We start from the raw sequence: 72,089 nt of genomic DNA, 5'->3' as shown, positions 1-72,089 counted from the left end.
TCACGCATATACACAGCCTCATACACACACTCACATTCATGCGTATACACACACCCGAGCTATGACGTCACTTCCTTTTAAGTGAAAACCAGACATGCGCACCCAGAACACTAACTCCAGTATAAAAGTAAACAAAACCTGTTAACTTCCCTTTTTTCGTCTGGACGAGCGTTCGAGCTGCTTAGTCGACGAACCGACCACACGTCACTTTCCCTGCTACTGTAATGTGAGGCAAGCGTAAGTACACTTAATACGTTTTCTCTCTCCATGAATTGGATTGACTTACTCACTCTATCTCCCCGTCGCATTTGGCCCATCGACACAGACATGTGCGCGACGTTCTACTGAGCTTAACACTTTCTTTCTACAGACGGCTTGCCACTTCGCGTTTATCTATTGCATTCCCTTTCCTTCCACGCGCGTAGTCGTCAACGACTGAATGAACACGTGTACACCGAAGACTTTCATTTCTCAACAGAAAATAAACGACATGTTTATTTTATTCCAGCATTAAAAGAGCCTCGTTCGTATTTAGCAAAAATAGAACAAGAAAAATATTTAAGACATAAGGGGCGTCCCCTCTTTAAAACAAATGAAACTCCAACAGGCAAAGTTACACACGACTATGAAAACATATTCAGTCAAGAAAATAGTCCAAGACAAGCCGTACCACAAACGGGCATGGAAAAGAGAACAACAAAAACAAACTTCACAACGAGAGGAAGAACAATTAGGCTTCCAGTCAGATACAACACTAATTAAATACATATAAAATAAAAATAAAAACTTTGTTATTTTTAGTTAAAAACTAATGTTATATACATCAAGTAACACGAGTTATCTCCCCTTGATTGGGACTCCTCCCACCATCAATATTGCCTGCAACCTCCCACCACACAATCACGTGGTATATCGTAGTAGCAAAAACTACAACCCCTTCTTAGTGTTAATAAAGCTTTTGTCCCGTTCACAAATACAGTCCACAAAATACAACAGATATGAGCATAAAAGTCAGAAACATGTACTGCAGTTTTATTGCTGTTCGCTGAGTGGTGATTGCATTTTTAAACAGGAATGCTAATTTGCAAATTAAGTTTGAAATAATATGGGAAGATCAGCATAAGTTTAACTGAATCGGTTTTGATAACAATAAGTTTTGATAACAATAAGTTGTGCACGGATGTGTAAGAATAAGATTAGAACACGTGTGTTTGGTTGGTAAGAAAGGAACTGAATAATGACGCCCCGCTTTATTGATTAATTGCTATGTGCATGCGTGAGTGCATACAAATGTTAGATCACGAAACCGGAACGAAAGAGTCTATATAAAAGTTATTGAAACGAAAGAGCAGCGCTATCATTACATCTCCCTTTCTCTGAAAACAAAGATGACTTAGGTATGTAAAACAAAAAGAAAATGGAAAAGCTGGTTCAGGGTAGACTGCCTGAACAGCTACAGCGAAGCAGGGGATTATTCTGCCACATGAGATGCTTGCTGGGAGGTTATGAGTGTTTGCGCACCATAAGTTCATTTTTGATGGTGGTCGTACCACCCTACCACTACGGGTACGTTTTTGAGTGTCATTTGGTATGTTTGGGGATGCACACACAAGTGGATCCACAGACCTCGCACATTTTTGTGGAGCTGTGTTGGGGGAGATCTTGCAAAATTTGTGGGGTAGCCGTTACTGGAATACTTCTTATGTGTTTTCGTTTTCTTCACAGCAGATGCGCATTGACATTCTCCAGGAGATATGAGTTGTGACCATCTACCTGGGATACTACAGTCGCTGGGTCCAAGCTTCCAGACAAAAGATTCTGTACCCTTATTTGTTGACCATGTATTAGGGGTGATAGATCTTCCTTAAGTGCATGTCGGTCAAAATACCTCTTTTGGTTCTGCTGGCGTTGTTGGAATGTGCTGTATATCTGATACTGATCAGGGTTGTCGTTTCTCATTTTGGTGATCAGTGGAGATTGGATTCGTCTACCCATGAGTAGTTGTGCAGGGCTTGGTATGACACTTGAAATTGGGATGCAGCGCCAGTGCAGCAGTGCGATCTCAGGAGTTGTTCCCGACTCTTTGGCTTTCTTGAAAATATTCTTGATAGTCCTTATTTGACGTTCTATGAAGCCATTCCCTTGTGGTCTCCGAGGTGACGTGGTCTCATGATGGAAGCCTCATTCTTTGGCGAATTCGCGGTAGAGATGACTTGAACAGTGTGGTCCCTTATCGCTGACTATCTTTGATGGCATGCCAAACTCTGAGAAGATTTGGCGTGTGATGTTCACTGTGACACTGCTTGGTGAATGATCAGGTAGGCGTGTGACTATAGGATACTTTGAGTAATAGTCAGCTATGATCAACCATTGACTTTAGTGGAGATCAAACAGGTCTGTGCCGACTACGTCCCATGGTTTTGTTGGGATGTCATGTTGCATTAGCGGGTCTTGCATTTGGGAGGGCTGATGCAGTTGACAGATACTGCATGACTTTGTGAAATGTTCAATGTCTTTGTTTATGTTTATCCAATGAACAGTGTCCTTGGCAAGGAGTTTTGTTTTCTCTTGTCCTAAATGAGCAGCATGTAGTTGTTCTAATATGTCTTTTTGTAGTGTCTGGGGGATGACGATTTGTTGTCCTTTGAGGATAAGACCATCATCAATTGAGAGTTGATCTCTTCGGCCCCAGAACACTCTAGTGTCAGTGGGCAGCTGCTTGATTGTCGCTGGCCATCCCGTGATGATGGTCTCTCTCAGCTGGTTAAGCAGATGATCCGCTGTCGTACACTGTCTTAGCTGTTCGATGAAGAAAAACGAACTGTATCAACCCGGACATCAAGTTCGATAGGGTCCGCATTACAAGGTGGTGGTAGGCGCGATAATCCATCAGCCAAGATGTTGTCATGTGAGCCTGAAGTTGTATCCTTCGAGTTTTATTAGCATTCTTTGCAGACGTACCGGGGCTGAGGTGAGCGGTTTGTTGATGATCACAGTGAGGGGTTTGTGGTCAGTGACAACTTGGAAATGGTGGCCATAGAGGTATGTGTGGAACGTCTGTGTGCTAAACTCACGTTCGATATATACGTATCTCTGTTCTGTGTGTGTGAGGCTCTTGCTAGCATATGTGACAGGCGATAGATTGTCCTCCCCATCTGGTTGTAGCAGAGCTGCACCGATTCCATGTAAACTCGCATCACAGTGCATGTATATCGGTTTTTATGGTCAAAATAGTGGAGCAGGGACGTTTCAGATACTTCACTTTTTATCTTTTTGAAAGCTTCCTGATGGTGTGGTTTCTACTGGAAAGCAGAGTCCTTGCGTAATAGGTCACGCAACACTGTTGTCTTGGAACTGAAGTCCTTAACAAAACGAGACAGGTATGTCATCATACCTAAGAATTGTTGTAGTTCCGTCTTGTTATGTGGTTCAGGCATTTTCTGTAGGTCACGTACCTTCGCCGGGTTTGATTTTTATCCGGTGTGCGTGTACAGGTTTCCAAAAAACGATATTTCACTGCATTTGATCTTGCACTTCTCCGAGTTCAAGGTAAGGCCTTCTTCGGTAGCGACCGCCATGAAACGTCTTAGGTTTTCGTCATGTTCCTGCTCTAGCGACCCATATATGGTGATATTGTCAACTATACCACAAGCATCAGTGCATTTCTCGAGTATTCTGTCCATCTCGAGTTGATAAATGACCTGACTGACACACACACCGAATGGCAGTCGTTCAAAACAATACTTTCCAAATGGTGTTTGGAAAGTTGTTAGTGGCTGACTTTCAGGGTCGAGCTTTATAGACCAGTACCCAGACTTAGCGTCCAACTTTGAGAAGTATTTTGCTCCTGCAAATCCGTGGTTAAGGTCCTCGACAGTTGGAATTTGGTGGTATGGCCGCATGAGAGCTTTGTTTATCGCTCGTGTGTCTAAGAAAACCCTAATTGTGTTTCACGTTTGGTGACATAAGTGAGAGAGCTTACCCAGTTTGTGGATTCGTTGATGCGGCGAATGACTCCTTGCGATTCCATCTTGTCGAGTTCCGATTTGATTTTCCGCGCATGGCTATAGGTGGATTTATGTGGCATGGTACATTGGGGTTGACAACAAGCTTGTGAGTGTTCCGAAATTCACTAATACGGTCAAATCTCTCAGGGTATTTATGCATTAAGTCAACTGCATTATTGATGGTTTGGTGCTTGGCTGAGATGGCACAGTTCATTGTCCCTACCCTAAGAGACACTGATGTTGGCATGCCTAATATGGCCGCTCCTGGTACATCAACCACATAGAATTTGATATCCAGCCATGAGGAGTTTTTTATACTTGCACCTAAAAGTTGTGGTGCCATAACAGTTTATCCTGGTATTGTTGTAGGCTGTTAACAGACATTGTGTTGAGGTGAGTGATCTGGGAATTGGGTTTCCAGCTTCGTCTATACTGCTAGGGTACATGTTGCAGAATATGCTGATAGGCAATGTATTTGCTAGTGCCCCTGTATCTACTTTCAGGTTGAAGGTATGAGAGCCTGGGTGGTCCCTTAGCTTGATGCTTAGATCAACAAATGCCTCATTTCGAGGGTCTTCCATGTTTGCTGACTTTCCGCTGTTAGGTTGTGATGGAGCTAAAGGTGAGGTTATCCATTGCCGTGGTCGAACAACCGGTGTCACTTGAAATGTTCGACAATCTTTGTCTTCTGCTACGGTGTATCTTTACTTGATCCGCCAATTTTTAATATGAGGATTATTTGGATGATTCGAACTACTGTTCTCATCTTGAATGTTAACAGTGGTTCGATTTAATTCAAATAATAATGTTTGACTTTGACTTTGACATATAGATGTTTGAGGTCCAGGTTTTGCATCTGTTCATTGTTCCAAGGGAGAAAATTCCTGGACAACTTTGTGGCATGCGTGGCACAGAAACCCAGGGATTTGCACCTCCATTTAGGAGGATGGGCAATATAAACTCGGCAACAAACATTTTGATCTTCATATATTTTATTTTTCACGAATTGGGCACGCACAAGAGAAATTTACTAAAGAAATACCCAAAGTATTGACAAATATAATCTAAACTTGATAAGAATACAATTCGGTCCCCAAAGAAACGGACATTTTTACACGAGGAACGAAATACTGACTACACCGTGTTACGATGACCTAAATCCTTGTTCTTTAAATTCAGTTGATTTTCTCTTTAAATAATTTCACGTTTAAATCGTGTTTTTCATTTTAAGATTAAGATTTCTTTTATTTCTTAATGAATTTGACAAAACAAAACAAAAGTTGTATTCTTCATCGACTAAAGAGATCCTAAAAAATCAAAACAAATTTTACGTTTTGAACACAAAAGAACAAAGAATTCAACACGATTTTTTTCGCATTGAATTTCTGGAATGAAAGGCAAGTTTTTTTTTTTTTTTTTTTTGTTTACAATTCTATTAAATAACTTTTAAAATGAACGTAAATATTAAATTACGTTTATTTATTTATTTATTTATTTTTCAATCCAATACAGATAATTATTCTATATGCTTCATAACAGATGTGAATAAAAGTATGAATCTGCGATTAAAAAATCTCCTAACAATCTATTATTTTTTCAATGAAAGAATAAAAAAATAAAAAATACTCTAATAAAAATTGTAAATTACCCCCCCCCCCATATTTTTATATAAAACCAAATATAATAAATATTTAAGAAACGATATTTTTACGGTATCCTTCATTTGTAAATTAATACAACTTTTGTTTTGTGTATTCATTTAGCAGTTGATGTGTTTCTTTAAATAATTTCATATTTAAATCGTGTTTTTATCGTTTAATTTTGATTCTTTTATATTTTCATATATTTTGTTTTCTTAATGAATTGGACACACAAAACAAAAATTGTATCAACTTACTAAAAAAATCTTAACAAACAAAACAAATTTATGTTTTGAACACAAAAGAAATAAAACGAATTCAACTCGATTTTTTTTGCATTGAATTCCTGAAATGAAAGCTTAGTTTCTTCTTTTTTGTTTACAATTCCATTAAATAACTTTTAAAATGAACTTAAGTTACCTTAAATTACGTTTATTTATTTATTCATTCATTTATTTATTTATTTTGCAATCCAATGAAGATATTTAATCTATATCCTGCCTAACAGACGTGAATAAAAGTATGAATCTGCGATTAAAAAATCTTATTATTATTTTTTTCAATGAATGAGTAAAAAAAATAAAAATAAAAATGCTAAGAACGACTTTTCAGCTTGGGGATGTTTATTCTGAAAGCCGTTCTTAACATGTGGAAATTTGGGTTTTTAACACGCTCGGACACGCCGTAAAAATGAACCAAATATCGTTGAATAAAAATTGTAAATTACTCCCCACCACATTATTTTTAATATAAAAACAAATATAATAAATATCTAAAAAAAAATATGTAATTCAATAAAACATCAATAATAATGATAACCATATGAAATAATATTTAATTCAATAAAAACTTAATAATAATGATAATCATATGAACTATTATTTAATTCAACAAAAACTTAATATTAATGATAATCATATTAAATAATATTTAATTCAATAAAAAAACTCAATAATAACAGTAATAATATACAATACTATTTAATTCAATAAAAAACTCAATACTAATAATATGAAATAATATTTAATTCAATAAAAACTAAATAATAATGATAATTATATGAAAACATCATTCAATAAAACATTAATAATAATTATAATTATGAAATAATATGTAATTCAATAAAAAACTCAATAATAATGATAATCATATGAAATCTTATTTATTCAATTATAATGACAATCATATGAATTGACAAATTTTATTCAATAATGATGATTATAATATTAAATCTTATTTTATTCAAAATAGACCTCAATAATAATGAAAATCATATGAAATAATATTTAATTCAATAAACACTCAATAATGATGATAATCATATGAAATAATATTTAATTCAGTAAACAACTCAATAATGATAATTATATGAAATAATATTTGATTTAACAAAATACTCAATAATAACGATAATCATATGAAATAATATTTAATTCAATAAAAAATTGCATAATAATCATAATCATATGAAATAATATTTGATTCAATAAAAACTCAATAATAATGGCAATCATATGAAAAATATTTCATTCAATAAAAACTCAATAATAATGATAATCATATGAAATAATATTTAATTCAACAAAATGCTCAATAATAATCATGATCATATGAAATAATATTTAATTCAATGAAACACTCAATAATAATCATAATCATATAGAATAATATTTAATTCAATAAAAAAACTCAATAATAATGATAATCACATGAAATGATATTTCATTCCACAAAAAGCTCAATAATAATCATAGTCATATGAAATATTATTTAATTCAATAAAAAACTCAATAATAATAATAATCATATGAAATATTTAATTTAAAAAACTCTATAAAAATGATAATCATATTAAATAATATTTTATTAAATAAAAACTCAATAATAATGATAATCATATGAAATAATATTTAATTCAATGAAAACCTCAATAATAATGATAATTATATGAAATAATATTTTATTCAATAAAACATCAATAATAATTATAATCATGAAATAATGTTATTCAACAAAAAACTCAATAATAATCATAATCATACGAAATCTTATTGATTCAATAATTAGGATAATCATATAAATTAATGACTTTTATTCAATAATAACGATAATCATATTAAATCTTATTTTATTCAACAAAACACTCAATAATAATAATATTAAATAATATTAAATTCAAGAAAAACTTAATAATAATGATAATCTTATGGAATAATATTTAATTCAATGAAAACCTCCATAATAATGCTAATCATCTCTATATAAATAAAATGAACTCATTTTTTCGCGTCTGATTTTGATCTTAATAGGATTAAAAATCAAGATATTTCATGCAAATATAATATGCACAAACGGCAGAACAATATCTGAGGTGTGTTATAGGCTTATTATTTCTCAAATTCCTCGATAATCTTAGATTTCTATACTTTTTCTGCTGAGAAGTCACGGCCAAAATAGGTTAAGATCAATGGAAGTGGTAAAATATTTTCTCTCTTATAAATTCCTCCTCCCCCTGCCACCACTTAACACCGTTTGGGGATCGTTCACAAGGAACATTTGAGAAGAGAACACCGGTTTGGCTTCGTAGTTCTTTCATGTGAAGTTATTTAAAATCACTAAACTAAGCTGCAGTGCTCTGTGGCATAGTGGTTAGCATGCTGGACAATTCACATTATATTTTCACGTTCGCGCCGACCTACCGTAGTCGTTTTTTTTTTCCCTAAACAACTGGAATGGACTTTTCTTGGTGGCCGAACTGTTAACGTTGCAGATGTTTTTTTTTCACACTTTATTTTCCTACTTTTACTCATGACTCCGGGTTTGATCCTTCCTACTTACCTACCATAACATTTTTTTTAAAATTCACCCCCCGTCTCAGAAACAAACACTCGGGCAACGCCGGGTACCCCGGCTATTATGAAATAATATTTAATTCAATAAAAACTAAACAATGATAATTATATGAAATAATATTTTATTCAATAAAACATTAATACTAATTATAATCATAACATAATAAGTAATTTAATAAAACACTCAATAATAATCATAATCATATGATGAAATTATAATCATTAAATAATATCAAATTCAATAAAAACTCAATAATAATTATTATCATATGAAATCTTATTTATTCAGTTATAATGATAATCATATGAATTGATGAATTTTATTCAATAATAATGATTATCATATTAAATCTTATTTTATTCAATATATAACTAAATAATAATGCTAATCATATGAAATAATATTTAATTCCATAAAAACTAAATAATAATGATAATCATAGGAAATAGTATTTAATTCAATAAAAAACTCAATCATAATCATAATCATATTAAATAATATATAATTCAATAAAAACTTCAATAATAATGATAATCATAGGAAAACATATTTAATTCAATGAAAAACTCAATAATTATAATCATATTAAATAATACTTCATTCAATAAAAACTCAATAATAATCATAATCATATGAAATAATATGTAATAAAATAAAAAATTCAATAATAATCATAATCATATGAAATAATATTTTATTCAATAAAAAAATCAATAATAATGATAATCATATTAAATAAATTAAATTCAATAAATACTTAATAATAATGATAACCATATGAAATAATATTTAATTCAATAAAAAACTCAATAATGAAATATTTTTTATTCCACTACCTTTCACTTCAAAACTGTAGACGTGGAGCTCTACTCCGTCCGTTTTTATTGCCTATAACAATTCACTATAAAATCTCTTAAAACTATATTCCTTAAAAATAGGAACCAGAATAACCTTTCTAAATATAAAACCATTTTTAGAGATTTATTATTAAATGTGCTGATATTACATGTGATTATGTTTTAAAAAATATGTTAAGCTGAATTAGAGATGAACAGATATTTTTCTTTATTGGTTTGGAATAATAGTATTGACACATTAAGAAATACACAAGAAATAGAAAATGTAATCGTCCCAAGCAAGGAAAATATTAATCTATGTGGTAGTTGTATTGTTATAAAATGTTTAGTTGCAAATCAAAATGATATAGGTTTAATATTTTTGTATGTTAAAAATAATTTAAATATTTTGTCTTACTAATATTTAATATAAAACATTAAACTCGCTTATAAGTTAAACGGCTATGATTACAAATAATTTTAACGTTCAGATGAAGTAAGAATGAACAAGTATTTCAAAATAAAACATCCAACACAATTTTTCACTATTTTCGTCTTAAACAGTAGAAGCCTTACAAGCATAAACAAAGGAGAATGGTTGGATTTTGATGTTTGTGTGATTGGTTGGGAGTAAGTATAGAATTCTAAGACAAATATGGTCTACATAGTTGCACGAAGCCATATTTGGCAACAATAAACAATACATATGGTTATATTAGCTTTGTAAACGTATAGTATGCTCTTATGTAATTTTCTAGGAAGGTTTAAATAGGCTTTGTAATATCCTTACTATGTTAATTGTGTATTAAAAAATTATTAAATAACGATTTTGTTTTAATCAATAGTTTAAGATTAAATATTAACTTGCTGCTGAGTTAAACACATGTAGTAACAACAATTTCTATGTTCAAATGAATTAGCGATAAATGGACATCCTTAAACAAGCTATAAATTTGAATAATATGCTTTAAATTTGAGAAATATATACAGAAAACAAGTAAAACTAATAAAAAATAAATGTACAGATTTTACTGTAGATTTTTTCCAACCGAATTAGTTTCGTTTTTTGCATTAAATAAGTCTCTTTTAAGAAAGTGTTGAGAGTTTTATTGAATTTACATATTCCTATATCAAGTATCCCTATATATAGTATATACAAATATTAATATACTGTATATATATATATATATATATATATATATATATATATATATATATATATATATATATATATATAAATACAGTATATGCATGTGGTTTAGGAAGGCAAGAAACATACGTTTTCTGATGAACCTAGATATATTTATCTCATTATAACAATGAAAAATATTACATCAAGATTGTCACACACACACACGCACGAATGTACACATTTTCCTTAAAACAATACGTTTATAATGTATACATTCAATAAGCATAATATAACAAAAATGTATAGATTTGACTGTAGTTACATTTTTGGCATAAAATAAGTCTCTTTAAATCAATTGTCGATTGTTTTGATAAATTTACTGATATTCGTGCATGTGCTATAGTAAAGCAAAAAACTCTGATGAACGTCGATATATTTCTCTCATAACAATCGTAAATATTACATGACCATTTTCACGTTGTATATAATCTATATATTCAATAAACATATCTTAAAATTGCAACGGTTTATTTCTCTCATAACAATCGTAAATATTACATGACCATTTTCACGTTGTATATAATGTATTTATTCAATAAACATATCTTAAAATTGCAACGGTTTATTTCTCTCATAACAATCGTTAATATTACATGACCATTTTCACGTTGTATATAATGTATATATTCAATAAACATATCTTAAAATTGCAACGGTTTATTTCTCTCATAACAATCGTAAATATTTCATGACCATTTTCACGTTGTATATAATGTATTTATTCAATAAACATATCTTAAAATTGCAACAGTTTATTTCTCTCATAACAATCGTAAATATAACATGACGATTTTCACGTTGTATATAATGTATATATTCAATAAACATATCTTAAAATTGCAACGGTTTATTTCTCTCATAACAATCGTAAATATTACATGACCATTTTCACGTTGTATATAATGTATTTATTCAATAAACATATCTTAAAATTGCAACAGTTTATTTCTCTCATAACAATCGTAAATATAACATGACGATTTTCACGTTGTATATAATGTATATATTCAATAAACATATCTTAAAATTGCAACGGTTTATTTCTCTCATAACAATCGTAAATATTACATGACCATTTTCACGTTGTATATAATGTATATATTCAATAAACATATCTTAAAATTGCAACGGTTTATTTCTCTCATAACAATCGTAAATATTACATGACCATTTTCACGTTGTATATAATGTATATATTCAATAAACATATCTTAAAATTGCAACGGTTTATAAAACTCAATAAAAATCATTTACATTTTCAGAGCATATGTAACTTTGTTAAACATTAAATTCACATTCATATTGTTTAAATTACTGCGTCTTACACGTGTTTCATTGCATAAACCATAAAAATCATCAGACTTTTCATTCGTCAAAGAAAAAATGTTCATTTTTTTCTTGGGTCAAAAATGAAACGTAATTTTAAAGCGAATTAAAAAGGTTTAAAATATATAAATATCCCAAAGCAAGTTAAAAGAAGTTAAGGAAAAGTAATTTTAAAACGATTTGAAAAGGTTTAAAAGGCAGTAATAAATCTACTGGTTATAGACACAACATTAATATGCAGAACAAAGAAGTTGTTCGGAGACCATGAATTGAATAGGCAAATTTTACAGGTAATATTTAAATTCATATTAAGCATTTTTTGGCTCAAAAGAGGAGCCCTACACCACGATCAGGAAAGGGTTATAATGGATGCTCAAGACGGGGGATTGATGAGCAATGCATTCAAGAAAATGGCAAGTATCAGTAATGACAAAAATGCAAGTTCTGCCATACAGAATTGGAATATGTGAGTCAGCATTAATATGCAGAAGAAAGAGAGAAGATTAGTTCGTAGACAATGAGTTGAATTGTTGAATTTCACGGGCCATATTTAAATTCATACTAAAATTTCAACATTAATACATTTTAATAATTCATACTATTAGAAGGTGAAAATAATTAATATGCAGAAGAAAGAGAGAAGATTAGTTCGTAGACGATGAATTGAATTGTTGAATTTCACAGGCCATATTTAAATTCATACTAAGCTTTCAACATTAATACATTTTAATAATTTATACTATTAGAAGGTGAAAATAATTAGGATACAAATCATTAAAAAAAAAATTTTAAATAAAAAAGTCAGCATTAATATGCAAAAGAAAGAGAGAAGCTTCGTTCGTAGACCATGAGTTGAATAGTTTAATTTCACATGCCATATTTAAATTCATACTAAGCTTTCAACATTAATACATTTTAATAATTTATACTATTAGAAGGTGAAAATAATTAGGATACAAATCATTAAAAAAATAAAAAAATATACGAATAAATAAAATATGCTAAAAAAAGTTGGATGAAATCATTCGTTGAATGCTAGTAACAATTTCTTGAATTTGAAAAATTAAAAAATTATTTTAATAAAAATTAAAATAACTACTAAGTTTATATACAATAATAAGAATATAATGTATATGGTATACAAATATGTATTACCAGACGTTGATTAGAAAAATGAAATTCTGATAATCGATTATTACAATTGCTGATATTATTTGTATAATAAAATATGGAAATGATAATAATGTATTCAAAAGTGTTGGATGAAATAATTTGTTGAATGAAAAACTGTTGATTTCTAAAAATAAAAATAAAAAATAAGAACCTAATTATTTAGCATTAAATTATTATGAGTATTAATAAATATGTAATGTTAGTAAATATCCAGTTTAATATCAAACACATTATAAATAAGCGCACACATGACTTTTACACAGATGACTTAAAACGAAAGCTATTTTAAAAGACCATATTAGTATCCATTGCTAAGTAACTAGATTATATATTGATTTGTATTATTAACTTTAATTTCCTGAGTATTTTAGTTCACGTTCCTGTAAAATAAACTTATTATATTTCTATTGTTATCAATATATTTTTATTATTATCAATAGCAACTATGGTAATTGTATGTTTATTGTTCCTACAAATTCTTACTATATTATTGCTTATTTTACTTTATTAATTACATAATCCCTTCATATATTAAAAAATACTATGAATAGTATTTTACATCTATACAATATGAATGTGAATTAAGTGTTTAGTTCTGTGATTTTTAAATGTTTTATGAAGTTATGTTTCTTGTTTTGTTGGCACGATTAAAATAAACAATGATATAAAATATTAAATTTCATTCACTTTTTTATTTGCAGATGTTCCTGATTGAATGTTTTTAATGAATATTAGGGAATTATCTTCCTCCTTAAACAGTATTCTATACAAAATTATTTCTTTAAGTGGTAGACAACAAAAACGACAGCACACAACTTTATTAGACATATATGTGTGAAGAGTTATTTTATCTGGATTGTTTAACAAATAGTGATAAGAACATCACACATATTTAAATTTGTGAAATGTTTGTTTAATGTTTTTATAAATCATCAGATATCGAATTTTACATTTCAGAAAAATCTGATAATTTACAACAGAGAATATTTTAACTTTTACACAACGAAATATCTCTTATCAAATAAATTAAGTGATACAAATTGAAATTTATTTAGTATAAAATCTAACTTGCATCAACAACTCCTGATTAAAATTTGTTTATAACTTGGTAGTGATAATATTGCTCCAGGAGCAATTTAGTTTAAATATGAATAAACATATGAAGGAAAAGCCACATTCTTGTAAAGTGTGTGGATGTTTTTTTACTGAAAGATCACATTTACTTCGACATATGAGAACTCACACTGGTGAAAAGCCACATTCTTGTGAAGTGTGTGGGTATTCTTTTACTCGAAAAGAAACATTAATGATTCATATGAGAACTCACACTGGTGAAAAGCCACATTCTTGTGAAGTGTGTGGAAATTCTTTTACTGAAAAATCAAACTTAGTGAGACATATGAGAACTCACACTGGAGAAAAGCCACATTCATGTAGAGTGTGTGGATATTCTTTTACTGACAAATCCAAATTAATGATTCATATGAGAACTCACACTGGGGAAAATCCACATTCTTGTGAAGTATGTGGATATTCTTTTACTGGAAAATCAAATTTACTGAGACATATGAGAACTCACACCGGAGAAAAGCCACATTCCTGTAGAGTGTGTGGATATTCTTTTACTGAAAAATCATATTTAGTGAAACATATGAGAACTCACACTGGAGAAAAACCACATACTTGTGAAGTGTGTGGATATTTTTTTACTGAAAAAGCAACATTAGTGAGGCATATGAGAACTCACACTGGGGAAAAGCCACATTCTTGTAAAGTGTGTGCATATTCTTGTTCTCGAAAATCAACATTAGTTACACATATGAGAACACACACTGGGGAAAAGCCACATTCTTGTGAAGTGTGTGGATATTCCTGTACTAGAAAATATACATTAGTTACACATATGAGAACTCACACTGGTGAAAAGCCACATTCTTGTGAAGTGTGTGGGTATTCTTGTTCTCAAAAATCAAATTTAGTGATTCATATGAGAACTCATACTGTGAAGAACTGAATGCATACAAGACACCAACGTCGGGTTTCAGTCTCTCGGTGTAGGTGTTTACCAGGAACTCTGGTATGAAGATACTTTCAATTTCATGTAAACACTGATGATATATTAAAATTTAAATGAAAATGAAAAATAAAACTAAATCAACAAACTGGCAGGACGTCGTCCAGAATAAAAAGATCCCCTCAGCATTGCTAGGTACTGGGTTATATGAAAGAAAATAACGGTGCACCTTCTCTTTGTGATGTTTCCACAAGTAACAACACTAAGCTGGACACTCCACCAGACAAGTCAAATTCAAGTCCTGAAATCCGGCAAGAGAAAACAAAACTAATAGGAAAAAACACTATAACGATTGAGGAGACGTAAATTATTTTTCACTGTTTCGCATATTCAAGGTATGAAAAATTGGTGAGGAAAAATACAGTATTTGAGGCTCAATTAATATCTTGCCCCTTGACAAAAGAAAAAACATCTCTAACTTATTTCAATTATATCTAAAATACATAAATATCTCTCAAAACATGTTAGAGAGTCAATTAAGAAAGATTTTAGTGAAGCATCGGTTGATTTCACCAAATTTAACAATTTTGCTGAATTTGCCCAAAGCCAGTGGAATAGGGAGAAAGATTGGACAGTGATTTGGTCAATGGAATACGCAAATATAAAATATCCAAAATTCGCAGAAAGTTGTAAGCAATGGCAAATATTTTTAAGTACCACTTCCCAAACAAGAAGGATATTAAGAAGGAAAAGTTAACATGTCACAAGTCTAATTCTTTGAGGAAAAATGTCTTTCCTGTTTAGCAAATACCCCAGCTAAAAAAATATCCATGAAATGGCTAAAAACCTCATTTGTCAAATCAGCAATCCCTCTCCCTATAGCATGATCTGCCAAACCAAACAAGAAGATACTACAACATATTCTCACCTGACACCGCTACCTGTGTCCAAACTTTACATGCCTACCAAAAGCAAACCGTTAATATATCCGATGTGTCACTCCATCAAATAATGAAACATCTCTCCAGGGATCATTCCCAACAGACCCAAAACAGTTTAAATATGGGCAGACATGCTAACAGTATGTCCCACTTGAGGATGTAACACTATGCGAACCAGTTGGAACTAGAGGAAGAGCTGGCCAACAGGATAGAAATAGCTCGAGGTCTGGCTGTTGGAGATCGGCCCAGATTGGTAAAAATTATTATGAATAAATCCTTCAAGGTGCTTGTTTCAAAAGTCAACGATACCTTTGAAATAATCACTCCAATTAATGCACCGCTGAGTGAAATAAATCATACAACTTAATTTATTCAGTTAAAACTTACCCCAACAGCAAGAGAGTAAAAGAGGAAACATGAAGGCTAAATCATATAAACCAGCCTGGAAACGAAAACTCCAGCAGAAAATAGATAAACTCCGAAAGGAAACTGCCCATATATATGCATTCCTATCCTGGGAAACCTCTGTGCAAAAAACTAAATAAGGAGGTTAATAAGTTGAAAAATTACTATTACCTCCAAAACCCAGCACAGCTAAGAGCAAAGATGGCAGAACATCAGGCTGAAAGAAAAGCCTTAGTTGCACAAATAAAAAATAAACCAAAAACTTTGAAGCAAAAAGGATAAACTTTTTGCAACAAATCCAAGAATGGTCTACAGGAGCCTCGTTAAAGAAGAAATAAAGGTGAGCTACCCAGCAACACAAGAAGTTAAAAACCTCTGGAGGCCACTCTATAAGGACACTAAAGTACATAAAGAAAACAATTGAATAAATACCACCAACAAGGAGAAAAAAGATGCCAGCTCTAAAAATTATCAAGGAAGCTGTCTGCAGGAAGGTAGCTCAATGCAGTAATTTCAAAACACCCGGAGTAGACCACAGACTACATTTCTGGCTGAAAAAAAAACTGAGCGCACTTCATCATCACTATGCCAAGGCATTCAATAGAATCCTCAGTGGAGATGAAGAGCCGCCTGAGTGTCTTTCTGTAGGCAGTACATCACTTATTCCCAAAAATGAGGACCCCCCATGGCTACGAAATATCGACTAATCCACTGCCTCACAACAACCTACAAGCTCCTAACAGGGATAATCGCTGATACAACATAAAACTAGGCACAAAAGATCAACTCCTTGTACACAGGACAATATTAGAGGAGTGCAGATGAAGACAAAGAAATATGTCAATGGCCTGGATTGATTACAAAAAAAAAACTTTGACAGTATACTTCATTTCTGGATACTTCACTGTTTGGAGCTGCACAATGTGCACACTGATATTAAATCATTGCTTCTAAAACAAATGCCCAGATTATGCACATCAACTACGCTTCAGCACATTGAAGGAAGGACCCAGACCCCAAAACATAAAGATTAAGCCAGGAATATTCCAGGGAGACAGCCTCTTGGCGCTCCTTTTCTGCCTCACAATGGATCCACTAAGTAAGCTACTTAAACGATCCAATACTGGATACAATCTCAGCATGGACAGAAAGAAGGAGCGAAATAAAAGAATAAACTATCTACAGTTTATGGACGACTTGAAACTCTATGCGGAATCCGAGACACAACTTGTCTCTCAGACAGACATTGTAAAAAATTATACAGAGGACATCTGCATGGAGCCTAGATTCGACAAATGCGCTAAGTGCACCATAAAGAAAGGAAGAAAGACAGCGTGAGAACATCTTAATCTTAACATTGGCTCTATTGAAGACCTTGAAGAAGATGCTGTCTATAAATACCTGGGAGTAGAAAAGAATGAGACACTTGAACATGGAAGATAAGAGAAAAAGTAAAGCGACTTTTAAAAAGTTCTCTCATCAGAATTATCACCAAAAAACAAAATTACTGCCATCAATCAATTGGCAATACCCGTTGTCTCTTATGGATTTGGCATAATCAATTGGCCACAGAACTGCATCAATAACCTTGACGTAAAAACTCAGAAAAATTCTGGCCCTACATAAAGCCATTTACAAACATGAGTGCATGGACAGGCTGTACTTACCACGGAACGATGATGGTTTAGGCCTCACTGAAATTAACTATGCATACCAAGCTTCAATGGAAGGCATAGGGCAATCAAATATTCTTCTGACCCAAAAATAAAAATGGTGAATGAACATCACACCATCTGCCTCAGCAGACGTCAACTACAACGCTTGGTGAGAATTCAGTGGTAAAACACTGGAGAACACAATAGAATAGGACAATCCAGCAACCATAATCGCCAGAAAGAAGACAGAAGAGTATACAAAAAGGGAACTGAAGACAAGACTAGAAGGATGGCAACAACATAAGAGAGCAGGTAGGATCATGGAATAACCGAACCAGAACTACATTGACAAGGAGGCTTCAATACAATGGCTTAAAAGTGACAAATTTCCATTTGATGAAGAACGATTAAATATAGCTGCACAAGAGCAAGGCTTACTAACAAATGGATTTAAGAAAATGGCTGGTCTACAAAAAGACGACCAATGCAGATTCTGTCACTCCACTGTTGAAAGCTCAAACCACCTAATGCCTGGACACAAGATGCTTCTAGCCGATGGTTATTACACTGCCCGCCATAACAAAGTATGTAGATACTTACGCTGGAAGATCTGTGAAGAGATGCAACTAGATAAGTCGTCGAACATCTGGGAACATGAACCACCACCAATAACATCAAATGGAAAAGTGGCAGTGTTCTACGACAAAGACATAGATACAGGCAGATACATAAAAGACAAGGCCATCAAGCCAGATATAGTAATATGGAACAAGCCCGAAAGAACTGCACTCATTATCGACGTCACAGTTCCAAACGACTTTGGCATTAATAAAGCAGAACGGGAAAAGATAACAAAATATCAGAACCTAAAAAATGATCAGAAAACAACTGTGAAAAAAATAAACATTATATCGATTGTGATAGAAGCAACGGGCCTAATAAAAAAGAACCTTCAAAAATACTTGAAAACAATCCCTGGAAAACCAAGCTGTAAGGAAATACAGATAGCAGCCATAAAGGGAACAGTGTCTATTCTTAAAAGAACCCTCGGATATAAATTTAAACTGTAATAGAATCAAGTGTTAGCCCCAGGAAGGAGCCCCTTGATCTCTTCAAGCTAACAAAAGTAAATAAAAAAGGGAAAAGCCACATTCATGTAAAGTGTTGATATTCTTGTTCTATAAAATCATCCGATGAGAACTCACGTTGTGGCAAAGGCACACACTTGTCAAGTGTATGGATTGTTTTGAAAAATCACAGTGGTAGTGTGTGTGTGTGTATACTTGTCCTGTAAATTCAAATATAATAAAACATGACAACTAAACCAGCCACATACATGTGAAGTGTGTGGATATTCTTGTTCTAATAAATTAACGTTAGTGGCACAATTGAGAACTCACATTAGGGAAAGGCCACATTCTTGTCAACTGTTTGGATCTTCCTGTTTCAAAAATCACAGTTAATTATACATGTGCGAACTCACACTTGGAGAACTTGAATGCCTACTAGACACTGTGCTCGAGTGTCTAAAGTCTCTTTGTACATGGGTTTATCAGAACAATCTGGCATGAGGATACTTTTTCCATAGAAGTAAACTCTGACCAAATATTCAAAATCACATAGTATTCGCAGCTCAGATAAGATCTCCTCAGTATGGCTAACCACATTTGCTTTTTTGAGGAATGGTGCACCTTCTCCAATGATATTACCTCAAGTAATAGCACGAAGCTGGATACTCCACCAAACTAGATAAATTCTTGCCCTGGAATCCAGTAAGACCAAGAGACCAAGATGAAAGATATACTACAACGTATAAAAATAATTAATTGGGGAGAGGAAAATTATGTTCTCAATTTATCTACTAACTCAGTGCTTGAGAGATAAAGAACTTTAATGGAACATTCGAATATCTATGTATCTCATATAGACTTCAAGTATTAGCCCTAGGTTGTGGGCCCCTTGATTTCTGAGAACTTCGACTGAAGTAAAATAAAACAAAAAAGGGAAGAGCCATATTCTTGTGAAATGTTTTGACATTCTTTTTTAAAAATCAAAATTACTAAGACAAATTGTTAGAGTTTGATGTTCTTGTGTAAAATATGATTTAGTGGCAAATATGAGAACTCACACTTGGGAAAAGCCACATATTTGGAAGTGGATATTCTTGTTCTAAAAATCATATATGGTGAAACATATAAGGATTTAAACTGGGGGAAAACTGAGCTATAAACTTGCCATATTAATATGGGATAAAAAGGAAAATAAAGCGACCTTAGTAGAAGTCAGAGTCCCTAAATGTGCTGGGTAAAATAGATTTGAGAGGAAAAAGATTATGAAATACCAGGGTCCCATGTATGACAAAAAATGGAATCTTACGAAGATTTTTATCATCTCAGTAATTATAGGAGGAAGTCAGACATTGTAATATAGAACAAGTCTGAAAGAACTGCACTCGTTATCGATGTCGCAGTCTCAAATGACTTTGGCCTTAATATAATATGAAAATTAAAAATGATCTGATAAGGATACGGATTCTGAAAAAATGAATTTTTTACCGGTTGTGATACGAGCAACTGACGTAATAAAAACGAATCCTCAGTCATAATTAAAAGCTGGTGGACCGAGCTGTAACAAAACACAGATTGCAGAATGTCTTAAAACTTATTGAAGTAGAATAAAAAAAAAGATAAACGAAAACATATATTCTTAAAACAAACCTCTGATATACATTTAAATAAGAAAACAGAAAATCCTCTTTACTGACGTATGATAATTTTAGTGTAACATATAAGAACTCACACTGCTGAAAACTATGTTCTACTGAAATACAGTTGGCAATCATAAACTCACACTGCAAAACTAAGCTCTACTGAAATACAGTTGGCAATCATAAACTCACACTGTGGAAGACGAAGCTCTACTGAAATACAGTTGGCAACCATAAACTCACACTGTGGAAGACGAAGCTCTACTGAAATACAGTTGGCAACCATAAGCTCACACTGTGGAAGACCAAGCTCTACTGAAATACAGTTGACAACCATAAACTCACACTGTGGAAGATGAAGCTCTACTGAAATACAGTTGGCAACCATAAACGACACCATGTAAATCCTTAATCAAATCTTTTGATATAAATGTAAATCGCAATGTAATCAAGTATAAAACTCTTTGATCTTTTAAAACTAACGTATGTAAATTAACAAAAAATAAAAACCAATAACAATCTGGCAAATATACCCGGTGAACCATGTTTCAGATATATTCAAACAAGTGTGCTTAAAGGGAATGTTAGGATCTTAAAATGAAATGTACAAAATAAAGGGTTTATACTTGGCATCCGCTTGGTTTTCTCACCAAAGTTAGAAGAACATTAGAAAATAAAGAAATAATCAAGAGATTAAGTAGACATTAAATATATCTCAATATAACGAAAACAAGGTGAAGAATTAGCCTGATTTGCTTGCAATTACTACAATATAAAATCTCTTTATCTAACTAGTTTTATACAGCATATCTAAAATATTATTGTCTGAAGTGTATCTTTTGTTGTTGCTTAACAAATACAAATAAATCATTTCAATGCAATTTTATCGGGTTTTCACCAAGCATGGCTCATAAAAGACGACACAACCTTCATGAACTAAACTAATATTCATAAGAAATTTATCTATGTTTCTGCAAATCATGTAAGCAAAAATAGAGTAATTAGTAACGATGTAGAACACGCAGAGAATTGACTGCAACCGAGACAGAAGTAACAGCCATGGAATAAATTTATATGAAAATATTACTTGGTTTTACAGTGGTAGCTTCTTCATAACAAACCACCAAAACAGCAAACGTACGTTATTTGTTCCAGTTGTAAACAGGGTTAATATGTACATACACCCGCACACAGAATAGCATAGATGATGTATACTAACAAAACAGAAAGAACACTATATATACATCAACACTATATATATCTCTAAAAATAATTAATTTTATATATCTCTAAAAATATGTATTTTTATATATCTCTAAAAATAATTTTTTTTATATATCTCTAAAAATAATTTATTTTTATATATCTCTAAAAATAATTTATTTTTATAGATCTCTACAAATAATTTATTTTTATAGATCTCTAAAAATAATTAATTTTTATGCATCTCTAAAAATAATTTATTTTTATATATCTCTGAAAATAAACAACATCTCATTTTCACGTCAACGTAAATTTTTATTACCTATTAAATAGGTGTTGTACAAATTTAATTGTAAAGTAATCATTTGTTTTAGTGTTTTGAAAATGGCAGCTTTTACTTGAGTTCTAACCCATCTTTTGAGATATGTAAATTTTGGTGATAAACTAATTTTTATTAGTTATTTGTTGATCGTAGTAATAGCTATTATTTATTCTGGAGCAGAATTGTATTTGAGTTTCGAATATAGAATTTCTCGTTCCTCCATATCTTGAAAAGCGATACCATATAAAACAATTGTATTTGAGTCTCGAATATAGAATTTCTCGTTCCTCCATATTTTGAAAAGCGAAACCATATAAAACAATTGTATTTGAGTCTCGAATATAGAATTTCTCGTTCCTCCATATCTTGAAAAGCGAAACCATATAAAACAATTGTATTTTATTGAATGGGCATTACATTGTAATTCTTTCTATCAACTTTGTGAGTTTTTTTCAGACATTAAATTGTCGATATCAGCATCAACTTTTTTTATTGTTCAATTCAATTGGATTTGTGCAAATGAAGGTTTGTTCATATAAACTGATTGTTTACTTTATTTTATCTACTATATCTTTTTAAAAGATATTTAAATTTTTGTGATGAAATCAAATATAATTTTTTGGTTCTAGTGGGAAGGAAAGGATTGCATTTGATTTCTGAATATTTTATATTTCATTATTTCCAACTTCTAATACTTTAAGTAAACGAATTGGTAGTAACTAATTCGTTTTCTCAATAAACTATTAAACTATATTATGTCTTTTTTGTGGACTTTATAGTTTTGGTGAATTCCAGGACAATATTTGGTTTGGTCTCATGGCGTTTCCAGCTTGTTAATTTTGTAAACCTTAGTAATAGTAGCTCCAGTCATTAGCTCATATGACCTTGTAGCTAGCCATGCTGAAGATATATTTTAATTTTAGTCAACACCTTGCCAGATTATAGATTTGAGATTTGTTTCCTAGTAATTTGACTATTGTGTATTTCAGCTGGCATAAAGATTGAACTAAGAATAAAAGAAAAAAAGATTTTTACTTGGAAGATTTCTTTTAATTTGTTCACATCCGGGATTGTTATTGTTGATTAATGAAATATTGTGTTATAGTTTTTTTCCGAATCTTAATATAAAAAAGCAATGTTTTCTCGATTACCAAATGGATTTTTTACAAGGTAGTCACCACTTATCAAGACCCGGTAGCCACTCAGGTATAAGGGTTATTGCGTGTACAGTAATCAATGGGATAGTATCGCAGTAATCGTTAGTATTGGAGATTTGATTAAGTGTCTTACTTAAAGGGGCGATTCATCAGGAATTTGTTTATGTTGGACTTGTAGACATTCAGATTGTAGTCAGGTGGGAAACGGACAAACGGAACAGAGTACCAAAGACACTTTTAAGAAAGTAGCTTTGTTCATGGAATCTACATTTGGCGCAGAGAAAGAGTGGGTAAAACTTTTGACAGTGGTTTCAGCTAGACGGGTGTTTATCGTGAAAGATTGGCGAGGGGGACCAGAGATTAGAGCTCAGACAAGCACTTGTCATGGAAGTAACGATAAAACAAAGACAGGATCGCAACGTCTCCCTGTTGGAGAGAGGTTGCAGGGAAGAGAAAAGGATATCCACCACTAAGCCAAAAAGCCTATTTTGTACTGTCAAGACAGGATAAGCTGTTTTTAGTAACTCCTGTCTAGATGTGGCCGCAGTATTCCATCCTTGGACGGACTTAGCTTTTATATAGATAGAGAATTGCATCAGCAGTGGGATATCTTATGGACCGGTAGAAGGATCCTACCATTTTCCAGCGACCTTGGCAACTGACTTGATGTACGTGTTCCATTTCAGGTTATGAGTAAAGGTCAAGCCCATGAGCTTATCAAAACATGGAGCTTCCCTTGTACGAGAGCCATCCATTTCAATTGATGCCAGATGGGGATAAGAGCGTTGATGAGTTTGGTTTTAGATGCATTTTCCTCAGTAAACTTTATTACAAGACTATGCACATGCTTTGCAAGAATAAAGATTTTTCAATAACAACACTTTATACCTGCTGTTTTGCATAACAGTTTCGTCTTTGGTTGTGACTAACTATTTCTCAATGCTTTATGAGTCCATTTGGTAAAATGTTTATATCTTTTGAAGACTTTATAGCTTTAAACCAATTTGTTCCTTCTTCAGATGTACTATATTCTGTTCTTCCGCTTAGAACGATCAATTGACATGGTTTGAATTAAAATATTTTTATTAATTGAATATATTTCTTATATGTATCACTAAAATAAAGAATATTCACATATTTTACATTAATATGGCTTTTCGAAGTGATTTCTCATGGGTTTGACTAAACTTGATTTGTCACGCACATAACAAGATTATGGGTTTTCCTCAGTGTGATTTCTCATATGTTTCATTAAAGTTGATTTTTCACAAGAATATCCACACACTCCACAAGAATGTTGCTTTTCTCCAGTGTGTCTTCTCATATGTGTCATTAAATTTGATTTTGAAGGAGAAGAAAACCCACATAGTTCACAAGAATGTGGCCGTTCCCCAGTGTGAGTTCTCATATGTATAACCAAATTTGATTGTTGAGCAAACGAATATCCACACACTTCACAAGAATGTGGTTTTTCTCCAGTATGGATTCTCAAATGTTTTACTAAATTTGATTTGTGAGAACAAGAATATTCACATAATCCACAAAAATATGGCTTTTCTCCAGTGTGAGTTCTCATATGTCTCACTAACTTTGATTTTTCAGAACTCGAATATTCACACAATTCACAAGAATGTGGCTTTTCCCCAGTATGAGTTCTCACATGTCTAACTATTTTTTTTCTTTCAGAACATGAATACCCACACATTTCACAAGAATATGGCTTTTCCCCGGTGTGAGTTCTCATATGTATTACTAAGCTGGATTTGTCAGAACAAGAATATTCACACACTTTGCAAGAATATGGCTTTTCCCCAGTGTGAATTCTCATATGTCTCACTAAATTTGATTTCAGAGAACAAGAATATCCACAGAATTCACAAGAATGTGGCTTTTCTCCAGTGTGAGTTCTCATATGTTTCACTAGCTTTGATTTTCTAGAACAAGAATATCCACACACTTCACAAGAATGTGGCTTTTCTTCACTACAGACCTGCATGTTTCACTAAAACTGATCCTGGAACAAGATTATCAGCAATGTTCTAAATAATATAATATTTTGTCCTTGGATTTTTATCAAAACAAATTTGAGAACAGACATAGACTGTCAAAGAATTTAGAATTTACTTTGTATTTCCTCTGTACGATATATTTCTTGGTGATATGGTTTTTCATAATATACAGAATATAGTTAGTTTTTCCAATAAAAATATTTTCTGCAATTTGTGCTTCGTTCTTTAAGAAAATTTAGAACAGGCACATAATTTATAATAATATGTAGGATATATTTCTTGGTGCTATGAATATGATCTTTTATAGAATAAAATCGTTTTCTTAATGTGTATGTTTTTTTTTACAATTTGTAATTCATACATTTTACTTTCTTTGAACAGTAAATGCAGGTTTCACAAACAAAATCTTCGAGATGTACAATTTTCTCCATTATTTCAGAAAATTTGTTGAATAATAAAATTTTTAAAATTCATTTTCGAACAAACGATTTTTTTGTCTTCACAAATAAGTCAATCATTTTTTTATAAAATGATGTTGAAAAGTAATATGACTTATTATAATTTCAGAAAGCCGTTCAATCAGGAACATCTGTAAATAAAAAAATACCCGAAATTCAATATTTTTAGTATCATCATTCACATATTAGTATTCGATTTGTTCAATGTTGTAAACCTTATTGAGTATTCTTGTGTTGAAATTAACGATTTACACTGCAAAATATCGTTTCATGCAGAAAAAAATATGTTGCTCTTTTCTCTTACTGGCACGCAAGTTAGCAATATAAAAAAATATGTCGTTCTTTTTCCCACTGACACGTGAAGTACGTACAAAATAGCACTGAGTTAGCAAACAAAAACACTCTTCTAATCAATGAAATACCGTTTTTCTTTTCAAATTTGGCAAATGCAAATTAAGACGATGTCAAACCCAAACATATGTCGCCTTTTTATGCCCTATCAGTCGGGTTTTAAGTTCTGAGCATCGAACACACCACCCTTGGCCGCCTCCCTTTGTGACAAATATTCAAACGAGACCTTTGAAGACCAAAGTGGTAAAGGGTTCTGTGAAAATAGCGGATGCTGGCCAAAATGATGTTGCAATAATTTGAAGGGCGCCGCATCGAGCACAAAAGCCTAGGATATAAACTTGGGTGGAGCTGACCGCAGGTGCAGTTCTCAATGGTAGTAGCAAATATTCAAACAAGACCTTTGAAGATTTAAGTGGAGAAGGGTTTCTTGCCAACAGCAGTCAAGCATGGGTCAGTTGGTCTTAAGACATGGTCCAACCCGAGCATATGTCGCCTTTTTGTGTCATATCGGATGGCTTTTGAGTTCTGAGCGTCGCACATATCACTCTTGACCGCCTGCCTCAAGGACTGCTGTCACAGATTGAACACATAAAACACGTGTTTAGTTTTAATTAATAACACTAATATTTCTAGTTCACTGTTATTGGAAATTTGGTCCAGTATAGATGTGCTATCTACTTATTTTTACATAATTTTCACCCCAAACAAGACACAGTTAAACTTGAATGTAGGAGGCTACTATCTGGGGCAGAAGCTGTAAGGATACAATGTTGGGAGTTGATCAGTAAGATGTTTGTTCACATTACATCTGAACTTCTGCATGTCAGTACAGTTGGGGAAGCAGGAACTCAGAAGGGATTTCAAAGTCTAACAGTTCTGGGAAGAAACTATAAGAGGAGAAGACTTTCTTACATCTAGGGATCTCTACTGTGTAAGTGTGGGGATTTGTGGCTTGTCAAGTTTGTTGGGAGTATTTACATCAAGAGGACACAAGGGCTTGTAGTTAGTTGGAGCATCCGCCATTAAAATACTTGTAAAGCAGGCAGAAAGATGCAAAATGTCGTCGATGGGACAGAAGTTGAAGCTTAAATGAAAGCTCAGGACGTATCAGGTTGGCGACTCTCTTTTGAATCCTGTCCATGAGTGAGATGCACCAGCCCAGATGTAACAAATTGCTGCTTTCATGCTAATACTTGAATGTAGAATTTTAAATGTAATGTGAACAGAGAAATAATAAACATTTTAAGTGATCAAATGTCTTTTTTTAATTTTTAAGTCGTAATTTATTCTTTCTTCTAGTATTTAGTTTTTTGTAATTAAAATCTTTTCATATTTATTTATTCGAATCACCAAATGTAACAAATTGCTGCTTTCATGCTAATACTTGAATGTAGAATTTTAAATGAACAGAGAAATAATAAACATTTTAAGTGATCAAATGTTTTTTTTGATTTTTAAGTCGTAATTTATTCTTTCTTCTGGTATTTAGTTTTTTTAAATTAAAATCCTCTTTTCATATTTATTTATTCGTAGACTTTGCTACGGGCCACAAAGGGTGATCAAGGTTGGATGTTTTGGTCTAATAAATCCACATTTCTGTTTTCTGATCTTCTATTGTCGGCTCTGTACCGAATGGTATATTATTTAATTAATTGGAATTCTTTGGAGATGAGTAATTTGTATATTTATTTATCTCACCTTTATTATAGTTATTGTTTCACAACGTTTCGCCCAACTATTCCTGTGGCCTTCTTCAGGTTGTATACTGCGACTGGATAGGAATGCTGACTTACCTAACTGTATCTTCAGTAATTACTGTCTTTCATAGTTGCTATCGTCTCATCGCGTTTTTGACCAACTGATCCTTTGGCCAGATTTGGGTAGGGCTTAAACTGCTATCTTCAGAAAATTATCATCCGGAAACGAGAAATTCAATGTCTATCCACTGCACCACTTGGAAGAGTAGAGATTCAACGTCTCTATTCACTGCCCAATGGCAAGATCAAGGTTGGATTTTAGGTATTATAAATAATTTTTTTTATCTGATCTTCCATTGTCAGCTCTGTACCAAATGGTATATTATTTAATTAATTGGAATTCTTTGAGATGAGTAATTTGTATATTTATTTGCAGACTGTTTTCCTCCTCGTTTTTATTAAATTGTTAGGTGAAAATATGCAATTACAAAACACCTTCTCACGTAAAAATAGCTTTCAAAATAATAACGTTATTATTTAAGCACAGTAACATAAGTACATAAGTACACGGTAACATAAGTGCATAATCATCCTAATAGGTTGTGTTATATGAAAACTAAGGTTGGCATTTTTACTCGTTTATTGTTTTTCTGTTCTGTTTCAATTAAAAAGCACGTCCTCATTAATAATAAAAGCAATGTTGTATTATATAAAAAAAATCTTTTTTTAAAAACCACCTCATTATTAATAACGTTATTATTTAGAAAGCCAGGTTGTATTATATAATTAAAAAAAAAACTAATTAATAATAACGTTATTATTTAGAAAACAATGCTGTATTATAAAATAATTACTTTTAAAAAAATCATGGTTACACTTTACTAAACAAAAATAGTATTTTTCACAATAAAGGAAATAGCGATAAAAATAAAATATATAACAAATAAATGTTAGCAAATGCAAAATAAATAACTCTTCTACCTACCTATGTAAATTTTTGTGTGTTCCTAATTACAGTGCCTCCCCACAGGACAGAGTTTGACACCAGGGTCGTTTTTTCATGTGGAGAAAGGAAAAAAAATAAAAAAAATTCTCATTCGTGAAGGATTTCTCCTCCACTGACAAAGAACAAGAAATTGAAGTCCAGCACCTGAAGAACAGATACTACACTTTGATCTTGCCCCGAAGGCCAATCAGTTGTGTGTTTTAATGTATTTTTAAGCGTTTATGCACTTAGAAAAAACCGGAGTCTTACGTTAGAACAAGAAAAACAAATGCCTGACATGAAACTGTCATGTGGAAGTCCAGGTAATCGCTCAAAAATCAATATCTAAATAAAATGCTTGAAGAAATCCACCCAATAAATTTCACGGTGACATATTCTGTAATATTTGTTATGACAAACGATATTTTAATAATCTTTTGTTTGTTAAATTATTAGATTAAAGTACAGAATAGTTAACATATGGGCTCAAATCCTACCTTCCAAAATCAAAACTAAAATCATTTTACGTTACATTTATAGAGCTAAATCTTAATATAAGTTTTGTTTTCTAATAGCTTTTCAGAAATAATGACAAAAATAAATAACATAAAATAGAGGGTACTCATGCAGGGAGTGATCCGTGCTTAAATAATAACGTTATTATTTAAAAAGCCATTTTTAACAGGGGGAGGAATGTGTTTTGTACCTATTCTGTACTTTAACCTTACAATTGAATAAAACATATCATAAAACTTTAATTAAACGTGGAAATACGATTAAAAAAATAGCGCGGATCACTCTCTGCATAAGCACCAAATCGTGTTAGAAGTTTTTAGAGGAAAAACTATACTTGGTTCGATTGTAAACATTCACCAATATTTTTATTTGCGTAAAATTTCTAATTGGTGATGGGTGATCATTTTATAAATATTGGATGAAATATCAAAAATCAAAAACAATTGTCTAGCGACATACGAAGTAAGTGTAGACGGAAAAAATATTTATTTTTTTAATGTTAAAACAATTAAAAACCGAAAAAGCAATTTTTTGATCAGTTGTTTAACAATTCAATCAACTTCTTGTGTTTATGTTAAAAATTATTATTTTCTAAGAAAGCACATAAGTTTTATAATTATTGTGTTTATGTTAAAAATTATTATTTTCTAATAAGTTTTATATAAATAAAAACATTTAAAAAATCTAAATGTCAAACGGAATAATATGTTTCGGAGATTTTTTTTAATCGGAGATTAATTTTCTTTTTTTTTTTTCATGTTTGTTATAAAGCATGGTCGAATCAATATTGTTTATTGTATTGCAATAAAAATAAAATTATTTTAATGTTTAAAAGTTGTTTAATGGGATTTATTTCATACGTGTAAAAAAATATACTTACCTTTCAGTCTAGGAATTCAATACAAAAAGAAAAATAATCGGGATGAATTCGTGTTTTCTTTTGTGTTCAAAACAGAAAAATTCGTTTTCTTTATTAAATTGATACAACTTTTGTATTAAATTCATTAAGAAATATAATATATGAAAATATAAAAGAATCAAAATTAAAAGATGAAAAACACGATTTAAACGTGCAATTATTTTAAGAAAAAAATCAACACATGAATTAAGATCACCGCAACGGCGCAACACGGTGTAATCGTTATTTCGTCCCTAGTGTAAACATGCCCGGGAATTAGTTAAGTGTGCCGAATTGTTTTCCTATCAAATTAAGATTATATAGAATTGTTGCGATTTCTTCAGTAATTTTCCTTTATGTTTATGTGTGCCCAATTCATTAAAAATTAAAATCTATGAAAACATGAAATTCATCATATTATTAAAGACTGAAGATTTCATTATTTGAAGCTGAAAGCAGTAATTTAGAATAATCAAAATAATCTTTATATAAAAATGTGGTTAAATACGTTTGTATTAAGAAATGCGGAAGTGCCCCCCCCATTCACCAGGCATTTCCAAAAGTGCACAATAAACTAGAACATCGCCCGACCAGTGTATGGGAAAAAATACTTCTCTAAAAAAAAAAAAAAAAAAAAAAAAAAGGTTTGTATTACTGTACACAGATTCGAAAAAGTTGTCAAAAAAACAAATATATAATAAATGAATGCTATCAAAGGCAATATAAGATATTTTTCTACCTAACTGGATATGTTTTTAGTGTTTTTATTTAATATTACATGTTCATTTAGCTCGAAAAACATACTGTGTTTACCGATGTATTGGAAAATTCTAAATGGCAGCCGTCTCTCTCTTTAACACGGTAAGTCTGGGAAAAGGTGCTATAAATATAAAACTAGAGAAAATACCGTTAGAAACTCGCTCAATATATGTTACCATGACATAGCTTGACATATATTCGGTGGGTTTTTAATAGTATTTTGTCTAGTTTATTATTTATAACACCTTTTCCCAAACTTCGCGTGTTAAAGAGAAAGCCGGCGCCATTTTGAATTTTCCAATACATCGGTAAACACCGTATGTTTTTTCGAGATGAATAAACATGTTACATTAAATAAAAATACGAAAAATATATCCAGTTTGAAAGAAAAGTAACTGATCTTACCTTTGATAATATTTCTTTGTTATATATTTGTTTTTGTTAACTTTTTCGAATCTATGTGTACAGTAATAAAACATCACCCCCAAAAAATGCTTCCTATGGAATTTAAAAATAAATGTTTTAATAATTTTATTGCAGAAATATATCGTTTTTAATTAATTGAAAAATATCTTTAAAAAAACAGCAAAAAAAGATTTATTTGTGAAATTTTTTTTTTTATTCCTTGAAAAAATATCTTTTAAAAAATCATTGAAAAAAAGGATTTATTTGTAAAACAATATTTTTATTCATTGTAAACATATCTCGTAAAGAATTCTTGAAAAAAATAGATTTATTTGTAAAATAATTGTTTTACTCATTAAAATATCTTTAAGAGTCAATAAAAATGGATTCATTTGTAAAATAATTTTTTTACTGTATTGAAATATATTTTTTTAAAAATCATTGAAAAAAGGACTTATTTGTAATACATTTTTTTTAGTTCATTGAAACATATTTTTAAAAAATGGCAGCGTGTTTATAGTGGATAAGTGTTCGTTTATTTGGTGGAATAATCGAATGTTGGCATTGTAGAATGAATAGTTCTCATCCAATCAGGGGCGACGGATATTTACCAGGGAGAAATCCTTATTTTTGTCGGATTTAAGGCGTAAGATTATGCGTACGTGTAAGAAATGTGTAGTCAGTAAATAACGGTTAACACCCAGGAAAAGTATGTAAAAGTATAAAAGTACTCAGTGTAGAATGGTGTCGTAAGAGTATTCGGTAAAGTGAGGATGACATTTTAGCTACTTACTCTTTAGGCTAGAATGATGATGGTCATGGTGCTCCTCGGACTAAATGTAATTTTTTAATATAACGAAATAATGTGTAATTGCAGTCTTTAGTTCGATTGTGAAAGGGTCCCTGTAAAAGGTCACCAAGATAACGTAATAGCTAATGACATAAACATGGTGAGTTTTTATGTGCCATCTGTTATTGTCCAAAGAGGAAAACTGCGTCTCTTATTATATACAAGAAGATAATGAGCCTGCAGGTTATCTTATCCATCCGGCTATTCACCGTAAGAAGCGATAAATTGTTTTATCTGAAACATTTTTTCTGCAAAAAATCGGTTGATTCTAGAGCTTCCGTTTTAAACATGTGGTCTTGTTTTGTGCTCAGGATGGCCGTTGTTATTGCAATTGAGAGACTCCTAATTTAGAGTCATGCGGCTTAAGATATCTGGTAAAGCTCCAGAGGGAGAATGTTGTATGTTACAATTTTGAATAGCAGCAGTAACTCTTTATTTCTGTCCTTGTAATTCTCGTAGTTTGACATTTGACAACTGAGCTGTTCCCTAAATTTCCATACTCTGGACTTACTGACCATCTGGTTCAGCATTTTCTAAGGTTATTGTCTAGTTGTTTGCAAAAGCTTTGCCATTGACAGCAACGAAAAATAACATTCACAAATCAGATCATGAAGGTTAGTGTTGAGATGTCATGGTCAAAACTGTTCAAATGAATCAACCAATGAATGGTAGTGTAGTTTAAAATGTGTTTCTGATTCATTGTTGAATGAAGCCAATTGTGATTCTCTTTTGTATTTATGAGAAATGATATTTGTGTTTGACGAGTTCTGAGATGTGAAGCAAGATTTTATTTATGAGAACTTTAATATTAACATAGTTCACATAAATATCGTTTTTACATCGTATGGTATTGCATATGTTTTGTAAGTTCTGTTTTACGAGAACATGAATATACACATTTTTCACAAGAATATGGCCTTCCCTGACTGTGATTTCTCATGTGACTCGCTAGATTTTGTTTCAGTGAAGATGAATATTCACATTGATCACAAGAAAATGGCTTTTCTCCAGTGTGAGTTGCCATATGTTTTTCTAGATTTGGTTTATGTGCACAGGAATATTCACAGTGTTCACAGGAAAATGGCTTTTCTCGAGTGTGAGTCCTAATATGTGCCACTAGATTGGATTTCGTCCGACATGAATAATTACATTGTTTACAATAATATGGCTTTTCTCCAGTGTGAGTACTCATATGCGTAGCTAGATTTTGTTTCTCAGTACCTGGATATTGATATTTCTCACGAGAATACGGCTTTTCTCCAAGGTGAGTACTCATATGCGTAGCTAGATTTTGTTTCCCAGGACGTGGATATTGATATTTCTCACGAGAATATGGCTTTTCTCCAGGGTGAGTACTCATATGCGTAGCTAGATTTTGTTTCTCAGGACCTGGATATTGATATTTCTCACGAGAATACGGCTTTTCTCCAGGGTGAGTACTCATATTCGTAGCTAGATTTTGTTTCTCAGTACCTGGATATTGATATTTCTCACGAGAATATGGCTTTTCCCCAGGGTGAGTACTCATATTCGTAGCTAGATTTTGTTTCCCAGGACGTGGATATCCATATTTTTCACGAGAATATGGCTTTTCTCCAGGGTGAGTACTCCTATGCATCGCTAGATTTGGTTTTTCAGAACAGGAATATTTCCATTGTTCCCAAGAATACGAGTTTTCCTCAGTGTGAGTACTCATATACATCGGTATATTTAGATTATCAGAACGTGGATATTGACATTGTTCCCGAGAATATGGATTTTCTCCAGTGTGAGTACTCATATACATCGGTAAATTTGGTTTCTCAGAATGTGAATATTGACATTGTTCACGAGAATATGGATTTTCTCCAGGGTGAGTACTCATATGCATTGCTAGATTTGGTTTCTCAGAACGTGAATATTGACCTTGTTCCCAAGAATACGACTTTTCCTCCGTTTGAATACTCATATACATCGGTAGATTTGATTTCTCAGAACGGGAATATTGGCATTGTTCCCAAGAATACTTTTCCTCAGTGTGAGTACTCATATGCATCGCTAGATTTGGTTTCTCAGAAAAGGCATGTTCTCATTGTTCCCAAGAATGTGGGTTTTCTCCAGTGTGAGTACTCATATGCATCGCTGGATTTGGTTTCTTTGAACTTGAATATTGACATTGTTCACGAGAATATTGCATTTCAGTGTTAGTACTTATATTCATACCTAGATTTTGTTTATCCGAACAAGAAATTTCACACCAATCCTCAGCGTTTTTTATCATATACTGTGTACTTGCATTTTTCAGTAATTATTATTTTGAGAAACAAGAATAATATTTTTATGACAAATTATTCTACTTTTTTCCTACAAATATATAATTGTTTTGCCACAGATAAGTTTATATCTTCAGACACGAATATGATTTTCTCTGAAGGAAATATTAAAGAAAATATAGACTCGTTCAGATTCAAAAGAAGCGTTCAAGCAGGAACATCTGCAAAGAAAAAATGAATTTAATTACTTATTGCCAATATCATTTTAAGTGATTTGTATTAAAATATTTTTAATTTTCATCGTTATGGAATTTGTTTGACTGTTTAAGAAAAAATATTTAGAGATTTCGCTTTTATATTAATACAATCATAACTACGATTAATGTATTTTATATTGATACAATCATAACTATGATGAATATCTTTTATATTGATACAATCATAACTATGATGAATATCTTTTATATTGATACAATCATAACTATGATGAATATCTTTTATATTGATACAATCATAACTATGATGAATATCTTTTATATTGATACAATCATAACTATGATGAATATCTTTTATATTGATACAATCATAACTATGATGAATATCTTTTATATTGATACAATCATAACTATGATGAATATCTTTTATATTGATACAATCATAACTATGATGAATATCTTTTATATTGATACAATCATAACTATGATGAATATCTTTTATATTGATACAATCATAACTATGATGAATATCTTTTATATTGATACAATCATAACTATGATGAATATCTTTTATATTGATACAATCATAACTATGATGAATATATTTTATATTGATACAATCATAACTATGATGAATATATTTTATATTGATACAATCATAACTATGATGAATATCATTTATATTGATACAATCATAACTATGATGAATATTTTTATATTGATACAATCATAACGACGATGAATATTATATATATATATATATATATATATATATATATATGGCTATTTAATTTTCACCCCAAACAAGTCACAGTGCCACTTGTTAGTAGGAGCTACTATCGGGGACATAAGTTTCAGGGATAATTTGAAGGGAGATGAGTAGCAAGATGTCTGTTTACATGACACTTGAAATTCTGCATGTCAGTATAGTTGTGATAGCAGAAACCCGAGAGCGAGTTTCAAAGTCTAGCAGTCCCCGGGAAGTCACTATTGGAGTAGAAGGTTTTTTACACCTAGTGATCTCTACTTTGAAGGGATGACATTTAGGTGCTTGCCGCGTTTGTCGGGGGTGCTCACGTCGAGGCGTGCAAATGCTTGTAGTTCGTCAGAACATTCATCATTAAAGCAGTTTTAGAACAGGAAGAGTGATGCAACATTTAGTCTATGTGACATAGGCTGAAGCTTAGATGACAGTTCAGAACCTATCAGGTTGGCGACTCTCTTTTGAACCCTGTCAAGAAGTAAGAGCCAAATAGCAGATGCACCAGCCCAACTGTGAAAACAGTACTCAATACATGGACGAATGGTGGGCTCATAGAGGTATAGGATACTTTAAGGCATAAGTAGTTTTCTAGCACGGTACAGAGAGCCCACATTTTGGCAGCAGCCTTGGAAAAGCTCACAATGTATCTATTCCAGTTCATGTTCTCTGTAAATGTTAGCCCGAGAAGTTTAAAGGAAGTACTTTAGGGTAATGTTTCTTAAACATTGCTGTTGGTGGTAGAGAAGGTTTCTTGTAGTTATTGAAGGAAACAAGCTTAGTCTTCGCAGCCTTGAACGTGACCTTCCATTTTTGTCCCTAGTTTTCTACAGATTGGAGGTCATCCTCTGGTGTTCCTGCCATTTCCTTAGATATGTGGTCATTTGCTCCCCCTGTTTTTTTATATAATATTGAACAATAATTAACAAAAAAATTAATTTAAAACATAGAAAAATAATTAAATTAAAAAATGCAAAAATTAATACAAACGTTCAGAGAAGGAATGTACAGATGCGCGACTGGGGGAAGCTTCCTCCCTTTTAATTACATGACGCCATTTTCACAATCTTTCAACTGGCTGAAATTTTGGACCTTCATAATTTTCGTGTCCACAAAATTTTAGTTTTTTGCGTTTTGCGAACACCAGAATCATTCGGTTTGGAACTAATTAATGTATGTCTTGTACAAACAAGGTGTTTTTTTTATTCAATTCAATATCTTAGGACTTTACTAATTATCCTATAAATAGACCCTGAAAACTAACATTTATCTTTTAAAGAATTTTTTTTTTACAATATATGTGTGCATTTGTTTTCCCCTCGTGCCTGGTATAGAATGTGGTGTCATCAGCAAATATACCCATCTCCGAAACAATTTTATCAGAGAGGTCATTCATGAATATCAGGAAAATAAAGGTCCAAGGATAGACCCATAAGGTACTTCCGCATTTATATCATACTAGCAAAAGTACCCGTCGTTGACTGGGTTCAGAAACACCCTACAGAAAACGGACTCTGATTTATTAAAGTACTAGCGGGGGTACCCGGCGTTACCCGGGTGTTTGTAGGTGTGTGTGGTGTTAAATAAAAAAGAAACCGGAGGGTAGGATCGAACCCGAAGCCCTGAGGCGAAGTTTGAAAATAAAATCGGCCAGCCAGAATGAGGTACTTAAAGATGTTTGAATTTATTTAAGTAAGAACAAAATTGACAGGTGCACGCCCGGAAGTCGTCGAGCGTTACGACGACGACGACGACGAAGGTTTGTTTGTTATAAGCGAAGTAAAAAAAGAAAACGACGTTTTAATTAAGCAGGAGGGGTAATCAAAACATCGGAAAAAAACAAAAAAAAACTATCGTAAGGCAAACGAACGATGAAAACAGAAAAAACGAACACGTAAAAATGGCTTAAATAAGCCTGTTTCGGAATTTAAATTTTAAACAATCGGTGGGTACCCGGGTGTTTTTGGGTGTGTGGTCGGGGGTGGATAAGCGAAGTTAAACAAAAACACAGAAAAACGAACGTTACGTGAAAAATTGCTTAAATAACTCTGGTTCAATATTTAAATTTAAAAAATCGAAAAAAAAAAGACATCTCAAACCACGATTCGAACCCAAAACGTTTAGATAATGAGCCAACGTTCTAATTGACTGACCTAACGCGACGTACATGAAATTTGTTCAGTTTTTCAACTATTTAAATTAAATCAGGTCATGACATCATCTGGCGGATGCGTAGAACCGCTCGTCCTCACGAGAAGACCATTTTTGTTGACCCCCCTGTCAAAAATTATCGATTTCATGGTGAAAAATGAGCGTTTTTGGCAAATTTTTCAATATTTTTCGAGCGAAGGATGAGGCTTCGATATGATACCGTGTTTGTGAATTTTCGTCATGTCTGTCGAAGGATTTTAGCAGACACACATACATACATTTTCGCTTTTATATATATAGATTTCATTTACGACCGTCAAGGACAACCAAGATTTTTCTGTTATCTAAGAAGGATTTAATTACTTTATGTATTCTTCCAGTGATACCATCTGATGTATAAAAAAAACATCGTGCCATACCCTGTCAAAAGCCTTAGATATATCGGGGGCTATCGCTCTACCCTCCCGTGTTTTGTCCAGTTAACAGTATATACGTTCAGAGATTACAGTTAGGATATCTGCTGTGGAATGGGCTAGCAGAAATACATATTGATTGTCGGTCAAGGGTTTAGCAGCTGTACGGTGATGGACTAGAGGTTGATTAATTAAAGACTAAAATATTTTGGTGAAAAGCGGGAGAAGGCTAATGGGGCGATAATTTACTGTATCAGTTCTTTCGCCAAAATTCTGGAAACTGGCATCACAGAAGCAAGAAAGCAAGATTCGTTGAGGCATTTGTTGTAAAGTTTGGATAGAACTGAAGCAACCTCAGCCGAGCATTTTTTTTAATAGCACAGCTGGGATAAAATCGGGTCCATATGCTTTTGAGGTGTCTAGGTTTTTTATGATTTTTTTTTTTTACAAGTTGATCACCACTTATCAAGGCCCGGAAGATAAGTGAAAATGAGATTAAATAAAAACCATCTGTTTTTAATAAAAAAAACAAAAAACGCGTTCTATTTTTGTATCTAATCTGACGACTTTGTATCATTTTTCTCGGCTAATGAACAGTTGTGGTCATTACACACACACATATATATATATATATATATATATATATATATATATATATATATATATATATAGACAACACAAGGATTTTGCAACGAGAAAGTAATTGTAAAAAATTAAAAATACTTGAAGCACTATATATAAAAACCAAGCACCCATCTATAAATAGCATTAATTTTGAAAGTAGCAATAATGTGCTGAAATGTTTAGCATAACCAGTATAGGACTGGTTTTACTAACATTGCCTTTTATCCTAATTTTTAATAGAGTTTTTTTCAACTCGTAAATGTATATTTTAATCGACTTTTCATTGACTCTTTTTATCATTCGTAACTATATATTTCACTTCTATTTTTAATATTTTATCTCCACCTGATGATGATTCAAGAAAGAATCGAAAGCGCCTGTGTGAACCATGGAACATTTGTAAATACCTTCCATCTTGAAGTAAAAAAAAAAAAAAATCTTACGAAAGATCGAAAAAAATGAAAAAAAAAGAATCATTAAGCAAGGTATCTGTTGTTTTTAATAATGTTAGCCTGAATAATATATATATATATATATATATATATATATATATATATTAGGGTGCAAGCAAATTACAAGGCGATCTGAATGTTGTTATCGATTTGTGTTCTGCATATTTTGTCTCATATTCCCATCCGCGAATGGGGACATGAGGACATTTTACAACATTGCACTACTTCTTTATGAAAGGAGGAGGTAATGCATGGGATGGCGCAAAACATGACAAGGAAAGTCAGAATGGCGACAACGCGACACATGGCATAAATGCGCAAACAAACTAGAAACGCGTTCTATTTTTTCGTATCTAGTCTGACGACCTTTCAATATTTTTCTCGGCTAAAGAACAGTTGTGGTTATATATATATATATATATATATATATATATATATATATCAATTAAATGCTACATGTACATTTCTTTGAAAATAAGAAAATCAAATTTTATGAGTATCGGAGAACTGCTGCATTTTTTTCACCAGATACCACGTTTTTAATCATGTATTAACACGTAATCGCTTAAAAAAGTAAAATCCCAGCTTACCAAGTGATTTAAACGTTGGACATTATAATCTTTTACATTTTTATGCCATATTTATCTGTGCTTTTTTTTTTCCTGAATTTATATTTGATGTTATTAAAATGTATAAGGAAACTAACTTTTGTTTAACATTGATTAAATCATAAAGTAAGGTTTAATGATTATTACGGACATGATCCAACGGGGATTGCGAAACCCAGAAATCGACGAAATTTGATGATTTTAGGCAGATTTTAAAGAACAAAATTATTAAATCGATATCGAAATATTGATTTAAAAAAATGCTAATTCTTTGGAGGGGGCAATGTCAGTCTCAGAAAAGCGATTTTTGGCGGACCTGTACGAGAATGCTCATCCCCTAAAAAAGTCGCGTTTTCACTATTTTTTAAAAGTTTTTTTTGTACTTGTACAGTTTAGTCAACACATTAAAAAATAAAATATCGAAAAAGGTTAAATTGTACGTATCCGTTATGGAATGAAGTTCTCCGAAAAAAAAATTCACTTAATTTCATCAAGTAGTTTTTTATTTTACAGCGAAAAAATAGTTTATGATACTGAGCAAAAGGTTCGATTTTTAGGAAGAAAAGCTAGTAATAAAGATGGGGAGGGAGTGTCGGCGCTTTACATGGAGTTATCTCCCGTGGAGTGTTAAAAAAATACTAACATTTTTTTTTAATCCAAGATGCCTGCCTTCAATGTGCTGTCATAAAAAGGTGCTTTTCCGTTGTAAAAAAAAAAAAAAAAAAAAAAAAAAAAGAAAAAACCTACTCGATCAAATTAAGTGAAATTTTTTTTCGGAGATCTTCAGTTCAAAACAGATACGTATAACTATAATATAACCTTTTTTTCAATATTTTCATTTTTTAATGCCTTGATTAAACTGTACAAGTACCGTTTTTTTTTCTAACGACGACTATCATAAATTAGACTCAAGTATCAAATTAACAAAAAACAATTGAAAAATAAAGTAATGTAATGACTTTTAAGAAGGGATGCTAATTACATGACAGGTCGGTAAAAGATAGTTCCGGGCAAAATGAATGCCGATGCTCAAAATGTATAAATATTTTGACCCCACCTTTTACTTAAAAAAAAAAATTAAATCAGCAAAAATCAGGAAATTAACCAATTTAAATAAAATTTTCAGTATTTACCAAATAATGATCGCGGAATAGAATGAACTAATTATTTTTATTTAAATCTGAGTGAAAATATATTATTTTGTTTAAACAAAAAATACCTTTACTAAAGTTATAGTTTTCAGTAGTAAATAAAAAAAAACGCAAGTCTTTATTTTTGCTTTTTTATGAAAATAAAGCATCGTAATTTTTAACAATAGAAATAAAATAATTTCCATAGAAACATTACGAAAAAAGCCCCTAAATCCGTATTAATTAATTCTATATATAGAATTCATTAATACGGATTTATAATTGTAAAAAATATTTCTACTTTTTTTTAATTTCGAGTTTCGCATAATTTTTATATGCAAGACTTTAATAATTTCCTGGCTCGGAAGAATGTGAAACTTCCGGCGTAACATTTTTTTTTTTTTTAAATTAATTTAACTATAGGAACATGGAGAAATAATTAAATTAAAAAATGCAAAAATTAATACAAACGTTCAGAAAAGGAATGTACGGATGCGCGATTGGGGGGGGGAGAACTTCCTCCCTTTTAATTATATGACGTCATTTTCAGTTTTTCAACTGCCTGAAATTTTGGGCCTTCGTAATTTTCGTGTTCAAAGTTTTAGTTTGTTGCGTTTTGCGAACAATAAAGAATACAATGCATAATACTGTTTTTTTTTTATATCTCGATGACTGTCTTTCCAAAATTTCAATGCGATTTTCGTGTTCAGCATAGTCGAAAACCTATGTAAGTCGTCATCTTAAAGAACATTGGAGGTGGAGGTGGACCTAATGTAAAAATTTACCCTTTTTTTTTTGTTACACCTCATTGTAATGATGTATTCCATATGATACATTCCTGAATAAATCGTTTTTTTTTTCTGTAAAAAATATTCCCTTTTTCTTCAGTATATGCAAAATATGAACCGTTCTTGTTTTAGTCAGGATTTTCAAGTTTTTGCCGTATTTTTTGTTTATTGTTAGAGAACAGTAAAAAACTCATCCCCCTTCTGTTAGGGTTGCCATTTTTTTTTTTTTGACTAATGAGAATATATTTTACATAATGTTATTTTTATTAAATATTATTTATATACTTAAATTGGTGTCGCTTCTACACTATTGGGACGATATTCTGTAGTCGATAAATGAAGTTGTCAGATAATAAACAATGGTTTCAACTGATATTTTGTCAATTCTAAGAAATTACAAGGATAGCTTCAAAATTATGCAGTCGAAATTACCCGAATGTTACCGAATTAATTAAAAAAAAAAAACTTTAACCGTGGTAACAGTTGGAAAATTGCCGCCATCTTGTTTAAATCGAAACGGAAAATTATCTCCCTTTTGAATTCTTCTGTATCTTACGATCAGCTTCATCAAGTTTAATTGTTGTATTTTATTTAATAAATAATATTCTACATTATCGATTTTCGTAATTTTTTATATAATCATCGTAAAAATACGGTGAATACGTTGATACACTTGCTTTCATGTGGAATTCACTTTTAGAATTTCCGAAACTTCGTCCCTATAGTGCAGAAGCGCTAAATTAAACAAAAAGTATTTTTCAAGTTAAATATTTATACTTTCCTACTTTTGACACCATGTTATTTTCCTGTCCCATAAAACACATTACTATTTTTAGATATATAGTAAATAATATTGCTGTATCTCACATAATCTATTCTTAAATGTTTTTTTACAAACATCAATAAAATTATCATTTAATAATGATGACTTATTCCATATAGAATATTTAAAAATATATTTTATATAAATAGAAATAAAATGATTTTTTAAATAATATATCCCTTATTTTAGAATATGCCTTATGAAATATGTTTAATATAAGTAATATATTTTTAAATATATTATTTAACATTCCTTAACATCTAAATATTAAAAAAAAACAAGTACCCCATATAGCTTATTCGCGAAATTATTTTCTTAAATGCGTACAGATTAATTTTTAAATATATTTTACAATTTAGCAGAGAAACCCGCAAACAAAAATTAAAAATATACGAGGGAAAAGTTAAAATGTATGGCAGCAAAATATGACCAAAGGCAATATAAATTATAGTTTTAACTACCTGGATAGTTTTGCCTGATTGAACATATTTTAAAGCGTCTATTTAATTCCAAACACAAGTAGTGACGATTTGGGGAGTTAGAACGACAAGATGGCCGACATTCCACTTGGAAGTCTCGATAATCGCTTAATCATGAAAACAAAGCAAACTAGAAACACGATACTAGTGCACTTATTGATCCGCGCTGAAATAATAACGTTATTATCTAAAAAGCCATTCTTAACATGAGGAAGGGAGGGTGTTTTGTACATATTCTATACTTTAACCTTACAATTGAATTAAAAAAAACAAAACAATTTTAAGTAAACTTCGAAATACGATTTAAAAAATAGCGCGGATCAGTAAATGCACTAGCACCTAGAAACTTTTACTTGTCGGCCATGTTTTCTTTATAACTTTGCAATTCGGCCTGATTTGTTTTTAGAATAAAAAGGTGCCGTGCACTTACTGATCCGCGCTATTTTTTTTTTAAATCGTAGGTATTTCCAAGTTTAATTAAAATTTTACGTTTTTTTTTTCAATTGTAGGGTTAAAGTATAGAATAGGTACAAAACGCCCTCCCTTCCTCATGTTAAGAATGGCTTTTTAAATAATAACGTTATTATTTCAGCACGGATCAATAAGTACACTAGTACAAAGAAAAAAAAATCATCCCGTTCGGAAGAAGAGTAACATTTTTATCTGATTACATTTTTTGTATATTAAGAGAATTTTACCATTTTTTTTTTTCGTTTTGTCTTTTCTAAATAGCTATATTTATTTTTAACTTTTATAATTGTTTTGTTTAAAAAATTAGAAACACATACCTATAATCGGATTTTTCTCTTTACAGATTATATTGCCTTTTTCTTTCGATTGGATGTTGAGGTTAAATTCAGTTAATATGGTTTCGGTTGTTAATTCAATTTTTGATGAAACTACAGAATATACTTTTATGCAATCGATATCACCATGTTAAGCATGGGTTTCTAAATAATAGCGTTAGTATTTCAGCACGGTCCGTGTTTTGTATAAGAAAAAGGGTACTCATGCAGAGAGTAATCCGAGCTAAAATAATAACGTTATTATTTAAAAAGCCATTCTTAGCATGGGGAGGGGAGGGTGTTTTGTACATCTTTTTTACTTTAACCTTACCATTGAATAAAAAAAAAACATAAAATTGTAATTAAATGTGGAAATACGATTTAAAAAATAGCGCGGATCACTCTCTGCATTAGCACCACAAAAAGAAAATTGCAATTTCATTTTAAAGAAAAAGGTTTATTAAATTTATATTTGTTCAATTTCGGATTCATTTATAAAACAAACTGATTTTTATTTTTGAATTGAAAATAAAATGAACATTAAAAGCAAATTGCTTTCTTAAAATCCATGTACACAATGTTGGAGAAACCGATTTAAAATATCAAACGTTGAACTGACTTCGCAGTTGACAGCCATTTTGAAAGGAAAACTACACATTTCACCATTGAAATTTATTTTTATATTTTAAGTATAAAAAGTGTTTTTTTTTTTATATAGAGAATAGAGTTCTATATACTCGATCACCATGTTAAGAGTGGATTTCTAAATAATAGCGTTAATATTTCAGCACGGTCCGTGTTTTGAATACGTACCAAAAAGTCAATTGGGTACTTGTACAGTTTAACCAAGACATTAAAAAAATGAAAATATCGAAGAAAAAAAAAGTTATATTGTACGTATCCGTTTTGACCTGAAGATCTCCGAAAAAACACGTTTTTTATGAGGGCGCGTCGACGGCGACATCTTGAATTTGTTTTAAATTTTTGTTTGATTTTTTAGACACGAGACGGCAGATAACTCCATGTAAAGCTCCGACACTCCCTCCCCATCTTTAATAACTAGCTTTTCTTCTTAAAAACCGAACCTTTTGCTCGGCATCATAACTTGTTTTTTTTTTTTCGCTGTAAAAAAAATAATACTTGATTAAATTAAGTTAATTTTTTTTCGGAGAACTTCATTCGATAACAGATACGTACAATTTAAACATTTTTTTTTCGATATTTTCATTTTTTTAATGTCTTGACTAAACTGTACAAGTACCGTAAATTGTAATTTAATTTTAAAGAAACAAGTTTGTAAAATTAATGTTTGATCAATTACGGATCCATTTATAACACAAACTGATTTTTATTTCCTCAATAAAATTTTCAATTGAGAATAAGGAGGAACATATTTTTAAAAATAGAAAATTTACTTTCAGAAATTCATGAACACGTTTTTTTTCGTCCCTATAATGCAGAAGTGCTAAATTAAACAAACAAAGTATTTTTCAAGTTAAATATTTATAATTTCCTACTTTTGACACCATGTTATTTTCTTGTCCCATAAAACACATTACTATTTTTAGATATATAGTAAATAATATTGGCGTATCTCACAATCTATTCTTAAATGTTTTTTTTACAAACATCAATAAAATTTATTTAATAATGATGATGACTTTACCCATATAGAATATTTTAAAATATTTTTATATAAAAAGAAATAAAATGATTTTTAAATAATATACCCCTTATTTTAGAATATACCTTATGAAATATGCTTAATATAATTAATATATTTTTAAATATATTATTTAATATTCCTTGGCATTTTAATATTAACATAAATTTTAAAAAACAAGTACCCCATATAGTTTATTCGTTAAATTATTTCTTTAATTAAATGCGTACATATTCATTTTTAAATATATTTTATAATTTAGCAGAGAACCCCTCAAACAAAAATTAAAAATATATGAGTGAAAAATTAAAATGTATGTCAGCTAAATATGACCAAAGGCAATATAAATTATAGTTTTAACTACCTGGAAAAGTTGTCTGATTGACGAGTTGGGGAGTTAGAACGACAAGATGGCTGACATTCAACTGCGAAGTCTCGATAATCACTTAAATCATGAAAACAAAGCAAACTATTAACTTACATTTGTCGGCCATATTTTCTTTATAACTTTGCAATTCGGCATTATTCGTTTTTCGAACCGAAACTTTCTTTTATTTGATTACATTTTTTTCATGTATATTTAGAATTTTACCTTTTTTTTTTTTGTTCGTTTTGTCTTTTTTATATATTTTTAAACTTTTATAATTGTTTTGTTTAAATTATTAGAAAAACTTACTTATAATCGTACTTTTCTCTTTACAGATTATATTGCCTTTTTCTTTCGATTGGATGTTGAGGTTAAAGTCAATTCTTATGGTTTCGGTTGTTCATTCAATTTTTGATGAAACTACAGAATATGGTTTTATGCACTCGATATCACCATGTTAAGCATGGGTTTCTAAATAATAGCGTTAGTATTTCAGCACGGTCCGTGTTTTGTATAAGTAAGAAAAAGGGTACTCATGCAGAGAGTAATCCGAGCTAAAATAATAACGTTATTATTTAAAAAGCCATTCTTAACATGGGGAGGGGAGGGTGTTTTGTACATCTTTTTTACTTTAACCTTACCATTGAATAAAAAAAACCCCATAAAATTGTAATTAAATGTGGAAATACGATTTAAAAAATAGCGCGGATCACTCTCTGCATTAGCACCACAAAAAGAAAATTGCAATTTCATTTTAAAGAAAAAGGTTTATTAAATTTATATTTGTTCAATTTCGGATTCATTTATAAAACAAACTGATTTTTATTTTTGAATTGAAAATAAAATGAACATTAAAAGCAAATTGTTTTCTTAAAATCCATGTACACAATGTTGGAGAAACCGATTTAAGATATCAAACGTTGAACTGACTTCGCAGTTGACAGCCATTTTGAATGGAAAACTACACATTTCACCATTGAAATTTATTTTTATATTTTAAGTATAAAAAGTGTTTTTTTTATATAGAGAATAGAATTCTATATACTCGATCACCATGTTAAGAGTGGATTTCTAAATAATATCGTTAATATTTCAGCACGCTCCGTGTTTTGAATACGTACCAAAAAGTCAATTGGGTACTTGTACAGTTTAACCAAGACATTAAAAAAATGAAAATATCGAAAAAAAAAAGTTATATTGTACGTATCCGTTTTGACCTGAAGATCTCCGAAAAAACACGTTTTTTATGAGGGCGCGTCGACGGCGACATCTTGAATTTGTTTTAAATTTTTGTTTGATTTTTTAGACACGAGACGGGAGATAACTCCATGTAAAGCTCCGACACTCCCTCCCCATCTTTAATAACTAGCTTTTCTTCTTAAAACCGAACCTTTTGCTCGGCATCATAACTTGTTTTTTTTTTTCGCTGTAAAAAAAAAAAAAAAAAAAAAAAAAAATACTTGATTAAATTAAGTTAATTTTTTTTCGGAGAACTTCATTCGATAACAGATACGTACAATTTAAACATTTTTTTTCGATATTTTCATTTTTTTAATGTCTTGACTAAACTGTACCAGTACCGTAAATTGTAATTTAATTTTAAAGAAACAAGTTTGTAAAATTAATGTTTGATCAATTACGGATCCATTTATAACACAAACTGATTTTTATTTCCTCAATAAAATTTTCAATTGAAAATAAGGAGGAACATATTTTTAAAAATAGAAAATTTACTTTTAGAAATTCATGAACACTTTTTTTCGTCCCTATAATGCAGAAGTGCTAAATTAAACAAACAAAGTATTTTTCAAGTTAAATATTTATAATTTCCTACTTTTGACACCATGTTATTTTCCTGTCCCATAAAACACATTACTATTTTTAGATATATAGTAAATAATATTGGCGTATCTCACAATCTATTCTTAAATGTTTTTTTACAAACATCAATAAAATTTATTTAATAATGATGATGACTTTACCCATATAGAATATTTTAAAATATTTTTATATAAAAAGAAATAAAATGATTTTTAAATAATATACCCCTTATTTTAGAATATAAATTATGAAATACGCTTAATATAAATAATATATTTTTAAATATATTATTTAATATTCCTTGATATTTGAATATTAACATACATTTTTAAAAACAAGTACCCCATATAGCTTATTCGTGAAATTATTTATTTAATTTAAATGCGTACATATCCATTTTTAAATATATTTTAGAATTTAGCAGAGAACTCCCCAAACAAAAATTAAAAATATATGAGTGAAAAATTAAGATGTATGGGATGGCAGCTAAATATGACCAAAGGTAATATAAATTATAGTTTTAACTACCTGGATAAGTTGTGTGATTGACGAGTTGGGAAGTTAGAACGACAAGATGGCTCACATTCAACTGCGAAGTCTCGATAATCACTTAAATCATGAAAACAAAGCAAACTATTAACTTACATTTGTCGGCCATATTTTCTTTATAACTTTGCAATTCGGCATTATTCGTTTTTCGAACCGAAACTTTCTTTTATTTGATTACATTTTTTTTATGTATATTTAGAATTTTACCTTTTTTTTGTTCGTTTTGTCTTTGCTAAATATTTATATATTTTTAAACTTTTATAATTGTTTTGTTTAAATAATTAGAAAAACTTACTTATAATCGTACTTTTCTCTTTACAGATTATATTGCCTTTTTCTTTCGATAGGATGTTGAGGTTAAATTCAATTCTTATGGTTTCGGTTGTTCATTCAATTTTTGATGAAAATACAGAATATGGTTTTATGCACTCGATATCACCATGTTAAGCATGGGTTTCTAAATAATAGCGTTAGTATTTCAGCACGGTCCGTGTTTTGTATAAGTAAAAAAAAGGGTACTCATGCAGAGAGTAATCCGAGCTAAAATAATAACGTTATTATTTAAAAAGCCATTCTTAACATGGGGAGGGGAGGGTGTTTTGTACCTATTCTGTACTTTAACCTTACCATTGAATGAAAAAAAAATCCCATAAAACTTTAATTAAACGTGGAAATACGATTTTAAAAAATCGTGCGGATCAGTCTCTGCATTAGCACCACAAAAAGAAAATTGTAATTTCATTTTAAAGAAAAGGGTTTATTAAATTAATGTTTGTTCAATTTCGGATTCATTTATAAAACAAACTGATTTTTATTTTTGAATTGAAAATAAAATAAACATTGCAAATTGCTTTCTAAAAATCCATGTAAACAATGGAGAAACCGATTTAAAATATCAAACGTTGAACTGACTTCACAGTTGACAGCCATTTTGAGTGGAAAACTAAACATTTTACCATTTAAATATATGTTTATATTTTAAGTATAAGAAGTTTTTTTTTTAAATAGAATAGAGTTCTATATACTCAGTCACCATGTTAAGTATGGATTTCTAAATAACGTTAATATTTCAGCACGGTCCGTGTTTTGTATAAGTAGCAAAAAGTAAATTGTAATTTAATTTGAAAGAAAACAGTTTGTAAAATTAATGTTTGTTCAATTACGGATTCATTTATAAAACAAACTGATTTTTATTTCCAATAAAATTGAGAATAAGGAGGAATATATTTTTTAGGTACTAGTGCAGAGAGTGATCCGGGCGTAAATAATAACGTTATTATTTCAAAACGCCATTCTTAACATGGGGAGAGGAGGGTGTTTTGCTCCTATTCTATACTTCAACCTTACAATTGAATAAAAAACAACTTTACTTAAACTTGGAAATACGATTTAAAAAAATAACGCGGATCAGTAAGTGCACTAGCACCTTTTCTTAAATAGAAAATTTATTTCTATAAATTCATAAACACGTTTTTTTTTAAATAGGAAATTTATTTCTATACATTCATAAACCCGTTTTTTTGGGGGGGGGGACTGGTTTAAAATAGCGAATGTTGAAGTGATTTCACAGTCGGCAGCCATTTTGAATGGAAAACTACACATTCACTATTGAAACGTTTTTACCGTTTTTACTTCTTTAAGTAAGCCTGTTATCGAACAAAGGGAATATCAAGATTTTCATAGGAAATACAATTATTTAAAATGCATTAAATTTGTTAAAAGTTAAGGAAATAGCATAGAAAAATCCTTACCTTTCATTTTAGGAAATTCAATACGAAAAAAAAAATAATTGGATGATTTTTTTCTTTTTTTGCTCGTGGTCAAAATTGAAAATTTGGTCGGTTTGTAGGGATTCCTTTAGTAAATGGATACAATTTCGATTTTGTGTGCCCAGTACATTAAGAAATACGAGAATGAAGTTTTCAAAAAACGTAAAAGAAATAAAAAAATCAAAACATGGTAGAAACGTGCATTAAAAATGGCTGAACAAAGAATGAAAGATTAAAATGTCAATAGAAAATGTGAAAATTGTCAAAGATAAAAACGAAAATAAAAATGAAACGTAAATTGGTAAAAACTCGTTAATTACGTGTGAAGAAACGTTTTGAACATATTGACCATTTAAAAACCGAAAATAAACTAAGATATCTTTCTTCAGCGTTAGCTGTATTTTATATATATATATATATATATATATATATATATATATATATATATGTGTGTGTGTATTTATGCATATATATATATGTATATATATATATATATATTTACATATGTATGTATGTGTATATATGTATGCATGTATATTTTTATTTAAATATATATGCATATATTTAAATGTATATCCTTATGTAAATATATATGTATTTTATTTAGATACATTTATACGTATCTAACTATACATATATAGAATATTTATAAATAGAAATTTAAATATATATGTATATATATACATATATATATATATGTATGTATATATATATACATATATATATATATATATATATATATATATATATATACATATATATATATATATAAAAGTGAACGTGTCTGTATGTGTGTAAATTTTCCTACGCAATAACTCTGCTAATTGTTAGTTTACACTTGAAATTTGATATACAGGGTACTGGGATTTGGGAAAATCTTTCTGGTCCGTTTTCGGCCAGAGACTTGGCTGTTAGTGGGTCAAAGTTCAACGATTTAACCTTTGAGAACTCTACCAAACTCCTCCGACAATTTTGGGTCTAAAAACGTGTAATTTTAAATATAGATGTCGTGGACATTGATCTAACTTAATAACTGGATTAGAGCCCAAAACAATAAATGTTAAGAGGTCATAATAGGGGTCAAAGTTAAAAACATTGCCGCTTTTATTTTGCTCAACACACACCTTCAAACACCCGGGCAACGCCGGGCTTAAATGCTAGTATAGTATATATGCAATGCTAGTATATATATATATATATATATATATATATATATATATATATATATATATATATATATATATATATATAGTGGGTAGGAAATTATTTGGTACATTTAATTCTTTTCGTATTTCTCCAAAATACTTAATTTATATCAATTAAATTAATATAAATTAAATATCTCAAGAGATATCATCTGTCTAAAAATAAAAAGGATATTAATATATACTTAGTTGACAAATCTTTACCGAAAAATCAAATTACGCCTAGTCAAAAGCATTTAACACATTTACTAATATTTCGTTGTATATCCTCTGGTACAACCTCTGTTTTTACTTTACAGCCTCCAAATTCTTTTCATAACTGCTTACCGTTTCATCCATTCTTTTTTTGCAAACTTTCTTTAATTCCTTGATAGTCTTGGGATGTCTTGGATGCAGCCTTAACCTCAAAATTTTCCATAGATTTTCGATGGGATTTAGGTCCGCCGACGGCCTAGGCCACTGCAGAACACTTATGCTACTATCCTTAAACCATTACCTAATTATTTTAGCCCTGTACTTGGGATAATTGTCTTGCTGGAAGATAAAAATCATGGCCCAATCCTTAATCTGCGGCATTCTTACGTTGACAAAATCTTTGCGTATTTTTCTGCATTCATTTTCCCTTCTATGTTTGCAATTCTTCTAACTCTATTCGCAGAAAAGCAGTTCGAATCATCACACTTCCACATCCAAATTTTCCAGTGGGAATAGTATTAGATGGTTTAATTCTATGCCCTTGTTCCTCCATACACAGGTGCGCATGTTTCTTCCGAAAATCTCAATTTTAGTTTCATCTGACGAAATAGCTTTGTTCCAGAAGTTATCCGATTCATATTGATATTTAAAAACAAATCTCAAATCATCTTTCATGTGTGTAGGACTCAACAATGGAGTCTTTCTCGGTGATCCAGAATACAGGCCTGTACGATTCCACGAGTCAGAAATGGTTCTTCTTTACGTTACGAGCAATTTAACGATTCAGAAATGGTTCTTTCTTCACGTTACAAGCAATGTAACGATCAGTAACCATTTACTATATGTGGCCGACCCATTCTCAAGAGATTGTTATTATTACCATCCATTGTTTTCCAATTTATCACGACAGTCCCAACTGTACTCATCATCAAATTTAGTTCTGAAGTAATTTTCCTGTACTGCTTTCCATCTTTCTGCTTTGTTATAATTTCATGCCGCATTTTATCATTAGTCAATTCCTTTGTTTTACCATTTTGAAACAGGAATGAAAGAGGCAACGTGCGCAGTGGCTGAGAGCTGTTATCAACTGACATATAAGGAGCCAACACTGTAGGGTGCTTTCTGGTTGTGTGAGATAGTGTTGCAATAGGAAATGACTGCTTAAGAATGAAATTTAACAGTGTGTTAAATACTTTTGCATGTGTGTAATATAATTTTTTGTTAATAAATATTTGTCAACTTAGTATAATTTTCTTTTTATCTTATTTTTAAATAGTTTGAGTGTAAATTTCATTTAAAGTAACATCATTTTTTTGTGGAAATACGAAAAAAAAGAAACAATGTACAAATTATTTTGCTACATAATGTATATATATATATATATATATTATAATATATATTTTTTTATATTATCTATTAATTATACATATATTTATAATTAAAAGTATATATATTATAATATATATATGCATATATATTATAATATATGTATTACAATATATATTAATATTATCTATTAATTATATATATATGTATATTTATAATTAAAGTATATATATATTATAATATATACATGCATATATATTATGATATATATATATATATATATATATATATTACAATATATATTCATATTATCTATTAATTATATATATATATATATATTTATAATTAAAGTATATATATATATATATATATATATATATATATATATATATATATATATATATATGAGAAAACAGTTAATAAAATATGTTAAAAACACTTGGAAATGAGTTAAAAACATATTTAATCTGAAAAAGGAAACACTAGATAAATGGATAGTCCTTAATCCGCGGAGTTTCAAAGAAATACTTTCCTTCTCATCAGAGGGTAGGAATTAGCAAAATGCGGGATCGAATTTTGCATGCAGAAATATTTGATGAAACAACAAGTAAGTCAAAGATCTTACTTGATAACAAAAAAGTTAAGCAGAGGGAATATGGTAAAGAAAAAGGTGATTACACATGAATGGATAGTCTGGTGGAAGATAAAAAATCCAGTGACGGTGAAATCCAAATGTAAAACTTCAAGAAAGTTAAAAGAATTTCTATTTCTACAAGTAAAATCCAAGGAAATTCCGTAATTAGAAGAAGATGGTCCATAATAATCCAAAGGCAGAAATCCATGGAATAATTCACAAAAAGGTGTACAAGGAAAAAAAAGAAAAGATTCCAATAATATTAATAAAAGGAAAAGAAAATAATTCGAACTCATGTTCCCCGTGAATGTTAAGCCGAGCAGTTTTAACGAACTACAATCAGCTAATGTATCAGTTGCCAAGGTTTCTTGTAGTTATTAAAGGAAAGGAGCTTAGTCTTGGAAGCACTGAATGTGACCATCAATTTTTGTCGCCATTCCACCACAGATTGGCTTAGATACATGTACATTCGTTTTCCTCTTGTGCCTGTTAAAGAGCGTGGTGTCGTCAGCAAATATACCCATCTCAGAGACAATTTTTTTCAGGGAGGTCATTTATGGATACAAGGGATAATAAAGGTCCTAGGATTGACCCCTGAGGTAATCTCGCATTGATATATTGTTTTGACGTACGTTCATCGAGGACAACCTAGATTCATTTCTTAAGAAGGATTTAACTATATTAAGTATTCGTCTAGTAATACTGCATGATTTTCTTTTCAGAAAAAAACTTTTTGTTGAAAAACTGAATTTAAAAACTTGAAAAAATATATTTTCTATTTTGTGCTTTTCATTTCAGCCTTCCTTTTAAGTAAGAATTGTGTTTTATAATGTTTTTTTAATTTTTTATTTCATATGTTACCTTACATGTTTTGAAAACCTGAGCTTAGGAAAATATAAGCAACCGCAATATTTTTTTAAATAAATTCGTATCATTTTAAATTCATTTCGAGTCGTTATTTCATTTGTTCATTCTTCTTTGTTTTGCTTGTTAATTTCCACCTTTTTTTCCCTTTAATTTGTTACTTTTTAAAAGCGGATTTTGGTGACGACCCCAAAAACCCGTCACCATGTCAGAATGTCCCATCAGTTAAATTGTCTTTTCAACGTTAAATGGTTTTATGATTCATTTTTTGTATATTTTTTGATTAATAAAAACGATAAATTATTTTTTTTTACTTTTACATTTTCACAGTCAATAAATTTATGTGTAGAAATATAATTTAATATTTTTGTTTTGAAAATTGTTTATTTGTCGAGATTTGTACATTTTTTATGAAATATGAATCGGGGTGCATTACAATAAAATGTCAACATCCCAATGCTTAAACAAGACGTAATTACACCAGAACTACGAATCGAATATTTTTGGCAATATAAATATAGTTTCTAACGGATTGATGGTTGTTCCATACTGAGATACAAAATCAATCTTTAATTACAAACATTCCTTTAACAACAAAAGTGACGATATATTGTGTTTTCTTGTTTTCCTTTTTTCTTTTTTCCATAGGCATCACCACTTATCAAGGCCGGGAGACCACTCAAGGATAAGGGTTAAAGAGTGTACAGTAGTCAAAGGACAATATAGTAACCGATAGTAATGGAAGTTCGTTAAATTTGTTAACTTAAGTGGAACGGCTCATGAGAAACTTGTTCACGTTGGACTTGAAGACAACCATATGGAAAGCAGGAAAACGGAAGAGAATTTCAGAGGCGTTCAGTTCTAAGAAAGAAGTTTGATACTGGAATCTACGTTTAGGTTTAGGTACCGATAAAGAGTGGGGGATTATTGATAGTGTTTTCAGCTAGACGAGTGTTTCTTGTAAAAGTCTGGCGAGGGGGGACCATAGATTGAAGCTCAGTCGAACACTTTCCATGAAAATAACGATAAAGCAGAGACAAACTCGCAACATCTCTTCTGTGAGATAGAAGTTGCAGCTAAGAGAAAAGCGCATCTCCTACGAGGCCACGAAGTCTATTTTGAACCCTATCAAGGCAGGACAAGTCCTTTCTAGCAGCTCCTGCCCAGATGTGGCAACAGTATTCCATCTTATATAGATAAAGCATTGCATCAGTAGTGAGATATCTACTGGATCGATAGAAGGATCCGACCATTTTTCCAGCGGCCTTGGCAACAGATTTGATGTACGTATTCCATTTAAGATCAGGAGTAAAGGTCAAGCTCAGAAGCTTACAAAGATGTTGTTTCAACCTCATTCTTACAACCAATCAGCCAATTCCCTCCTTCAATTATGACAGACAACACATCAAATCGATCATGGTCATTGCATGTCATTGCTTTTCAGAGAATCTTCGGCTGCTGCTGCTGCTGCTGCTGCTGCTACACGTATAATCAAAGAAAAGGCAAGGGTGGACATAACATGTTTAACCTTTATCTACAAGGAGCTAATATAGATAGGATAAAACTCCAGTTCGAAAAGGGGATGACTGTTTCTGAGGGCAAAGATGTGATTCTGGATGAAGGTGACTGCGAACTAAATGAACTCTCAACACGCTGCCATTTTAACGTGCAATAGCAGACCAAACATATGTATAGAACATGTTCCGGTTTTCTTGGCACGTGTTTCGTCGTGACTGAATCTAGCGTGACCCCCAGAAATAAGCCTAAACCTCTACCGCCGGACCATCGCACAAGACTGTTGGACTGTTTTTTTTTCTGTAGATGTTGTTTGTTTGTTTATTTTTGTTTGCGATCATTTTTGAATAAATTCAAACAAAAACAAATAAACAACATCTAAAAGCAGGTTGCTGGGTGGTGGGGCAGAAGCGTTCAGACCTGTGTAGAGTGAATATCGTCAGACTTTTCCGAACTTGTTTACATTGGACATGAAGGCAACGATATTCTGGTCGTTCAAGAAGCAAGTCAGCCGAACAGTGTTGCATAGGCGAGTAGTTCTAAGAAAGAAGCGTTCAGAACTGTGTAGAGAGAACATCGTCAGATTTTTTCGAACTTGTTTACATTGGACTTGAAGCCAGTACAACAGTGTAGAATGAACATCGTCGAGCGAATCGTCAGAGTTTTCCGATTCAGACATAAAAGAATTCATCCGATTTTTTTTATTGAATTGCCTACAAAGAAAGGTAATATTTTTCTTCAATATTTTATTTGCTAACTTTTAATGCATTTTAAATCAGTGTAATTTTATATGTTAATCTCGATTTTCCGTTGCCCGTACTTAAAAAATTTAAACGGTAAAATGTTTAGTTTTCCACTCAAAATGGCTGCCAACTGTGAAGTCACTTTAACGTTTTTTTTTCTTTATATCGGTGACTCCAAAAATCTATACATGAATTTATAGAAATCAATTTGCTAAAAAAATATGTTCCTTTTTATTTCAATTTTATTAGGAAAATAAAAATAATTGTGTCTTATAAATGGATCTAAAATTGAACAAACATTATTTTAACGAACTTTTTTTCCTTCCAAATTAAATTACAATTTCACTTCTTGGTACTTATACAAAACACGGACCGTACTGACATAGTGACGTTATTATTTAGAAACACATGTATAGTTTGCCACTCTAAATGCCTGCCGACTGTGAAGTCACTTTAACGTTCTCTATTTTAAATTAGTGTGTTCTAAAATATGTACAGGAATTTATAGAAAGCAATTTACTATTAAAAATATGTTCTTTTTTTATTTTAGGTTTATTATGGAAATAAAATTAAGTGCATCTTATACACTGGTCTGAAATTGAACAAACGTTTATTTTAACAAACTTTTTTTTCTTTCAAATTAAATTACAATTTCACTTTTTGGTTCTTATACAGAACACGGACCGTACTGAAATAGTAACGTTATTATTTAGAAACACATGCTTAACATGGTGAGAGGGAACATAAAACATTATTCTGTCGTTTCATCTAAAATTTAATAAACAATAAAAACCATAAGAATTGAATTTAACTTGAATGTCTTATCTAAAGTAAAAGCCAATATAATCTGTATAAACATAATCTGTCGTTTCATTTAAAACTTAATAAACAAAAACCATAAGAATGTAATTTAACCTGAACATCGTATCTATCATTGAAAAATTTAAGTGTAAACAGACAACTTGTTGCTCAACTCCCTACATAGTATCCTTTCAATTATGTCCCAGCTCTCCACGTCAAAGTGACACTGTGCTTTGTTTGGGGAGAAAACGCAATAAAAATATTTTTTTTCAACTATAAATATATTTTTAAATATATGTATGTGTATGTATATTTATACAAATATACCTTATAATATATCTGAATATATAAATAAATATGTTTTTAACACACACGCACACCTATATATATATATATATATATATATATATATATATATATATATATATATATATGTAGATATATATCTAAAAATATATGCAAATATATATGTACATATTTAATTTATATACATATATTTACATATTTAAACACACGGAGACATATATATATATATATATATATATATATATATATATATATATATATATATATATATATATATATATATATATATATATATATATATATATATATATATTTATTTGTTTGTTAACCGTTAGCATATAACTTACGCAGAACAGATGCCTTAGACGTATTCGATTCACCACCTTTATTCATCATAGTTTTATGATTGGACAATACGTTCTAAACTTGATATGAAAACATTTCCTCACAAGTAATTAACGAACTTTTAAAAATTGACAACGTTTTATTATAATTTTTTTTGTTTTTTGTTATTTTTTAATCTTGTTTAATTGTCATATTTTTATACATTCATTGTATCCTTACGTTCTTCGTTCAGTTATTTTTTTAAATAGACGTTTGGATCAATTTAGTAAAGAAATACAAATCGACCAAAGTTCATGTTTTGAACACAAAAAAAAAACAATTCATCCGATTTTTTTTGCTTCATTTTTAATTTAAAGGTAAGATTTTTTTTTCGGCATTTTATTTCCTATCTTTTAACAATCAAATGCCTTTTAAATTATTGTATTTTTTCATAACTTTTAACGATTCAATGCATTTCAAATAAAGTTTGTTTTTTAAATTGTATTCCTATGAAATTCACAATTTCCTCTTCATCGGATGACAGTCTTGCATTGATTTACATTTTTAATTTAAATTTTAAACAAAAAAAATTAAATGATAAATTCGTAGTTTTCCATTAAAAATGGCTGCCGACTGAAGTCACAATGTTTTCAATATAATTGTTCCAACTCATGTTTCCTGTGAACGTTAGGCCAAGCAGTTTGAAAGATGTACTCTCGGACAGGGAGTCACTGGCCATTGCTATTGGTGGCAGAGAATGTTTCTTGTAATTATTGAAGGAAACCAGTTTAGTCTTGACAGCATTGAATGTGACCATCCATTTTTGTCCCATTTCACTACAGATTGGAGCTAATGCAGTAATCCGCGCTATTTTGTAAATCGTATTTCCACGTTTAATTAAAGTTTTATGAGGTGGTTTTTATTCAATTGTGTAAGGTACAGAATAGGCACAGATCAACCTCGCCTCCCCATGTTAAGAATGGCTTTTTAAATACTAACGTTATTATTTCAGAACGGATCACTTTCTGCATAAGTACCGAAATGTGTGTTTATGACCATTTTCATCAAATTCTATGTATTTCCGCTTTATTGAATGACAGTCTTGCATTAATTTAATTTTTTTATTTTAAACAAAAAAAATTTAAATGATAAATTCGTAGTTTTCCACTAAAAATGGCTGCCGACTGAAGTCACTTCAAAGTTCGCTCCAAAAAATTGTACATGGATTTATAGAAATAAATTTACTATTTTTAAAAAAAATATTCCTTTTTTATTTACAATTTTATTGGGAAAATAAAAATCTACTTGTTATATAAATGCATGCGAAATTGAACTAACTTTAATTGTATAAACTTTTGCATCTTTCGATTTAAATAACAATTTAACTATTTGGTACTTATACAAAACACGGCCCGTGCTGAAATACTAACGTCCTTATTTAGAAACTCATGCTTAACATGGTGAGCTGTGACAAAAAAAAAACTATCCCGAAGTTTCATCTAAAATTTAATAAACAACAGAGGCCATAAGAATTGAATTTAATCTTAACATCATATCTAAAGTAAAATGCAATATAATATGTAAAAAAAAAAAAAACTATTCATATGAAAAAAATGGTCCGATTGTGACTAAGTGTTTCCCATTCTTAAAGAACAATCATAAAAAGTTTATAAGAATTTAAAGTTATTTAGCAACGAAGACAACAAACAAAATTTTTTTAAAATTTAAAGTTAAGCAATTAAAAAATATAACAAAGAAATATAAGACAAAGTTACTCTTCTACATAGCGGAATTGTAATTTAACGTATTTTAATGTTTTCTAACGTATTTTAATGTGTTATTTGGTTCGAAAAACAAACAATGCTTAATTGCAAGGTTAAAAATCAAACATGACCGGCAAGTATAAATTTCTGTTTTGTTTCCATGGTTTGATCAATTATCGAAACATTCCAATTGAATGTTTGAATGTCGGCCATCTTGTTCTAACTTACCAATTTGTCGCTACTTATGTTTTGAATTAAATGTTTTAAAATATGTTCTACAACAACAATCTTATCCAGGTAGATGAAATAATTTATTTTGCCTTTGGCCATATTTAGTTGTTTTGATTTTAATTTTTGACTTCTTTTTTATTTGTAGGTTTCTCTTCCTAAATATATTTAAATCATTTTATTAATTAAATAAAGTGTTTTTTTTAATTACATATATGCTATGTGTACAGTACAGTGTTTAAAAATATATTGATTATTAAAATGTCCAAGAATATGAAATAAATATATTTAAAAATAATTATTTTATTTCTATTTATATAACAACATAGTAAAGAATATTATATGAGAAAGGTAATTTTAAAAAAGTAATTTTCTTGCTGTTTTTCTAAAAATATTTAAGAATAAATAATCTAAGATAGCGCAATATTATAAAAAAACATTACATCCAAAATATTAATATGGGAAATAATATGAGGTGTTAAAAACAGTAAATGATAAATGTTTAACTTGATAAATACTGTTTTTAAAATCAGATTTTATTTATTAAAAAATGTAATTATTTAATAAAAACATTATTTAAAATATATTTACATTAAAAGAAAAGTCCTATAAACAAAAAAACCACAACCCTTACAGACGTCATATTATACGGAATACGGCATTACTATAAGGTGATATATATATATATATATAACGACATTTTTCCGAATTAAAAAAAACAACATTTTTTTTCTTTTCATTCGGAAAAATGCTTTTTATAAAAATTTTAAATTGAAATAATAACGTTATTATTTAGAAAGTAAAACCTAAGAAGGCGGGGTTATTTATCTATTTTGTACTTTCACCTGAAATAAATAGAATGAATTTGAATTTAACCCAAACTCCTATTTAAGAAATAACACGGTTTGTAAACCGCACAAGTTCTGAAGGAAAGTTAGCTCTTTCTTTTTTTCATCGAATTATACAGAAAAAACAAAAACAAAAAAAGAACAGCAACCCTAACAATCTGGATTTAGCTTTAAAATCTGAACTAAAACTAGTCCGGTCCTTATTCTGAACGGTTCGTATTCTGCATGTACTAAAGAAAGAGGTAGTACTTTTTTTACAGAAATTAATGGCGGCATCGTATGAAAAACAATTAATTCAGGAAAATATTATATAAAATACTGTATTACTATGAGGTGTTAAATAAGTATATTACGAATTTTTAATCTATGAAAATATAGATTTAATAATTAATTATATAAATTGAAACAATTTGTTAAATTGAAATAATAGTGTTATTATTAAACATAATTAAACATAAGTAAACAGGGGATGTTTTTTTAAAACCATTTTTACTTTCATCTAACAATAAATACTTTAAATTTGAATTTAACCTGAAATCTCTAAGAAATAGCATCATTCATAAACTGCAGAAGTTCCGAAGGAAAAGTTTGGGTTATCTTTCAGATGCAAGGTTCCTTGTTTACTTGCGATTGTAACGATGTAAGATTCCGTTGTACGGAAGACCAAATCGGCCATAATTTAAATATTTAAATTTATTTACTGAATTTAAATATTTAAATTGATATACTGTTTAAATGATAATATACTTCTACGATGTTTTTATTGGCGCTTTTCTTCGTATTTTTTTAATACTGTAATAGTAAAATTATTTTAGTAAAATTCTATATTGGATACGTTTTTTTTTTATGAAGTTTAAGTAAAAACAGTTCACTTTTTTTATTATTAAAAATACATTTCATGAAAACACTCAATATAAAATTTTCACGTTGTTTAATTAAAAGTTCTCAATTTTAATTTTGTTATTTTGTTACAAATTTCTAATAAAGATTATTATAATTTTAACGGTAATTTGGTTTTCATTATAAACTCCGTCATGTTAAAGGCTTGAAAATCACTTTAAATCAATTTTAATATTAAAAAAAAAGAGAAATCAACAGGAAAAAAATATCGTGTGAAAACATTACGAGATACTTTTTCCGTATAATTAATAAATGTATCTTTATTTTACCATTACAGTATTAAAAAAATTATTTGTAAAAAGAACTTGTAAATGGTGCAAGAAAATGTTATTAAAAATACGAAGAAAAGCGCCAATAAAAACATCATAGACATTTTGGCCGATTTGGTCTTCCGTACAACGGAATCTTACATCGTTAAAACCGCAAGTAAACAATGAACCTTGCATCTGAAAGATAACCAAAGTTTGTTAATTTTTCTTTATTTTTCATCTGAAAATAAAAATCTTGAACATTAAGTAAAACCAATGGTACCTAATTTGTCAAGTCACAGTAATAAACATATCCAAAAAATTACGAAAAACGGTGAGGTAGAAAATTACTTATTAAATTAACTAGCCGGACCTGTGGAAATTCCACAAGGGACACATTTAAATGTAATATATTGATGTTGGAATTCTGTAGATGTTCAGCGTAAATGGAGACGCTTTGGTATTGTAGCTCTTTTGTTAAAACTGCAAAAGTATTTGTCTAAGCTAGCAGAGACGCCCGGCTGTAAAATATGCTTAAATATATTTTAATTCTTGCAGATTTCGTATATAGTATTATAGAGTTAATGTTCTATGCAAATAAAGAAAAACATCACGAATCAATTTGCTAAATTGAAATAATAACGTTATTATAAAAAAAATCAGAAGACGGGACGTCATTTAACTATATTGTACTTTCATCTAACAATAAATGAAAGAGTCTAAAAAAGGCAAAATTTGACATCAAAAAAGGGCCAATCATTGCAGACTTAGAAAGGCCAAAATTTCAAAACAAGATGGCGGTCTCGACTGTTTTACTTTTAGTCTAATAAAAAAAATGTTGCAAAAACAAAAAAAAATTTTTCGGATTTTATTTCAGTCTTAGGGTCTAATAATGTGTTTTATATAAAAACAAAAAAAATTTATATATTTTTGTCTGTCAAATAATGTACGCCGCTGAAATACACATTTGCCCAAAAAAATACTGTTGGAAGTTCGCTCAATATATGTTACCGTGACATAAGTTATTCTGTGTTTTTTTTAATAGTATTTTGTCTAGTTTATTATTTATAACACCTTTTCCCGAACTTACCCGGTTAAAGAGAGAGTCGGGCGCCATTCTGATTTTTCCAGTACATCGGTAAATACTGCATGTTTTTCGAGCTGAATAAACACGTTACATTGAATAAAAACACAAAAAATATATCCAGTTTGGTAGAAAAGTAACTTATCTTGCATTTGATAACATTTATTTGTTATATATTTGTTTTTTTGACAACTTTTTCGAATCTGTGTAGAGTAAGACACACCCACTCTGATTAATGTGTAGATTAGTGATTTTATAAATTGATCCATTTCAGACGATAACAGAATTACGTACTTACCTGTCATGTTAAAATAATTATAAATAAAAAAAGTATCGTAAAAATATTATCTATTAACCATCTAAAATACTGTTACGAAGGAAACTCTCTTAACCATCGTCTTTCTCTTGTGAGATATTTTATCCCCGGTTTTGTCTCCAAAACAGTATCAAAAAAATTAACATAACAATTACATCAAAGCATACTAAAAAAATTCGACACAAATGTTTTATAATCTTCAAACATACTGAAATTAACGTATAATAATGTTTCAATTCGTCAATAAATTTTAAAATAAACTTTCTGACATTCTCGGTTTCCGTACAATTTATGCGCAGCATTTTTTCGTTTATTTCGATAATGCAAAACGTTGGGTGTTACTAAACTTTGACTTTTCGGGGCTAATTAAGATATTTTTGTAGAAATAAGGTGTTTTTTTTTTTCAGTATCTTTCATTTCTAATTATGTTTGAAAATGTCACTGAAAACGTTTATGAAATTGCCTCCATTTTTTAATTTCATTAAATTTTATATTTTTGTTCCATGTTTTTCTCGTCAATTACTTAATTTTCCGATTAAAAAGAAAATGACTTTATCGTCTACAAAATTGAACACCTACATTGTGACCATCTAAAATATTGTTACTTAGGAAACTCTCTTAACTTTCCTCTTTCTCTTGTGAGATATTTTATCTCCCCGGTGTTTGCTCCAAAACGGTGTCAAAAAAAAGCATACTTAAAAAAGCCCGACACAAATGTTTTATAATCTTCAAAAATACTTAAATTAACTTATAATAATATTTCAATTCCTCTAATTTTAAAATCAATTCACTTTCTGACATTCTCGGCGTCCGCACAATTTATGCACGGCATCTTTTCGTTTATTTCGATAATGCAACACGTTGGGTGTTACTAAACTTGGATTTTGGGGGTCTAATTAAGCTATTTTTGTAGAAATAAGGTTGTTTTTTTTTCAGTATCTTTAAGTTCTTATGTTTGAAAATGTCACTGAAAACTAATATTTACCTTTCAAGTGATTTTTATAATTAATTTATTTAACTACAAAACTTTGTTGAATTGCCAGTTTCCTATGTCGTGTATGACCGCCATTAAATTTTAAAACCAGGTATTATGGCCTTAAAAGTACGTTAAAAAACAAACAAAACAGAACCAAAAACAGAACTAGCAAACCAATACTGGGAACTTAAAGACAAGCAAGTATATGTAGGAACCTTGCCGATCTATGTATATTATGCCTAAATGAATGATTTTTCTATCCTATTCTTTAAAGAACACGAACATCTATTAAACTGTAGGAGAGAAATAGCAAACAACTGTGTGAACAGGATAAAATTTACTCAAGGATAGCGATACAAAATACATTTTGAAATTGACAATAAAAAGAGAAATAAATAAAATAAACTAAACATATATTCATAAATAAGTCTGTCTGTCTGTCTCTCATATATATATATATATATATATAGACTAAAACACAAAATAACTAAACCTAGGCTGAAAGTAGATCCAATTACTAGAACAAAAGGATATATACCCTTCCCATGAACACACAAAGAGAATGGTGAACTGGAGGTCAACTATATCTTTTGTCATGTAAGTGCCCCCCCCCCATTGGCTGATTAGGAGAGGCGCGCCTGCCACTAGGAAGCTGATTGACTAACTAGAAATTCAAAAGCATGTGCGCATATATAAATGCGCGATAACCAAAACTTACGTATAAGCCTGACGAATTCTCACGAGAATGAAACCCGGAATATTCTGTGTATTTTTTACAATGATTAATATAATGTATAAATTATAATTCACTGTTGAACATGTTGAAATTAATTACTGTATTGTGGCTATCAAGTCAAGCAAAAAGAAACAGGATAGCACATGCCTTAAGGTCCTTTTCTAGGCGTTGCAGACAAAGTTCGAGAGAAAGGCCAGCTATAACTGATGATAAATTTGGTATATTTAAAAACTGAAGGCAAATAACGAGTTATTATCATTATGATTATATCAATATAAAATATATTCGTAATAGTTATGATTGTATCGATATAAAGATAGTGATAATAGTTATGATTGTATCGATATAAAGATAGTGATCATAGTTATGCTTGTATCAATATAAAAGATATTGATCATAGTTATGCTTGTATCAATATAAAAGATATTGATCATAGTTATGCTTGTATCGATATAAAAGATATTGATCATAGTTATGCTTGTATCAATATAAAAGATATTGATCATAGTTATGATTGTATCAATATAAAATATATTCATCATAATTATGATTGTATCAATATAAAATATATTCATCATAATTATGATTGTATCAATATAAAATATATTCATCATAATTATGATTGTATCAATATAAAAGAAACCAATAAATAGTTTTCTTAAAGAGCCAAGCAAATTCCATAACGATGAAAATTAAAAATTATTTTAACACAAATCACTTAAAATAATATTAGCAATAATACAATTTAATATAATTTATTTTTCTTTGCAGATGTTCCTGCTTCTGAACGAGTCTATATTGTCTTTAATATTTGCAACAGATGAAATACTATTCGTGTTTGGAAGATATAAACCGACATCTGTGGCAAAAACATATCTCAAATTCTAAAGAAAAAAAGCTGAATAATTTGTTATAACAAAATTGATATTCTTGTTTCAGAAAATCACAATTACTGAAACACGATAAATATAAACCATATTATTGTTTAGTTTGTGAATTTTCCTCTTCTCTAAAGATATCTACTGCAACATGTTATGAGCCACACTAGAGAAAATCTTTATTTATTTTTATTATACAATATGTGCATCGATTTTTTTCTCAGAAAGAAAATCTAATACGACATATGATAAAGCACGCTGAGGATTGGTGTGAAATTGTTTGTTCTGATAAATCGTATCTAGCAACACCCGGAGAAGAACCATATTTTCCTAAAAAATGTCAATATTCACCTGCGAAGCAAAATCTAGCGGTGCACATGAGTACTGTCACTGAGGAAAAACCATATTCTCGTGAACAATATTAATATTCCTGTTCTGAGAAACAAAATCTTGCGAAAGACATGGAAACTCACACTGGAGAAAAGCCATATTCTTGTGAACGATGTCAATATTCGTCTTCAAGAAGACCAAATCTAGAGAGACACATAAGAACTCACACTGGAGTAAAACCATATTCTTGTGGACTATGTCAATATTCATGTTCAAATAAATCAGACCTAACGAGACACATAAGAACTCACTCTGGAGAAAAGCCATATTCTTGTGAACTATGTGATTATTCATCTATACAGAAACCACATCTAACGAACCACATGAGATTTCACGTTAGGGGAAACCCATATTCTTGTAAAAAATGTGTATATTCATGTTTTCGTAAATCAGATCTAACGAAACATATGAAACACCATAAAATGTGAAAACCATATTCATGAGAACAATATTCATATTAAAGTTCTCGTAAACAAAATCTTTCTACACATTTCAGAACTCGCACTTGATAATCTTGTAAACAATGAGTTTATTATTGTTCTTATACATCATATTTATTGAAACATAAAAATTTGCTCTGAAAAAAAATGTTTACTGGAAATAACTGAAATTCTTACTTAACATCGTCCTTGGATGTCTTCAGGCTCTCCTTATATGTTATTGTGGGAGCCTGAAATGAGGATATTTCTCATTATAAAATCAGCTATTAATCAAAAACATCATAAGATAATCATATATAAAAAATAACATGAACAAATACAAACAAACGCTGCACCCAAGATAAATGACAGAAATGAGACGATTTCATATATAAAGTCTTGATAAAATCTATGCAGATCCGTGTATCTCCATCATTTGTAGCAACAAAGAATAGAGAATTAAAAACTCATAAACCCATGGATTTTTTTTTTATCAAAAGCAAATGTTTTGCTATCACTAATCCAACTTTGTAGCAAATAAAATAAAATACTGGATGATAAAAATAAAGTGACGTCATTGAAAAGAAAAATAATACACTGGTTCGTCCTTGAAATAAACTCTCAGCGACGAAAGTCTCTTTGTTTTTAAAGAAAAGAAAGAGATGTCATTGCAAAGAAAAATAATTCACTGGTTTGACCCCAAAATAAACTTTCGTTAATATCACAGCGTCACTCACCGGGTCTTTCTCGTTACTATCAATGGCAAAGCTACTGGACACTAACCTAAGAAATTGCGGAAGCAGATGGTCAATACGTACAGAGTATGGAAATGTAGGGAAGAGCTCAGTTGTCACACGTCAAACTATGAGAATTACAACGACAGAAATAGAGTTACCGCTGCTATTCAGAGTTGTAACATACAACGCCCTCCATTTGGAGCTTAACCAGATATCTTAAGCTGCATGACTCTAAATTATGAGTCTCTCAATTACAATAACAACGGGCGTTCTAGCACAAAAACAATACCACCTATTGAAAACGGAAGCTCCAGAATCGGCTGAATCTTTACAGAAAAGAAATTGTTTCAGATAAAACAATTTATCCCATCTTACAGTGCTGGAGAAGATAACCTGCAGGCTGATTATCTTCTTGTATATAATAAGAGACGCAATTTACCCCCCCCCTGGACAACAACCGATGACATAAAAACTATTTTACGTCATTAGTCATTACGTTATCTTGTGGCGTGACAGCTGCTGGAAGCGGTAGGGCTCCTCATTGGGAGGAGACTAAGACAACCGAATACTGAAGAATGCCGGACAACAATGCTTGTGTTAATTGTTCAGCATTACTGCGTGCCCGGGCAGCGGCGACAGACCTTGCAGAAAGGAAGAGATAAGTTATGGATTTTATTATGTTTTTTGTGTGTGTTTTTTTTTGTAAAACTGGCATATACATTTTATTGTTGGTGGAAAAGTGACAATTTGATGTCGTTTTGAGAATATAACGAATATAATCTCATTTATGGGGCCAGCCGAGGGGTTATGGGGGTTAACAGGCGTTTGTAGAATCACTAGCACGCACGCAGGGAATCGGGAATTCGCCAGGAATGACATACTGATTGGCGATTGGCCTATAAAACAACCTACCCTCCTCTGATAGCTTGTATATTAGCGAATGTCGGCAGCAAAATCAGTTGAATCTGACTTTTGAACGAATCTGATCATAATCAAAAAGTCCTCGCCACACACACCCCTTTCCACCATCCATCGCTACCACACGAACGGAGAGTCCTAAATCTAATTAGATTCAAAAGTGTGTTTTGTAAGAACTCCACAACTTGACAATTGTATACAAGTTTATATCATATTTTGTAAATTTGACTTGACTAAACTCGAAGAGTAGACATCTGGGTTTATCTTTCTTTTCTGTGAATAAAACTCTATTCACTTCCAGCGCGACACAGCATATCAACCCGAAGGCGAAATCGACACTGACCAACAAAATCCCGCTGTGCCGAGAGAACTTGCAGAGAATTCCCTATGAAAGACGATCACGACGCGCATGTGATAAGAGATCGTTGAGGCTTCAGACCTGTTGCCAGTGACCTTTGACAGGAACCCCTTCACAATCTAACTGAAGACCGCAATTACATACACATTTCGTAATATTTAAAAATTACATTTAGTCCGAGGAGTGCCATGACCATTATCGTCCTAACCTAAAGAAGTAGCTAAAATTTCATTCTCACTTTACCGACTACTCTTATGACACCATTCTACACCGAGTAGTTTTATACTTTTACAGTTTTCCTCGATGTTAATCGCCATTAAATGACTACACCTTTGTTACACGTACGCATACTCTTACCCCTTAAATCCGAAAAAATAATGATTTCTCCCTGTTAAATATCCGTCGTCATTGATTAGATAAGAACCACTCATTCTATAATTCCAACATTCGGTTATTCCACCAAATAAACGAACATTTTTCACTATTAAACACGCTGCGATTTTAAAAGATATTTTTTAATGAAGTAAAAAAAAGTGTTTTACAAATAAATCTGTTTTTCAATGACTTTTTAAAAAATATTTTTTTAATGAAGTAATAAAAACGTGTTTTACAAATAAATCTGTTTTTCAATGACTTTTTAAAAAATATTTTTTAATGAAGTAAAAAAAAGTGTTTTACAAATAAATCTGTTTTTCAATGACTTTTTAAAAAATATTTTTTTAATGAAGTAAAAAAAATGTTTTACAAATAAATCTGTTTTTCAATGACTTTTTAAAAAATATTTTTTTAATGAAGTAAAAAAAAGTGTTTTACAAATAAATCTGTTTTTCAATGACTTTTTAAAAAATATTTTTTTAATGAAGTAAAAAAAAGTGTTTTACAAATAAATCTGTTTTTCAATGACTTTTTAAAAAAAAAATTTTAATGAAGTAAAAAAAGTGTTTTACAAATAAATCTGTTTTTCAATGACTTTTTAAAAAATATTTTTTTAATGAAGTAAAAAAAGTGTTTTACAAATGAATCTGTTTTTCAATGACCTTTTAAAAAATATTTTTTTAATGAAGTAAAAAAAAGTGTTTTACAAATAAATCTGTTTTTCAATGACTTTTTAAAAAATATTTTTTTAATGAAGTAAAAAAAGTGTTTTACAAATAAATCTGTTTTTCAATGACTTTTTAAAAAATATTTTTTTAATGAAGTAAAAAAAGTGTTTTACAAATAAATCTGTTTTTCAATGACTTTTTAAAACATATTTTTTTAATGAAGTAAAAAAAAGTGTTTTACAAATAAATCTGTTTTTCAATGACTTTTTAAAAAATATTTTTTTAATGAAGTAAAAAAAGTGTTTTACAAATAAATCTGTTTTTCAATGACTTTTTAAAAAATATTTTTTTAATGAAGTAAAAAAAAGTTTTTTACAAATGAATCTGTTTTTCAATGACTTTTTAAAAAATATTTTTTAATGAAGTAAAAAAAAGTGTTTTACAAATAAATCTGTTTTTCAATGACTTTTTAAAAAATATTTTTAATGAAGTAAAAGTGTTTTACAAATAAATCTGTTTTTCAATGACTTTTTAAAACATATTTTTTTAATGAAGTAAAAAAAAAGTGTTTTACAAATAAATCTGTTTTTCAATGACTTTTTAAAAAATATTTTTTTAATGAAGTAAAAAAAGTGTTTTACAAATAAATCTGTTTTTCAATGACTTTTTAAAAAATATTTTTTTAATGAAGTAAAAAAAAGTTTTTTACAAATGAATCTGTTTTTCAATGACTTTTTAAAAAATATTTTTTTAATGAAGTAAAAAAAAAGTGTTTTACAAATAAATCTGTTTTTCAATGACTTTTTAAAAAATATTTTTAATGAAGTAAAAGTGTTTTACAAATAAATCTGTTTTTCAATGACTTTTTAAAACATATTTTTTTAATGAAGTAAAAAAAAAGTGTTTTACAAATAAATCTGTTTTTCAATGACTTTTTAAAACATATTTTTTTAATGAAGTAAAAAAAAGTGTTTTACAAATAAATCTGTTTTTCAATGACTTTTTAAAAATATTTTTTTAATGAAGTAAAAAAAGTGTTTTACAAATAAATCTGTTTTTCAATGACTTTTTAAAAAATATTTTTTTAATGAAGTAAAAAGTGTTTTACAAATGAATCTGTTTTTCAATGACTTTTTAAAAAATATTTTTTTAATGAAGTAAAAAAAGTGTTTTACAAATAAATCTGTTTTTCAATGACTTTTTAAAACATATTTTTTTAATGAAGTAAAAAAAGTGTTTTACAAATAAATCTGTTTTTCAATGACTTTTTAAAAAATATTTTTTTAATGAAGTAAAAAAAGTGTTTTACAAATAAATCTGTTTTTCAATGACTTTTTAAAAAATATTTTTTAATGAAGTAAAAAAAAGTTTTTTACAAATGAATCTGTTTTTCAATGACTTTTTAAAAAATATTTTTTTAATGAAGTAAAAAAGTTTTTTACAAATGAATCTGTTTTTCAATGACTTTTTAAAAAATATTTTTTTAATGAAGTAAAAAAAATGTTTTACAAATAAATCTGTTTTTCAATGACTTTTTAAAAATATTTTTTTAATGAAGTAAAAAAAACAGTGTTTTACAAATGAATCTGTTTTTCAATGACTTTTTAAAACATATTTTTTTAATGAAGTAAAAAAAATGTTTTACAAATAAATCTGTTTTTTAATGACTTTTAAAAAAATATTTTTTTAATGAAGTAAAAAAACATGTTTTACAAATAAATCTGTTTTTAATGACTTTTTAAAAATATTTTTTTAATGAAATAAAAAAAATGTTTTACAAATCAAAACATTTCTTTATTGACTTTTTGAAATATATTTTTTTAATGAATAAAAAAATTATTTTACAAATCAATCTTTTTATTCAATGATTGGTTTTAATGATATTTTTTCAATGAATAAAAAATTATTTTACAAATCAATCTTTTTATTCAATGATTGTTTTTAATGATATTTTTTCAATGAATAAAAAATTATTTTACAAATCAATCTTTTTATTCAATGATTGTTTTTAATGATATTTTTTCAATGAATAAAAAATTATTTTACAAATCAATCTTTTTATTCAATGATTGTTTTTAATGATATTTTTTCAATGAATAAAAAAAGATATATTTCAGAAATAAAAAAAAAACAATAAAATTATTAAAACACGTATTTTAAATTTCTTAGAATTTTTTTTTCATTTTTATAGAGAAGAAATTTTTCCTATAAACCGGTCGGGCGTTGTGCTTGTTTTTTGTGCGTGATATGTCCTAAAGGTGGCCCATTAATTCGGACAATCAAAGATAAAGGATTCCGTGAAAGGAATAAATGAATATGCACTGTG

At 30.0% G+C, this 72,089-nt stretch overlaps 1 protein-coding gene across 1 annotated transcript; it reads right to left on the bottom strand.

Moving 5' to 3' along the window:
- Positions 1-32,753: 32,753 nt before the first annotated feature.
- LOC145271172 (uncharacterized) lies at positions 32,754-50,355 on the bottom strand. The gene is made up of 2 exons (XM_080126700.1): positions 49,991-50,355; positions 32,754-34,832 (listed from the first exon to the last, which is right to left on the bottom strand). Exon 2 carries the CDS (start codon positions 34,392-34,394, stop codon positions 33,195-33,197), a length of 1,200 nt encoding a protein of 399 aa, XP_079982826.1. The 5' UTR covers positions 34,395-34,832; positions 49,991-50,355; the 3' UTR covers positions 32,754-33,194.
- Between the last annotated feature and the right edge of the window lie 21,734 nt (positions 50,356-72,089).

Source organism: Euprymna scolopes, chromosome 46 (genome assembly GCF_053919585.1).
Source record: "Euprymna scolopes isolate OS-2025 chromosome 46, ASM5391958v1, whole genome shotgun sequence".
Classification (NCBI taxonomy): Eukaryota; Metazoa; Mollusca; class Cephalopoda; order Sepiida; family Sepiolidae; genus Euprymna; species Euprymna scolopes.
Note: the sequence above shows the minus strand (reverse complement) of the source record. Positions and strands in the feature narration are given on the sequence as shown.

Bases quoted from the DNA above. Each gene is read 5' to 3' on its own strand.
- LOC145271172 (XM_080126700.1), bottom strand. From the start codon at position 34,394: ATGCATATGAGTACTCACACTGAGGAAAAGTATTCTTGGGAACAATGC.